Raw genomic sequence first — 72089 nt, forward strand, 5'->3', positions numbered from 1 at the left:
TGGATGCAACTAACACGGACTAACGCTGTTTTCAGCAGAACTGCTCTGGTGTCTCGTTTTTGTGCAGAAATCCAACTTTCGGGAAAATCCTCGGAATTTATGCAGAAGGCCCTATTTTCCCAGGAAACTAACGGAGCCAGAAGGACAATTGAGGTGGAGGCCCGAGGGCCCCACACCATAGGGCGGCGCGGCCCAGGGGGGGCCCGCGTGGCCCTGTGGTGTGGCCCCCTCGGCCGGCCTCCGACGCCCTCCTTCGGACTATTTATCGGCCTCGACCTAAAAACACACGGAGAGAAGTTGAAGTCGCCAGAAACCCTCCAGAACGCCGCCACATCGCGAAACTCCGTCGCGAGAGCCAGAAGTCTCCGTTCTGGCACTCCGCCGGGACGGGGAATTGGAGGAGATCATCGCCGCCATCACCGCCAACGCCTCTACATCAACCAGCCATGTTTCCCCCATCCATGTGTGAGTAATTCCCCCGCTGTAGGCCGAAGGGGATGGTAGGGATTGGATGAGATTGGTCATGTAATAGCATAAGATTGTTAGGGCATAGTGCCTAGTGTCCGTAATTGGTACTTTGATGATATTGTTGCAACTTGTTATGCTTAATGCTTGTCACTAGGGCCCGAGTGCCATGATCTCAGATCTGAACATGTTATTGTTTCATCAAGATATTCATTGTTTATGGTCTTACCTATAAGTTGTATACACATGTCGCTGTCCGGAACCAATGGCCCCGAAGTGACAAGAATTGGGACAACCGGAGGGGATGGTAGCGATTTGAGGATCACATGTGTTCACGGAGTGTTAATGCTTTGCTCCGGTACTCTATTAAAAGGAGTACCTTAATATCCAGTAGTTTTCCCTTGAGGCCCGGCTACCACCGGCTGGTAGGACAAAAGATGTTGTGCAAGTTTCTCATTGCGAGCACGCACGACTATATATGGAACACATGCCTATTGATTGCTTTGTACTTGGACACCGTTTTATTATTATCTGCAAATGCCCTGCTATGATTGTTACATGAGTTTCTCTCATCCATGCAACGCCCATCATCCGTCCCCGTGCCTACAGTATTTTAATCCTGCTGTTTACTAAAATCACTACTGCTGTCTCTGTTACTCTGCTGCTGTTATTTCACTACTGCTACTGCCATAAAACTGTTACTACTGATAAACTCTTACGAGCAAGTCTGTTTCCAGGTGCAGCTGAATTGACAACTCCGCTGTTAAGGCTTCCAAGTGTTCTTTGTCTCCCCTTGTGTCGAATCAATAAATTGGGTTTTACTTCCCTCGAAGACTGTTGCGATCCCCTATACTTGTGGGTCATCAAGACTATTTTCTGGCGCCGTTGCCGGGGAGCATAGCTTTATTTGGAAGTTCACTTGGATTAATATTGTTCGCTGCAAATTCTCCATCATGGGTAAACCTCGCGATACTAAGGTCGCCATATTACCATCCACTACAAGAAAAGGTACAATTCTGAATACCTCTGCTGCTCTTGATTCACCATCTGTGATTGATAAACTTGTTTCACCGCCGCATGCTTCACATGCGGGTACTTCTGCTGAATCTGAAAACTCTCATAATATTGATAATGTTTCTGCTGTGCTTGATGATAGTGGTTCATTGGGATCCTTTCTAGATGCTACAATTGCTAGGTCTAGACAAATTGAAAATACTGAAACTCCTAATGCTACTACACCTGTTAATTCACCTGAACTTGATTATTTTAGTGATGATCCTGAGGAAGATTATGTGGAGCTTAATGATGATTTTATTAAAAAATGCCATGCTACTACTGATGCAAGAAAAATTAAAAAGTTGCTTGCAGAACATGTTGTTAGATATAAACTGTCTCCTGATCCTAAATTTGCCACATCTCCTATAAACATTAGGGATAAAGATTATGATTTTTCTCTTGATCTATCTCATATAGCTATTGTTGAGAAAACACCCTTTTGTGGTACTGAAAAAGAAAGTGATGTTGAACACATGACTGAGTTATCTACTCTAAGTAGCTTGTTTTCTGATGATGTCAAGATGCGTACTTACTTTGTTGCTAAAATCTTTCCATTCTCATTAAAGGATGACGCTAAAACTTGGTATAATAATTTGCCACCTAATTCTATTAGAAGTCCAAAAGAATTGCTTGATGTTTTCTTCCGCAAATACTTTCCTGCTAGTGCTCAACATATTGCTTTGCAGAGAATTTATAATTTTGACCAGGGAGATGAAGAGAAATTGCCTGAGGCTTGGGCGAGATTTTGCTCTCTTATTAGAGCTCAGCCTGACCATGATTTGGAAAAGCATGATTTACTTGATATATTTTATAGTGGACTAACCATTGAGTCTAGGGCATACCTGGATAGTTGTGCTGGTTGTGTTTTCAGGAAAAGAACTCCGGATGACGCTGAAGAATTATTGGCTAAAATAAGCCGGAATCATGATGATTGGACTACGCCTGAACCAACTCCAACACCAATATTGAAGAAGAGGGGTTTAATTAAATTGAATGATGAAGATATGAGGGAAGCCTAGAAGTCTCTCAAGGAGAAAGGTATTAAATCTGAAGATGTGAAGAATCTACCTCCTATAGAAGATATATGTGAGATAATTCCCCCTTCATCCATGATTGAGGTAAACTCCCTTCAACGCTTTACTAGGGAGGATATTCCGTATTCGAAACCTCCTGCACAATGCTTAGATGAGTTTGATAATTATATTGTTAAGCAAGAAAATTTTAATATGAGAGTAGAGAATCATTTAATGGAAAATTCTCGAGCTATTAGTGAATTGCATGGTATTGTGGAGAGAACCTCCAATGATGTTAAGATGCTTGTTAAACATTTTCATATGATTCAAACTCAAATTGATCAACTCACTAAAGTGCAAAATGACTTGTTGGGGAATAATTCTAAAGAGAAACATGCTTATGAAGTAACAACTAGAGGTGGTGTCTCTACCCAGGATCCTCTATATCCTGAAGGGCATCCCAAAAGAATTGAACAAGATTCTCAACACATTGAACCTAGTGCTCATTCTAGGAAGAAAAAGAAGAAGAAACATAAAAATGTTGTAGAATCCTCTGAACCTGCTAATGATCCTAATAGTATTTCTATTTCTGATGCTGAAACTGAAAGTGGTAATGAACATAATAAAGATAATGATAAGGATGATACTCCTGATAAAGAAGAGGTTGAAGAAGAACCTGAAAAGCATGCTAAAAATAAAAAGTACACTAAAGAAGATTTTATTGCTGAGAAACATGGTAATGAAAGAGAACCTTGGGTGCAAAAGCAAATGCCTTTTCCTGCTAAGAAACTAAAATCAAAGGAAGAAGAACACTATAATAAATTTTGTGATTGGATGAAACCTTTATTCTTGCAAATCCCTTTGACTGATGCTATTAAATTGCCACCTTATTCAAAGTATATGAAAGATATTGTTACTAACAAAAGGAAAATCCCCAATGAGGAAATTTCCACTATGCTTGCTAATTACTCTTTCAATGGCAAGGTTCCAAAGAAGTTGGGCGACCCAGGTATACCTACTATTCCTTGTTCTATTAAGAATAATTATGTTAAAACTGCTCTATGTGACTTGGGAGCCGGTGTTAGTGTTATGCCTTTTTCTCTTTATAAGAGACTTTACTTAGATAAGTTGATACCTACTGATATATCTTTGCAAATGGCTGATAAATCTGCTGCTATTCCTGTTGGTATATGTGAGAATGTTCCTGTTCAAGTTACTACTAACTGTTTGATATTAACTGATTTTGTTGTGTTGGAAATGCCTGAAGATGATAATATGTCTATTATTCTTGGGAGACCTTTTCTTAACACCGCAGGGGCTGTTATTGATTGCAATAAAGGAAAGGTTACATTTAATGTTGATGATAAGGAGCATACCGTCTATTTCCCCAAGAAGATTGATAAAGTATGTGGAGTCAATACTATTACTAATGTGAGAAGTATTAAAGTGGGAACTATTGATTGTCCTATATATGAGCCTAAAGAAGAATATCAAACTCTCGTGATTGGATCCATATCAATACAATTCAAGGTAACATGATTGATTTGAGGTTTATTTCTTCTTATGTTATGAAAAAGTTATTTGGTGACAAGACTTGATCAACCTTGTTAACAAATACCTTTTATATGCATAGAGGAGGTAAACAACATATCTTTCTTCCTCCACTTGCTCTAGTTGCTGTAGCACTTTTAATTTGCAAAGTTCTTTAGTTATTTGAAGATTTCGAAATTTTTCCTGGCCAGTAATAATAAACTAAATACCCAGAAATGTGCATTTTTCAAAGTTTTCAAAAATTCACAAAAATTATACCGTTGGTCCTATTTTTCGACGAGGCACCTGGGAGCACCAGAGGATGACCTGTGGGGCACCAGAGGGTGCCAGACCACAGGCCGGCGCGGCCAAGGAGGTGGCCGCGCCACCATGTGGTGTGGGCCCCTCCTTGCCCCACTTTGCCATCTCTTTCTCCCAGCACTTTCTCTCTCCCGAAAAAACTCGTACCAGGTTTCTCTCACTCGCGTTTTTGCTCAAGAGCTCCCGATTTTTCGATCTCTTTGCTCAGCTCAGATTTCCTGCTGAAATTTGGCACATTTGCTCCTTGGTATGTGACTCCTCCACCCATCCAAGTAGAATTTTGTTTGGTTGAGTATATCTTGAATATTTTGCTGCTGTAGGTAACATGTTTAGTGAGCTTGCATGCTTGTTATAAGATATATAAACTTGTTTTGATGCATGATTAGTACTCTAGCAAGTTCCTATGGTAGTTTCCCTCAATTATATGTCACCAAACCAAATTTTATATCACTTGTTGAAAATTTCAGAGAAGCTATGAAGAAGTTCAACTTTGGAGAGTTGTTCAAGAAAGCAACAACCAGCACCGGGAGGCCTTCTAGGGCTGCCACCCGGATTAGGCGATCATACAATGAAGACATCATCGCGCCTAGCTTCGCGCCCGAAGAGGACAACGGGGCTCCTAATGCTTCGTCTTTTCCATGCTATGATTTTCTTAGGAATGCAGGGATATTGGAGGATTTCTTCGCCCTTGTCAACAGGGCAGGGTTAACCACCTATGTGGGAGATGAAAGGGAGCAATACTACATGCTCACCAAAATCTTCGTCGAGAGTTTCCATTTCAACAACAAACAATATGAGCCGACGGTTGCATTCAGGATCTATGGTAATCCTGTTACTATGAAATTGGAGGATTTTTGTCGTGCATTGGATATTGTCCCTGTAGGTACAGCAAGCAGGATTGATGACAACCCCCGGGACTTGTTGGAGCTCTATCGAGGGATCACCGATGATGATTGTCGCACCATTCAGCGGGGCAAGATAAGGAACATTCAACTCCCCGCCATTAAATATTTTGCATACTACATTGCTACTAGCATTCTTGGTAGGGAGAACACTAGCAACATTTCTAGTTACCATCTTGCTTTCTTGAATATTGCACTTACTGGTCAGACATCTTATCACCTTGGTGCTCTTATTGCTCGCCGCCTGACTACCAGGGGGCCTATTTTTGGAGGAACTATTGCACTGCGTGTTTTAACATATCTAAATCTTCCTATTGATCCTAATGATGTGCCATTGGCCCCTAGGAAACTTGATATTGCTACTATGAAGAGTCATCATTTTGTTACCGCTGATTCTACTTTAGATAATATGGTCTATAGAATGTTGTTTTCTGACGGGGATGAGAAGGAAATTCCTCTTCCCCAACCAGGTTTGTTCAGTATTGACAGGCAATCATGGTCGTGCACTAAGGAGGAAGTGGATGAACATTTGAAGATAAAAGACTTCCACCAGCAACATGACTCCGAGGACGCCGGGGCCTCCTACGACCACACCGTCACGTATCCGGGTGCTTCTTCTAGCACATACCCGGAATACGATCCATCTTCGTCATACTACGGAGACACTACCTCATGGGATCGATGGGATTGAACTCCACTTAGGCCAAAAGCCTAAGCTTGGGGGGAGGTATACTGGCATCACTCATTCTTTGCATATTATGGTTGCTGGATACTTGTACATACTTGTTTTGTTCGTTTGAGTGGTTTTTTAATGAGAGGAAGATGATATTTGGGGAAGTGCTGCCTGAAAACAGATTCTGGACTGTTACTAGAAAAATTCGTACGCACAGCCAGAGCGTTATTTTGAGCTGCCAATTTTTGTGCAGGTTCCCCAGGTTATTATATAACTTTCATTAGTTGAACACTTTTCGATCTGAGCAACGTAAGATTTTTGTAAAAATCGATTTCTGTACTGCTGTCAGGTTTTGGCAGATTTCTGCCATCCTGCTGTTATGTGTTTCTTTTAGTTTGCTATTTCTTGTTTTCGCTTTGTTTCTTCCCCAAAACACAAAAAGACCAAAAATATTTCTGTTGTTTCTCTTCACCATTTGTTTGCTTTGGTTTCTTGCATTTGTTTCACTTTATTTGCTATTGCTAGTTTGCTATAAGAAAACCCAAAAAGATTTTGCTTTGTTTGTTTGTTTCCTCTTGTTCTTGTTTCTAATTCGAAAACACCAAAAATATTTGCTGTTCTTCTTTGGTTTGTAAAGTTCTTTATGAGTTCAATGGTCTTCGGTGGCTGGAGCGTGGTTTTCATTTCATATTATCCAAGCTACACAAGTGAAAAGGCAATAATGACGATCTACGACAATCTGATTGTGGTGAGAGACTGGTATGAACTCTATTTGTTTTCATTTTTGTACATATACTCATCCATGTGAGCATGCTTAGTTGGTTCATGTGAGGTATATGTTATTTGAGAAAGTCTAGTAGTTTATGATCTCTCATGTTTAGCTCCAATCTATTAATATGAGTAGCATGTCATGGATGTTTGCTTGCATTGTTTTATTCATAAGTAAGTATGGCATTGTGGTATCCTCCTCTGAATAATTCATTCATATCGACTTGGCACATGCTCACGCATGCATATGACTGAACAAAAAGTCAATTAAGCCTCAATGATCTATATTGCTTCAGAGTTCTTGTATCACTTTTATGCCTCTGTTAATTTATTTTGCCGCAAGCATGATTATGACAGTTACTGCTCTCTTGAATTGTCGCTCCCTAGTCTTTTGCTAGCCTTCACTTGTACTAAGTGGGAACGCTGCTCGTGCTTCCAACCACATGAAAACCAAGTTATTCCAGCGTGTCCACCATAAATACCTATGCATGGCATTTCAAACCATTCCAAGTAAATTCTCATGCGCTACCTTTAAAACCTTCAAAATGCTTCTCAATTTGTGTTTATGTTTCATAGCTCATGAGGAAGTATGTGGTGTTTAGCTTTCAACCTTGTCATTTACTTTTGACGGACTCTCATATGGACTAGTGGCACATCCGCTTATCCAATAACTTTGCAAAAAGAGCTGGCAATGGGATTCCCAGTCCCAAATTAATTAACTTAATAGACACTCCTCCATGGTTTGTGATTGTTGGACGGCACCCGAAGGATTCGGTTAGCCATGGCTTGTGTAAGCAAAGGTTGGGGGGAGTGTCATCATCATAATAAAAATAAAATAAAAAGGCACTCCTTCATGGTATGAGATTGTTGGCAGGCACCCGAGGATTCGGTTAGCCATGGTTTGTGCAAGAAAGGTTTGAAGGAGTGCCACATAAATATGCAAATAATTTATGGGAGCCGCTCTTGAAAGTCCGGTTGGCGAGGTAGTTAGTGTACCCATTACCATTCGTTGACAACAACAAACACCTCTCAAAATAATTTTACTCCTGATTTATAAAAATGAAAAGCTCTAGCGCATGTTAATCCCTGCTTCCCTCTGCGAAGGGTCAATCTTTTACTTTTATGTTGTGTCTCCATTATTTCTTTGAGCACTATCTTGAGAGCACAACTGTCATTCTTAGTATAATATGCTTGTCTCAAAATATGATTGATTGTGGTATAACTTTGATGCATTTATCTTTTGACAATCACTACTTCTAGTCTTTCTATGAACTCTAGAGGTGCCCGGGCATTTATGTTTTGCCAATCAAATACAGGCAAGCGAGATACCACTTTATCATACTCTCTTATGAACATTGCAATCCTGCTTATATACATGATTCATGAATCTTATTATTAATTGTTGGTACCTCTCCATGTTTGGCATAGCTGTTAGATGATCTTATTTGCATGTATTTCATTATGAACTGCTTAAGTATTAGCCATAGCATGAGAATATATACATCATATGAGCAAATGTGTTCGTGAAAGTTCTTTTATCGCTCAGTTGTTAACTGAATTGCTTGAGGACAAGCAATAAGCTAAGCTTGGGGGGAGTTGATACGTCCAAAACGTATCTACTTTCCCGAACACTTTTGCTATTGTTTTGCCTCTAATTTGTGCACTTTGGATGCAACTAACAAGGACTAACGCTGTTTTCAGCAGAACTGCTCTGGTGTCTCGTTTTTGTGCAGAAATCCAACTTTCGGGAAAATCCTCGGAATTTATGCAGAAGGCCCTATTTTCCCAGGAAACTAACGGAGCCAGAAGGACAATTGAGGTGGAGGCCCGAGGGCCCCACACCATAGGGCGGCGCGGCCCAGGGGGGGCCCGCGCGGCCCTGTGGTGTGGCCCCCTCGGCCGGCCTCCGACGCCCTCCTTCGGACTATTTATCGGCCTCGACCTAAAAACGCACGGAGAGAAGTCGAAGTCGCCAGAAACGCTCCAGAACGCCGCCACATCGCGAAACTCCGTCGCGGGAGCCAGAAGTCTCCGTTCTGGCACTCCGCCGGGACGGGGAATTGGAGGAGATCATCGCCGCCATCACCGCCAACGCCTCTACATCAACCAGCCATGTTTCCCCCATCCATGTGTGAGTAATTCCCCCGCTGTAGGCCGAAGGGGATGGTAGGGATTGGATGAGATTGGTCATGTAATAGCATAAGATTGTTAGGTCATAGTGCCTTGTGTCCGTAATTGGTACTTTGATGATATTGTTGCAACTTGTTATGCTTAATGCTTGTCACTAGGGCCCGAGTGCCATGATCTCAGATCTGAACATGTTATTGTTTCATCAAGATATTCATTGTTTATGGTCTTACCTATAAGTTGTATACACATGTCGCTGTCCGGAACCAATGGCCCCGAAGTGACAAGAATTGGGACAACCGGAGGGGATGGTAGCGATGTGAGGATCACATGTGTTCACGGAGTGTTAATGCTTTGCTCCGGTACTCTATTAAAAGGAGTACCTTAATATCCAGTAGTTTCCCTTGAGGCCCGGCTGCCACCGGCTGGTAGGACAAAAGATGTTGTGCAAGTTTCTCATTGCGAGCACGCACGACTATATATGGAACACATGCCTATTGATTGCTTTGTACTTGGACACCGTTTTATTATTATCTGCAAATGCCCTGCTATGATTGTTACATGAGTTTCTCTCATCCATGCAACGCCCGTCATCCGTCCCCGTGCCTACAGTATTTTAATCCTGCTGTTTACTAAAATCACTACTGCTGTCTCTGTTACTCTGCTGCTGTTATTTCACTACTGCTACTGCCATAAAACTGTTACTACAGATAAACTCTTGCGAGCAAGTCTGTTTCCAGGTGCAGCTGAATTGACAACTCCGCTGTTAAGGCTTCCAAGTGTTCTTTGTCTCCCCTTGTGTCGAATCAATAAATTGGGTTTTACTTCCCTCGAAGACTGTTGCGATCCCCTATACTTGTGGGTCATCAGATACCGGTAACGCTTCTCTTGTACACTTCACCATTGATGAACGTATATGCCTTGGACCTTCTTTGGATTCTCCTTGACTCATTTTCGTCAGCCGGCAAGGTGCCGTTGATCAGGAATTCCTTAATAGGTTTAACCCACGATGGTATCTCTCGCACCAGAAACACCGGTGCATCTATCTCCATGCCATCTACCAGCATCATTTCTTCCGGTATGGGTACGGCAGTCCCCGAGCTTGCCGGAGCAGTCCCCGAGTTTACCGATGCAGTCCCTGGGTTTCCTTCATCAATATCCATGGGCACTACGTGTGATTCCGGTACAAAAATTGATTCCGATTCCGGGCTTGGTTTGATCGATGGTACTCTCAAGTGAGCCAAAGCTATTCCGGGAGGAATTTCTTGCCTAGATGAGCCCAGCTTGGACAAAGCATCCGCGGCTTCATTTTCTGCGCGCGGTACATGGTGAAATTCACACCCTTCGAAGAATCCGGCAATCTTTTGCACGTGAAACCGGTATGAAGCCATGTTGGCATCTTTCGCATCCCAATCCCCGGAACACTGCTGTACCACAAGATCTGAATCTCCATAGCAAATGATCCGGTGTGCACCGATTTCTTTTGCGACTTTAAGCCCATGGATCAAAGCTTCATATTCAGCGACATTGTTCGACGCCCTGAAATGTACTTGCAAAACATACCGGAGGTGATCCCCTTTTGGCGAGGTAAGCACTACACCAGCACCTAGACCCTCTTTGAGTTTGGATCCATCAAAGTGCATTTTCCAGTACTCTACCCTCTGATCTGGCGGTTTGTATTGCATCTCTGCCCAATCAACAAGGAAATCAGCCAAAGCCTGTGATTTTATGGCATCTCTTCTTTCATATACCGGCACATACTGTGATATCTGGATTGCCCATTTTGCAATCCGGCCGCTGGCGTCTTTGTTGCACATGATGTCGGAGATTGGTGCTTCACTCACCACCTTCATGGGGTGCTCCTCAAAGTAATGCTTGAGTTTTGTGGCGGCCATGTACACGCCATAAGTCATTTTTTGGAAATGAGGGTAGTTTTGCTTTGAGAAGGAGAGCACCTCGCTCAGGTAGTATACCGGCCTCTGGACGGTTTTTCCTTCCTCTTCTCTCTCAACTACAACTACTACGCTCACAACCCGGTTTGTTGCCGCTATGTATAATAGCATAGGCTCTCTTTCTAGAGGTGAAGCCAGTATAGGTGCTGTGGCTAGCATTGTTTTTAGCTCCTTAAACGCTGCGTCTGCCTGAGGGGTCCAGACGAACGTGTCAGATTTTTTCATGAGAGCATAGAGTGGTAGAGCTTTTTCTCCCAATCTGCTCACGAACCGGCTTAGCGATGCCAAGCTTCCGGTAAATTTTTGCACATCTTTTAGCTCTCGTGGGACAGTCATTCTTTCTATTGCCCGGATCTTTACCGGATTGACCTCAATGCCCCGGCTTGATACCAGGAAACCGAGCAACTTGCCGGCAGGGACACCAAAGGTGCATTTTGCCGGATTGAGTTTCATCCGGAACCGTCTCAGGTTATCGAATGTCTGCCGGATGTCATCGATTAAGGTGTTCTTTACCTTAGTTTTTATCACAATGTCATCCACATAGACTTGCACATTTTTTCCGATTTGATCAAACAAGCATTTTTGCATACAGCGCTGGTACGTTGCACCAGCGTTGCGCAAACCAAAAGGCATAGTAACATAGCAATAAGCCCCGTGCGGGGTAATGAACGTAGTTTTTATTTGATCTTCCTTTTTCAAGGGAATCTGGTGGAACCCGGAATACGCATCCAGGAAGGACAACAACTCACACCCAGCGGTTGAATCAATCACTTGATCGATTCGTGGCAAAGGAAAAGGGTCTCTTGGGCAAGCCTTGTTTAGGTTGGTGTAGTCAATGCACATGCGCCACACCTTTGGAGCTTTTGCCTCCAGGTTCTCATCTTTTTTCTTTTCGACCATTACCGGATTGGCCAGCCACTCTGTGTGCGTGACCTCCACAATGAATCCGGCAACGAGCAGTTTTGTTACCTCTTCTCCTATGATTTTCCTTCTATCTTCAGCGAACCGGCGCAGTGGTTGCCGCACCGGCTTGGCATCTTTCCGGACGTTTAGAGAGTGCTCAGCCAGCTCCCTCGGAACACCCACCAAATCATCAGTTGACCAGGCAAAGATATTCCGATTCTCACGGAGGAAGCTGACGAGCGCGCTTTCCTATGCTTGATCAAGTCCGGTACCGATACGAACGGTGCGCTCTGGGTAAGCCGGATCCAGCACAATGTCCTTTGTTTCATTTGTCGGCTTGAATGCCGGTGAACCCAAGTTTCCACTCATTGCCGCTAAGCTCAATTGTGAGGACTGAGCCAGCGCAACAGCTGTTTGCATTCTTTTCTTTCCCTCCGCAATCACCAGCGATTCCGCTAGGTTTGATCCGGCGGATGCAGTTTCCAGTGAGACTTTATAGTTTCCCACCACGGTCAATGGTCCACGAGGTGCCGGCATCTTCATCTTGAGGTAAGCCGTATGAGTTGTGGCCATGAAGGCTGCTAATGCCGGTCTCCCCAGCAATGCATGGTATGGACTGTCTAGATCCACCACCTCAAACTCGACATTTTCAACCCGGCAATTGTCACGTCCTCCAAATGCTACGTCCACCCGAACTTTTCCTATCGGGGCACAGGACAAGCCCGGAACGATTCCGTGGAAAGTCGTACGCGTGGGCTGAAGCATGTTTTCTGTTATGCCCAGCGTATGCATGGTGTGCTTGTACATGATGTTGATGCTGCTGCCGTTATCTATCAGTACCTTGCTGAATTTTACTCGAGTCTGCGGCCCTTTCATGATTGGGTCCACAACAAGAGCATATCCACCCGGATTGGGCATGATCTTGGGGTGATCTTTAAATGACCAGGTAATTTCCTGATCTGACCATAACATGTACTTTGGGACTGCCGGCATCACGGCATTGACCTCCATGGAGCGGCGGTGTACACTTTGCCTGTCTGTCGGCTCCGTGACAAAGACAACGCAGCACATATCCGGACCCTCGTAAACATTCCGGCCTAAAGGTGCCGGTGGAGGTGGTTGATCATTATTTTGTTCCACCCGGTTAACTTGCTGATACTGCTGCCGGTTTGGTTGCATCGGTAAGGCGTTTGCCCCGGTAAGTGGCGGTGGTGGAGGTAGCTGTTGTTGCCGCGGCATGTCTGGCGGTGGTTGTGCATCTTTTACCGCTCCCTTTTGCATCAAGTACTTGGTCCAGGTACAATCCTTCGTCAGATGGTTTGACGGATGTGCCGGATTCGGTGTGTGCCACCGGCAAGGTTGGTCCATGGCAGCTTCCATGGTGTACTTTGCGGGTTCTTGCTAGTTTCTTTTCTGGACCCAGGGTTTCTTTTCCACCCATTGTTTCTTAGGACCCGCCCATGGCTGCGATCCGGTTCTTTGCCTCTGACTGCCGCTGGCCTCAGAGTTTTCTTGTACTGCAGCAACTTGCTGCGGACCGTATCTTCGATCCGGAAAATCTTCCCTTCTTTTGTTATTCCGGTTATCCCGGTGTTGCTCATGGCGTAGCTGTTCCAGCTCAGGTTGCACTGCCGGCTGCATTGGGTCTCCCAACGCATAACTATCCGCTACCCGTATCATCTCTGCCAACGTTGTCGGCATGTTCCGCTGCAGCTTTTGCCACAACGGTGAACCTCTTCTGCACCCACTGCTAAACCAAGCAATGGCCTGTGCCTCGATTACTCCCTCACAGGAGTTCCTTGTAGTGTTCCACCGGGCTAGATAATCCCGGTCCGTTTCGTTTGCGCGCTGTATGCATAGAGCAAGTTGCTGCGGCCTGTTTGGCCTTTGATAGGTGCTGCTGAAATTGCTCACAAAAGCCTCCTCAAAATCCAACCAGCCGTTTATGCTTCCTGCCGGCAAGTTGTTTAGCCAGATTCTTGCCGGTCCAACCAAGAATGATGGTATGATTCTTACAGCCCAACGCCGATTTCCTCCTCCTGCTACGGTTCCTCCATCGCCTGCAACGTACACCGCGGTCACGTAATCCGCGAGCCAATCTTCCGGCTTCGTAGTGCCATCGTATGTTTTTGTGTCACGGGGCAACATAAAGTTGCGAACCGGCGGTTTTTCTCTCATGATCCTTGGGCCAAAACACTTTGGGCTTGGAGGACCTTCTTCCTCGATCATTTCTGACAAGTACACTCTATCCAGACGGTGCCTGGCGTCCCGTTCCGGTAAGTATCTCTCTCCCAAGCGTTCTCCCAATGGGTTCCGGTACGCTGCCAGTCTTGCAGAATCAGCTTCATCATAACATTCCGGTACCGCGGCCCTTGCCTGCCGGTACCTTGGGGGATCTATTTCCTCCTCATCGTGCGCTGCCCTTGCAGCCCGATAATTTTGCCCGGTCTCATATCTACCGGCATGATTGTTTCCGGCGTAGCCTCCTCTGGCGTAGCCTCGCTCTGCCCCTTGGCTTTTTCTACCGGCATCATGTTGCCCGGCTTGTTGCTTTCCGGCAAGAACCGGATCATACACAGTCATCTGCTGCGCATTCACTTCTTTTTCTCTTCTTCTATCCGGATGGGGGGACGAAACCTGTCCGTGGGACTTGCTACCGGCATTCTTTGTTGAACGCGCGGATTTTGAGGCCGCGGCCTTGTTCAGCTTAGCCAGCTGCTCAGCGTTCTGCTGCTCAATAGTTTCCAGCAGCTCTCTAACACGCTCTTGCTGTTTTGCCAAAGCATCTCCGGAAAGCGACTCGCATAGCTCTACTGCAGCCTTAGCAGCTTTTATAGTTTTATCCGGGCGACTGTACTTAGGTTTTTCCACGACGCTAACAGACGCAGAGGCACTTTTGCCGGTAAGAATCTCTTTGCGCAAATCCTAATCTAGGTTACGAGCTTTTAGCCGGTTTTCCGGCATCCTAGCAGCATGCGCGCTAACAGAAGCAAAGCCATGGGCAGCGTTGTACTCACGTATGGTTAGGTTCAGCTCGCGCTGCGCCCGGAGGATATCTTTGCCGCTCTCGAGCACCTTTTGGCGCTGCGCCTCCAGCTCCGCCTGAGCCGCTGCCGGATCGACGTTCTGCGCGATGGGGGTGGCGAGGACGTTCATCGCCACCTGGAGCGGTGTTGCCGGTGGCGCGGACGATGCTCCCGCTGCGCCTGCGTCGCGCTCCAGCGGTGGCTTAGCCGCACGGGTCGAAACCGCGCGACCAGCACCTTCTCCCACAGCCTCCTTTCCTGCACCAGCCACACCGGTCATCATTACCTCGACGCTGCCGGCGGTGTGACCAGAACAGAGCCATCTTGGTGGGTCCGGTGCCACCAGCACCGGCGAGAGGCGCTGGCGCACAGGGACGGTGCCGAAGTAGACGCGGTGGCTGCCAAACTCGATGACGCGGCCATTCTTGGGGAAGATGCCGCCGTTGGCGAAGCAGCCCGCGTTGTCGTTGATGAAGTCCATGGCGTAGATGCGCTGCACGAGCGCGGACACCGTACGCTCGCCGGCGACCTCGAGGATGCCCGCCCGAATGTGAACTCCTTCAAGCGCCACTTCCAGCCCCACGGTGGGCGCCAACTGTCGTCGTGGTGAACAGACAGATGCCATAGGATGGCTTAGATTGGGGCCGAATGGACGCTAGAGGATTCGGGGGAGGGTTTGTGATCAGATGGGATGAACTTCCGGATGGTTTCCTCAAGAACTTGGCCAAGTCCAGAGGTTGAAGAAGAAAGACACAAGGAAGAACTCGCTTTCTAGATCACCATGTTCATTGATTCTCACAAGTTACAGGTTCGTGTTTTTCTCTGTCTCTGTGTGTTCCGCGCCCGTGAAGGAGGGCTGCCCCCTCTCCTTATATAGGGGAGAGGGTGGCTTACAGTACAAGAAACCCTAATGGCATCTTTGACAAGACAAACTACTTTACAAAGCTACTTTACAAAGCTACTTTAATCATAGATGACACCGGGGTCTTCTTTAATCAGGGAGGGTGACGTCCTCCGGCTTCTTTCTTCGTCATCTTCTTCTTTATCGTCAGCCCTTCGTTTAAAGCTACTTTGCTTAGCTCATCTTTGTCTTCTAGCTCTGGAGAGAATCTTTGACCAGCCTTGCCGACAAGCTCTTCCTTCCAGTGGCCCGGTACCTTTTCTATCCGGTTCCGGTATCCCTCCTCTGAGGATACCGGCTTAGCCTGCTCAGCCAAACGCCTATCTTAGACTCCGGCATGAACATCTAACCGGTATCCTGGTGGCTCAAACCATCCGGTTTGGCATGCCTTTGGCATACCGGGGGTCATCCCCCCAACACTGTTGTTTGCAACTTAATACTGGAAGGGGTTCGGATGATAACCTGAAGGTGGACTTTTTAGGCATAGATGCATGCTGGATAGCGGTCTATGTACTTTGTCGTAATGCCCAATTAAATCTCACAATACTCATCATATCATGTATGTGCATTGTCATGCCCTCTCTATTTGTCAATTGCCCAACTGTAATTTGTTCACCCAACATGCTATTTATCTTATGGGAGAGACACCTCTAGTGAACTGTGGACCCCGGTCCATTCTTTTACATTGAATACAATCTACTGCAATACATGTTCTACTGTTCTCTGCAAACAATCATCATCCACAATATACATCTAATCCTTTGTTACAGCAAGCCGGTGAGATTGACAACCTCACTGTTTCGTTGGGGCAAAGTACTTTGGTTGTGTTGTGCAGGTTCCACGTTGGTGCCGGAATCCCTGGTGTTGCGCCGCACTACATCTCGCCGCCATCAACCTTCAACGTGCTTCTTGGCTCCTACTGGTTCGATAAACCTTGGTTTCTTACTGAGGGAAAACTTGCCGCTGTACGCATCACACCTTCCTCTTGGGGTTCCCAACGGACGCGTGATGTACGCGTATCAAGCTCTTTTTCTGGCGCCGTTGCCGGGGATCCGAAGAAAAGTTACACCACAGAGATCTCTAACTCCCACGTCAACTTTGCGCCAGCAGCTCTTTTTCTGGCGCCGTTGCCGGGGAGATCAAGACACGCTGCAAGGGGAGTCTCCACATCCCAATCTCTTTACTTTGTTTTTGTCTTGCTTTATTTTATTTACTACTTTGTTTGCTGCATTACATCAAAGTACAAAAAAAATTAGTTGCTAGTTTTACTTTACTTGCTATCTTGTTTGCAATCTCCATATTAAAAACACAAAAAAAATTAGTTACTTGCATTTACTTTATCTAGTTTGCTTTATTTACTATTGCTAAAATGGGTACTCCTGAAAATACTAAGTTGTGTGACTTCACAACCACAAATAATAATGATTTCTTATGCACACCTATTGCTCCACCTGCTACTACAGCAGAATTCTTTGAAATTAAACCTACTTTACTAAATCTTGTTATGCGAGAGCAATTTTCTGGTGTTAGTTCTGATGATGCTGCTGCCCATCTCAATAATTTTGTTGAATTATGTGAAATGCAAAAGTATAAGGATGTAGATGGTGACATTATAAAATTAAAATTGTTCCCTTTCTCATTAAGAGGAAGAGCTAAAGATTGGTTGCTATCTCTGCCTAAGAATAGTATTGATTCATGGACTAAATGCAAGGATGCTTTTATTGGTAGATATTACCCCCCTGCTAAAATTATATCTTTGAGGAGTAGCATAATGAATTTTAAACAATTGGATACTGAGCATGTTGCACAAGCTTGGGAAAGAATGAAATCTTTGGTTAAAAATTGCCCAACCCATGGATTGACTACTTGGATGATCATCCAAACCTTTTATGCAGGACTGAATTTTTCTTCGCGGAACCTATTGGATTCAGCTGCTGGAGGTACCTTTATGTCCATCACTCTTGGTGAAGCAACAAAGCTTCTTGATAACATGATGATTAATTATTCTGAATGGCACACGGAAAGAGCTCCACAAGGTAAGAAGGTAAATTCTGTCGAAGAAACCTCTTCCTTGAGTGATAAGATTGATGCTATTATGTCTATGCTTGTGAATGATAGGACAAATATTGATCCTAATAATTTTTCGTTAGCTTCATTAGTTGCTCAAAAAGAATATGTTGATGTGAATTTCATTAAAAATAACAATTATGATAATTCTAGGCCATATCCTGCTAATGGTAACTCTTATGGTAGATATGCTTCACCTAATGAGGAAAAGATGTTAGAAATTGAAAGATCCACCAAGAACTTTATGCAATCACAATATGAGCAAAATAAATTGTTTACTAAAACTATGAATGAGCAATCTACCTTGTTGAAGAATATAGGAAATCAACTTGAAAATCTGAATATGGAGATCTCTGGGTTGCAAACTAAACTTGCAAATGCTGAAAACAGAATCTCATACATGTCTGCGTCACAATCTTATTTAATTAATAAAATGGCTGCTAAACCTGAGGATATAGATAATAAAATTGTTACTACAGCAAATGTCATCCAAGTTAGAATTAATGAGAATATAAGATTGATGGCCGAATTGCGTGCTAGGTGGGAAAGAGAAGAAAATGAAAAAGAAGATAATATAGCTAAAGTTTGGACTATTACCACCACTAGTAATGCTAATGCTACACATGTTGCTGCACCTCCTACTAATAATGGTAAAAGAATTGGTGTTGGCAATGTTTCCACTTCTAATGCAAAGCGCGAAAAACTGCCTGAAACTGCTAAAACTGCTGAAACTGCCTGTGATAAAACTGCTGAAATTTTTTCCAACATTGGGGATGATGATCCCATTGCTTTAGATTATAATGGTTTAGATTTTGATGATTGTCATATCTCTGAAGTTATAAAGTTCTTACAAAAACTTGCTAAGAGTCCTAATGCTAGTGCTATAAATTTGGCTTTCACGAAACATATTACAAATGCTCTCATAAAAGCTAGAGAAGAGAAACTAGAACGCGAAACTTCTATTCCTAGGAAGCTAGAGGATGGTTGGGAGCCCATCATTAAGATGAAGGTCAATGACTTTGATTGTAATGCTTTATGTGATCTTGGTGCAAGTATTTCCGTTATGCCTAAGAAAATCTATAATATGCTTGACTTGCCACCATTGAAAAATTGTTATTTGGATGTTAATCTTGCTGATAATTCTACAAAGAAACCTTTGGTGAGAGTTGATAATGTTCGCATTACCGTTAACAATAACCTTGTCCCCGTTGATTTTGTTGTCTTGTATATTGAATGCAATGCATCTTGCCCCATTATATTGGGAAGACCTTTTCTTCGAACTGTTGGTGCTATCATTGATATGAAGGAAGGTAATATTAAATATCAATTTCCTCTCAAGAAAGGTATGGAACACTTCCCTAGAAAGATAATAAAGTTACCTTTTGACTCTATTATTAGAACAAATTATGATGTTGACACTTCGTCTCTTGATAATACTTGATATACACTTTCTGCGCCTAGCTGAAAGGCGTTAAAGAAAAGCGCTTATGGGAGACAACCCGTGTTTTTACTACAGTACTTTTATTTTATATTTGAGTCTTGGAAGTTGTTACTACTGTAGCAACCTCTCCTTATCTTAGTTTTGTGCATTGTTGTGCCAAGTAAAGTCTTTGATAGTAAGGTTCATACTAGATTTGGATTACTGCGCAGAAACAGATTTCTTTGCTGTCACGAATCTGGGCCTAATTCTCTGTAGGTAACTCATAAAATTATGCCAATTTACGTGAGTGATCCTCAGATATGTACGCAACTTTCATTCAATTTTAGCATTTTCATTTGAGCAAGTCTGGTGCCTCAATAAAATTCGTCTTTACGAACTGTTCTGTTTTGACAGATTCTGCCTTTTATTTCGCATTGCCTGTTTTGCTATGCTTGATGGATTTTTCGATTCCATTGACTTTCAGTAGCTTTGTGCAATGTCCAGAAGTGTTAAGAATGATTATGTCATATCTGAACATATAAATTTTAATTGTGCACTAACCCTCTAATGAGTTGTTTTGAGTTTGGTGTGGAGGAAGTTTTCAAGGATCAAGAGAGGGAGATGATACAATATGATCAAGGAGAGTGAAAGCTCTAAGCTTGGGGATGCCCCGGTGGTTCACCCCTGCATATATCAAGAAGACTCAAGCGTCTAAGCTTGGGGATGCCCAAGGCATCCCCTTCTTCATCAACAACATTATCAGGTTCTTCTAGTGAAACTATATTTTTATTCCATCACATCTTATGTACTTTGCTTGGAGCGTCTGTTTGTTTTTGTTTTTGTTTTGTTTGAATAAAATGGATCCTAGCATTCATTGTGTGGGAGAGAGACACGCTCCGCTGTTGCATATGGACAAGTATGTCCTTAGGCTTTACTCATAATATTCATGGCGAAAGTTTCTTCTTCGTTAAATTGTTATATGGTTGGAATTGGAAAATGATACATGTAGTAATTGCTAAAATGTCTTGGATAATGTGATACTTGGCAATTGTTGTGCTCATGTTTAAGCTCTTGCATCATATACTTTGCACCTATTAATGAAGAAATACATAGAGCATGCTAAAATTTGGTTTGCATAATTGGTCTCTCTAAGGTCTAGATAATTTCTAGTATTGAGTTTGAATAGCAAGGAAGACGGTGTAGAGTCTTATAATGTTTACAATATGTCTTTTATGTGAGTTTTGCTGCACCGGTTCATCCTTGTGTTTGTTTCAAATAGCCTTGCTAGCCTAAACCTTGTGTCGAGAGGGAATACTTCTCATGCATCCAAAATCCTTGAGCCAACCACTATGCCATTTGTGTCCACCATACCTACCTACTACATGGTATTTCTCCGCCATTCCAAAGTAAATTTCTTGAGTGCTACCTTTAAAATTTCCATTCTTCACCTTTGTAATATATAGCTCATGGGACAAATAGCCTAAAAACTATTGTGGTATTGAATATGTACTTATGCACTTTATCTCTTATTAAGTTGCTTGTTGTGCGATAACCATGTTCCTGGGGACGCCATTGATACGTCCAATTTGCATCACTATTTTATATCATAATTTGCTGTTATTCATTGATATATTTCATATTGGGACACAATACTTATGTTATTTCATCTATTTTGCATGTTTCATCATTATTGGAGGATCAAGCACCGGAGCCAGGATTCTGCTGGAAAAAGCACCGTCAGAATACAATATTTCGGAAGATCAACTGTGGGAGGAAATTATACCAAAAATCCTATTTTTCAAGATGACGAAGGAAGCCAGAAGGAGGGGCCAGGAGGACCCAGGGTGGGCCCACACCCTAGGGCGGCGCGGCCCATGCCCTGGCCGCGCCGCCATGTGGTTTGGGGGGCCCACGACCCCTTTCGCCTCCTTTTCTTCGCGAAACCCTTCGTCCCGAAGACCTAAGCCACAGAGGGTTCCTCACGAAGAGTTACAGCCGCCTCTGCGGGGCGGAGAACACCAGAGAGAAAAGAGCTCTCCGGCGGGCAGGAATCCGCCGGGGAAATTCCCTCCGGGAGGGGGAAATCGACGCCATCGTCACCGTCATCGAGCTGGACATCATCTCCATCACCATCATCATCATCTCCACCATCATCACCGCCATCTCCTCCGCAGCACCTCGTCACCGCCGTAGCAATTTGGGTTTGATCTTGATTGTTTGATAGGGGAAACTCTCCCGGTATCTATTCATACTTGTTGTTGATGCTATTGAGTGAAACCATTGAACCAAGTTTATGTTCAGATTGTTATTCATCATCATATCACCTCTGATCATGTTCCATATGATGTCCCGTGAGTAGTTCGTTTAGTTCTTGAGGACATGGGTGAAGTCTAAATGTTAGTAGTGAACTATGGATGAGTAATATTCAATGGTGTGATATTTAAGTTGTGGTGTTATTCTTCTAGTGGTGTCATGTGAACGTCGACTACATGACACTTCACCATTTATGGGCCTAGGGGAATGCATCTTGTATTCGTTTGCTAATTGCGGGGTTGCCGGAGTGACAGAAACCTAAACCCCCGTTGGTATATCGATGCAGGAGGGATCGCAGGATCTCAGAGTTTAAGGCTGTGGTTAGATTTATTCTTAATTACTTTCTTGTAGTTGCGGATGCTTGCAAGGGGTATAATCACAAGTATGTATTAGTCCTAGGAAGGGCGGTACATTAGCATAGGTTCACCCACACAACACTTATCATAACAATGAAGATTATTTAGCCGTATGTAGCGAAAGCACTAGACTAAAATCCCGTGTGTCCTCGAGAACGCTTGGTCATTATAAGTAAACAAACCGGCTTGTCCTTTGTGCTAAAAAGGATTGGGCCACTTGCTGCAATTATTACTCTCGCACTTTACTTACTCGTACTTTATTCAACTATTACATCAAAACCCCCTGAATACTTGTCTGTGAGCATTTACAGTGAATCCTTCATCGAAACTGCTTGTCAACACCTTCTGCTCCTCGTTGGGATCGACATTCTTACTTATCGAAGATACTACGATACACCCCCTATACTTGTGGGTCATCAAGACTATTTTCTGGCGCCGTTGCCGGGGAGTGAAGCGCTATTGGTAAGTGGAATTGGTAAGGAAAACCTTTACTGTTGTGCTGATTTTATTTCTGCCTGCTGCTATAAGTCATTATGGAGAGATCTTCTCTTCAATTTTTATTTGGGAAATCTACTACTACTGCAACGGTAGTGGATGAGGCGCCAGGTGAGGAAGTGATACCATATAAAATACCTACGAAAATTATTGAACGTGTTATGGATAACCGCTATGAAGGGGATGGAACTGTCCATCCCGGTGATCATTTACTGTTTTTGCATGAATTATGCGGGTTATTCAAATGTGCAGGTATTGCTATGGATGAAGTGAGGAAGAAACTATTCTCTTTATCGCTGTCTGGTAAAGCGGCGCATTGGTATAAATTACTGGATAATGGGGATTCTCTTGAATGGAATGATATTGTGCCCCGGTTTTATTCTAAGTTCTATCCTCCAAGTGAAATTCATAAGGATCGGAATCGCATATATAATTTTTGGCCTCATGATGGAGAGAATATTGCCCAAGCTTGGGGGAGATTGAAGTCTTTAATGCTCAAATGCCCCATTCATGAGCTTCCTGGTAATGTTATTATTGATAATTTCTATGCAAGACTTTCTTTTCAAGACAAGACCTTGCTGGATACTTCTTGTTCTGGATCATTTACACGCAACAAAGAAGATTTTAAAAGGGACCTTCTTGATCGGATCCAAGAAAATACTGAAGGTTGGGAGAACGACAAGGATAGAGAATCAGGTATAATTTATGATTATAAATGCATTGAAGCTTTTATGGATACTGATAAATTTCGTAATATGAGTGCTACATATGGTCTTGATTCTCAAGTTGTTGTAAATCTTTATAAAGCTTTTGCCTCTCATTATGAATTGCCTAAGAAGAATTTTGATAAGTATCATGAACCGTATGAAGATAAAATTGATTCATCTATTAATAAATGTGTTGTAGTTGAAACTGCTGATCATATTATTCCTGAAGCTTATATTGAAAAAACTCCTTTCCCTGCTAAAATGAAGGAGTACTCTGTTATAAATAGTGCGGTTCATAAAAGTGAAAAGAAACCTGTAGAACCTGAAGAACAAATAAAAGTTGAACCTGCTGTTGCAATAATTAAAGATCTTGTGACTGAAAATGTGGAGGATGGTCATATTATTTTCTGTGAAGATGCTTCTAATATTGTTTCACATCCTAATAAACCCAAACAAGCTAGTGTTCCTATGCTATCTGTTAGAATTGGTGATCATTGCTATTATGGATTATGTGATATTGGTGCAAGCGTTAGTGCTATTCCTTATGAGCTTTACACGGAGATTATGCACGAAATTGATTCTTGTGAACTTGAAGATATTGATGTGGTTATTCAGCTGGCTAATAGAGAAACTATTTCTCCAATTGGTATTGTTCGAGATGTGGAAGTATTATGCGGTAAGATTAAATATCCTGCTGACTTTTTGGTACTTGGTTCTGCTGCTAGCGATTATTGTCCTATTATTTTTGGTAGACCTTTTCTAAATACTTGTGGAGCTATTATAGATTGCAAGAAAGAGAAAATTTTGACTAAATTTGCTGGTGAATCTTATGAGTTTAACTTCTCTAAATTTACTAAAACTCCTTATAAAGCTGACTTGCCTAGTAATGATCTTAAAATGGAGCAATGTGCATCTATTGTTCTTGTTCCTAATAATCCTTTGCAGCAACATTTGGAGGATAGCGAGAGTGAAGTTTTTAGGAAAGAAAGAGATGAGCTTGAGGAAATTTTTCTTCGCCAACCTATTCTCAAGCATGATTTACCGGTGGAAGATTTGGGTACAACACCTCCACCAAAGGAAGATCCTGTTTTTGATTTAAAGCCTTTGCCTGATAATCTTAAATATGCTCATATTGATGATAAGAAAATATATCCTGTTATTATTAGTTCTAAGCTTTCAGGGATTGAGGAAGAAAGGTTATTGGAAATATTGAAGAAGCACCGAGGAGCTATTGGCTACACTCTTGATGATTTGAAGGGGATTTCTCCTTCTATTTGCCAACATGCTATTAATATGGAAGATGATGCAAAGCCTGTTGTTGAACATCAGCGTCGTCTAATTCCGAAGATGAAGGAAGTGGTAAGAAATGAGGTATTACGACTTCTTGAAGCTGGTATTATATATCCTATTGCTGATAGTAGATGGGTTAGTCCTGTACATTGCGTTCCCAAGAAAGGAGGAATGACTGTTGTGCCTAATGATAATGATGAGCTCATCCCTCAAAGAGTAGTTGTAGGGTATAGAATGTGCATTGATTTTCGAAAAGTTAATAAAGTCACTAAGAAAGATCATTACCCTTTACCATTTATTGATCAAATGTTAGAAAGATTGTCTAAAAATACTCATTTTTGTTTTCTTGATGGTTATTCCGGGTTTTCACAAATTGCTGTTAAAGCTAAAGATCAAGAGAAAACCACTTTTACTTGTCCTTATGGAACTTATGCTTATAGACGTATGCCTTTTGGTTTATGTAATGCTCCTGCTACTTTTCAAAGATGCATGTCTGCTATTTTTCATGGTTTTTGTGAGAGTATTGTAGAGGTATTCATGGATGATTTTTCCGTCTATGGGAATTCATTTGATAGTTGCTTGCGAAACCTTGATAAAGTTTTGCAGAGATGTGAAGAAACTAACCTTGTTCTTAATTGGGAGAAATGCCACTTTATGGTTAATGAAGGAATTGTATTGGGACATAAAATTTCTGAGAGAGGTATTAAAGTTGATAGAGCTAAAGTTGAAGCAATTGAGAAGATGCCCTATCCAAGGGATGTTAAAGGTATTCGTAGTGTTCTTGGTCATGCTGGGTTTTATAGGAGATTTATTAAAGATTTCTCCAAGATTTCAAAACCTCTTACTAATCTTCTTCAAAAAGATGTACCATTTGTTTTTGATGATGATTGTAAGGAAGCTTTTGAAACTCTTAAGAAAGCCTTAACAACTGCTCCTATAGTTGAACCTCCTGATTGGAACTTACCATTTGAAATTATGTGTGATGCTAGTGATTTTGCTGTAGGCGCTGTTCTTGGACAGCGAGTAGATAAAAAACTGAATGTTATTCATTATGCTAGTAAAACTCTTGATGCTGCTCAAAGAAATTATGCTACAACTGAAAAGGAATTATTAGCTGTAGTCTTTGCTTGTGATAAATTTAGATCTTATATTGTTGATTCAAAAGTTACTATTCATACTAATCATGCTGCAATTAGATACCTAATGACAAAGAAAGATGCTAAGCCGAGGCTTATTAGATGGGTACTTCTTTTGCAAGAATTTGATTTACATATTGTAGATAGGAAAGGTGCTGATAATCCTGTTGCTGATAATTTGTCTAGATTGGAAAACATTGCTTATGATCCTGTTCCTGTTAATGATAGTTTTCCAAATGAACAATTGGCTGTAATAAAGGTGAGCTCGCGAGACAGTCCTTGGTATGCTGATTATGCTAACTTTATTGTTTCCAAGTACTTGCCTCCAACCTTTTCAGCTCAGCAAAGGAGGAAGTTCTTTTATGACTTGAGGCATTATTTTTGGGATGACGCACACTTATATAAAGAAGGAGTGGATGGTATTATGCGAAGATGTGTTCCCGAATATGAACAACAAGAGATATTGAGTAAATGTCATGGTAGTGCTTATGGAGGACATCACGCCGGAGAAAGAACCGCGCAAAAGGTTCTACAATCAGGTTTTTATTGGCCAACTCTCTTCAAAGATGCGAGAAAGTTTATTTTATCTTGTGATGAATGCCAAAGGGTTGGTAATATCTCCAGACGTAATGAAATGCCAATGAATTATACTCTTGTTATTGAACCGTTTGATTGTTGGGGATTTGACTTCATGGGACCTTTTCCGTCTTCAGAAGGTAACACTCACATACTTGTTGCTGTTGATTATGTTACTAAATGGGTGGAAGCTATACCTACAAAAAGTGCTGATGGTGAGACCTCTTTAAGAATGCTTTTAGATATTATTTTTCCTAGATTTGGAGTACCTAGATATATTATGACTGATGGAGGTTCTCATTTTATTCATGGAGGTTTTAGAAAAACTCTTGCTAAGTATGGTATTAATCATAGAATTGCTTCCGCTTATCATCCTCAAACTAGTGGTCAAGTAGAATTATCGAATAGAGAGATTAAATCTATTTTGGGAAAGACCGTTAATAAAACTAGAAAGAATTGGGCTAGTAAATTGAAGGATGCACTATGGGCTTATAGAACTGCTTATAAAAATCCCATGGGAATGTCACCTTATAAAATGGTTTATGGGAAAGCTTGTCATTTACCTTTAGAACTAGAGCACAAAGCTTATTGGGCTGTTAGAGAATTAAATAAAGATCCTAAACTTGCCGGTGATAAGAGGTTGTTGCAATTAAGTTCTCTAGATGAATGGAGAAGTGAAGCTTATGAAAATGCTAAACTCTTTAAAGAGAAAGTTAAAAAATGGCATGATAGAAGGATTATCAAAAGAGAATTTAATATTGGGGATAAAGTCCTATTGTATCGGTCTCGTCTCAGATTCTTTGCAGGGAAATTACTCTCAAAATGGGAAGGACCATATGTTGTCGAGGAGGTGTACCGTTCAGGAGCAATCAAAATTAGCTCTCTCCAAGGCAATGCTACGCAAGTGGTGAATGGACAAAGACTCAAGCATTATATCTCAGGTGATTCCTATAATGTTGATATTGATATTATTCAAGTAGAAACACCGGAAGCCTTCATCAAAGGGCAAATTGACAGTCCGCCAGAACTCAGCTTTGAATAGGTAACAGTACTGGTAATGAAAAGTACGCAATTTACTTTCCGAACAATATTTTTGCTGTTTTTAGAAAATATGAAAAATTACGAGTTCGAAACGGAGTGGAAAGGACGCACGAGGGGGCGCCACCATAGGCCGGCGCGGCCAAGCCTGGGGCCGCGCCGACCTATGGTTTGGCCGCCCCGTCGCCCCTTTCCGACTCTGGTTCGATCTGGTACTTTCCGTTTGTCGTGAAAAATTTTGCTATATAATCCCCCGGACCCCTGGAGGTCCGTATATCGTTTTCTCGACGTGTTTTGTTTCGAGTTGTTTCTGCCAGGATTTGCTTCGGATCTAGAGCCATCATGTCTTCGTCGGAAACTCCGAAGGACAGCTCCAGCAAGGATGTTGGCAACTTGTACATGGAGGAGCTGAGGATGCACCCCAAGGAGTTGCTGCTCGTTGAAGGAGAACTGCAGGTCAAGGATGTCCAGGGTCCTAAAGGAGAAGGAAGCCTGGAAGACAGGATGGAGAAGCTAGAACAAGAGGTTTTCAAATACAAGAAGATGGCTGAGCGTGAGGTGGATATCTTCCACAGAATTGTGTCTGAACTCATTGCTGAACATGAGAAGGAAACTGCAAAGCTTTGGAGCGACATCCTCTCACTTCACGACACCACCAACAAGCTCCAAGCACAACTCTATGATTTTCAGAATCAGAACTGTGAGTATGAAAACAGGTTTAAATACATAAGCCGTGCTGCTAGTTTCAGGATCCCCGAGACCAAGATGTCGTTTCTTGATGGAGAGCCTCTTCCTTGGAAGTTTGATGACGGGAATTCATCACCACCATCTCCGCAGGAGTAATTCATCATCGGTATTGGCATCCCCTTGGTTTGTTCCAAGCTTGGGGGAGTGCCGCGGTATCACATTATCACTACCTTTTACTTTTATTGTCAAGTAGTGTCATATCATGAGTAGGGAAGTTATCATATAAGATGGGTTGCAGTTTGGAAGTATCTCTCCTTTAGTTGGTTATCTATGTATCCCTTGGTGTGAGTTATCGTTATGGAATATTAATGAGAAGTTTTATCATTTACATATTGCACATCTTATTCTAGTTTGCAATCTCTATTGTATGATTTACCTTGTTGTTAGTATTGGTATCACTTTGGGAGCATTGAATAAATCTATTTGGTTTTGGCAAACTTAGCATTGGTCAATAGCAACAACACTTTGAGGTTTAGTTAGAAAAGAGAAATACATATAGATGTTTCATTGTCTTTCTTTCTTGTTAGCTCATAGCTTATTATTCTAAAGTTAAGATTGTTTGTGCTTACAAGGAAGATGCATGATTGTTTCTATCATATGTATATTTGTTTGTTTCCCTCGACTCTTATGCTTGCTAATTAACCTTGCTAGCCAAAGACCTGTACTGAGAGGGAATACTTCTCGTGCATCCAAACCTTAACCCAAACCTATGTCATTTGTGTCCACCATACCTACCTACTACATGGTATTTTCTGCCATCCCAAGTAAATACTTCATGTGCTACCTTTAAACAATTCAAAACTTAGTATCTCTAATTTGTGTCAATGTTTCATAGCTCATGAGGAAGTATGTGGTGTTTTATCTTTCAATCTTGTTGGGCAACTTCCACCAATGGACTAGTGGCTTCATCCGCTTATCCAATAATTTTGCAAAAAGAGCTGGCAATGGGATTCCCAGTCCCAAATTAATTAAATTAAATAGACACTCCTCCATGGTATGTGATTGATGGACGGCACCCGAGGATTCGGTTAGCCATGGCTTGTGTAAGCAAAGGTTGGGGGGAGTGTCATCATCATAATAAAGCTAAGATAAAAAGGCACTCCTTCATGGTATGAGATTGTTGGCAGGCACCCGAGGATTCGGTTAGCCATGGTTTGTGAAAGAAAAGGTTGGAAGGAGTGCCACACAAAATGAAAATAATATGGGAGCCGCTCTTTGGAGGTTGTTTGGCAAGGGGGTTAGAGTACCCGCTACCAGTCGTTGACAACAACAAACACCTCTCAAAATGTTACTTTTATTCTCTTTATATGATTGCAAAACTGAAAAAGCTCTAGCACATGATTTAATCACTGCTTCCCTCTGCGAAGGGCCTATCTTTTACTTTATGTTGAGTCAGTAAACCTATTTCCCTCCATCTCAAGCAAGCATTTGAGTAGTTGTGATCAAACCATTATATTGTGATTCGCTACATCATGTCTTTTATTCTTCCTTGTTTAGTACAAGTTTTATCTGAATGAATATAGCTTTGCAAGTTATCAATGATCATGAAAAGACCATTATGATTGAGTATGCAAGTTGTGCCTTATAAACTTTAACATGAGAGCGCTGCTCAATGAGATAAATATAATCATTAATTGTTCTCTGACCAAGAACGAAGTTTGCCATCACCAATTATGATTTCTTATGTACCTTTACTTGTGACTACCTTATACTTGTTTCAAGATGAGTTATAAGAGGTTGTTTACTATAATGTCCTGTGTGAATGAATATGATGCTTCTTGTCCGTATTTTATTTATCGACTCTTCACTCCATAAACATGTGGTCCTGTCTATCGAGCTCAGTTTCGCTTGGGGACAAGCGAAGTCTAAGCTTGGGGGGAGTTGATACGTCCAATTTGCATCACTATTTTATATCATAATTTGCTGTTATTCATTGATATATTTCATATTGGGACACAATACTTATGTTATTTCATCTATTTTGCATGTTTCATCATTATTGGAGGATCAAGCACCGGAGCCAGGATTCTGCTGGAAAAAGCACCGTCAGAATACAATATTTCGGAAGATCAACTGTGGGAGGAAATTATACCAAAAATCCTATTTTTCAAGATGACGAAGGAAGCCAGAAGGAGGAGCCAGGAGGACCCAGGGTGGGCCCACACCCTAGGGCGGCGCGGCCCATGCCCTGGCCGCGCCGCCATGTGGTTTGGGGGGCCCACGACCCCTTTCGCCTCCTTTTCTTCGCGAAACCCTTCGTCCCGAAGACCTAAGCCACAGAGGGTTCCTCACGAAGAGTTACAGCCGCCTCTGCGGGGCGGAGAACACCAGAGAGAAAAGAGCTCTCCGGCGGGCAGGAATCCGCCGGGGAAATTCCCTCCGGGAGGGGGAAATCGACGCCATCGTCACCGTCATCGAGCTGGACATCATCTCCATCACCATCATCATCATCTCCACCATCATCACCGCCATCTCCTCCGCAGCACCTCGTCACCGCCGTAGCAATTTGGGTTTGATCTTGATTGTTTGATAGGGGAAACTCTCCCGGTATCTATTCATACTTGTTGTTGATGCTATTGAGTGAAACCATTGAACCAAGTTTATGTTCAGATTGTTATTCATCATCATATCACCTCTGATCATGTTCCATATGATGTCCTGTGAGTAGTTTGTTTAGTTCTTGAGGACATGGGTGAAGTCTAAATGTTAGTAGTGAACTATGGATGAGTAATATTCAATGGTGTGATATTTAAGTTGTGGTGTTATTCTTCTAGTGGTGTCATGTGAACGTCGACTACATGACACTTCACCATTTATGGGCCTAGGGGAATGCATCTTGTATTCGTTTGCTAATTGCGGGGTTGCCGGAGTGACAGAAACCTAAACCCCCGTTGGTATATCGATGCAGGAGGGATCGCAGGATCTCAGAGTTTAAGGCTGTGGTTAGATTTATTCTTAATTACTTTCTTGTAGTTGCGGATGCTTGCAAGGGGTATAATCACAAGTATGTATTAGTCCTAGGAAGGGCGGTACATTAGCATAGGTTCACCCACACAACACTTATCATAACAATGAAGATTATTTAGCCGTATGTAGCGAAAGCACTAGACTAAAATCCCGTGTGTCCTCGAGAACGCTTGGTCATTATAAGTAAACAAACCGGCTTGTCCTTTGTGCTAAAAAGGATTGGGCCACTCGCTGCAATTATTACTCTCGCACTTTACTTACTCGTACTTTATTCAACTGTTACATCAAAACCCCCTGAATACTTGTCTGTGAGCATTTACAGTGAATCCTTCATCGAAACTGCTTGTCAACACCTTCTGCTCCTCGTTGGGATCGACATTCTTACTTATCGAAGATACTACGATACACCCCCTATACTTGTGGGTCATCACCATCAACTACTCTTTGTTCAATATCATGTGATTTGCTATGCATGTCCGTCTTGTCTGAAGTAAGGGAGATTTACCACTAAAATGGTTAGAGCATGCATAATGTTAGAGAAGAACATTGGGCCGCTAACTAAAGCCATGATCCATGGTGGAAGTTTCAGTTTTGGACAAATATCCTCAATCTCATATGAGAAAATTAATTGTTGTTGAATGCTTATGCATAAAAGAGGAGTCCATTATCTGTTGTCTATGTTGTCCCGGTATGGATGTCTAAGTTGAGAATAATCAATAGCAAGAAATCCGATGCGAGCTTTCTCCTTAGACCTTTGTACAGGCGGCATAGAGGTACCCCTTTGTGACACTTGGTTAAAACATGTGCATTGCAATGATAATCCAGGCAATCCGAGCTAATTAGGACAAGGTGCGAGCACTATTAGTATACTATGCATGAGGCTTGCAACTTGTAAGATAAAATTTACATAACACATATGCTTTATTACTACCGTTGACAAAATTGTTTCTTGTTTTCAAAATTAAAGCTCTAGCACAAATATAGCAATCGATGCTTTCCTCTTTGAAGGACCTTTCTTTTACTTTTATTGTTGAGTCAGTTCACCTATTTCTCTCCATCTCAAGAAGCAAACACTTGCGTGAACTGTGCACTGATTCCTACATACTTGCATATTGCACTTGTTATATTACTTTACATTGACAACTATCCATGAGATATACAGGTTACAAGTTGAAAGCAACCGCTGAAACTTCATCTTCCTTTGTGTTGCTTCAATGTCTCTACTATGAATTATTGCTTTATGAGTTAACTCTTATGCAAGACTTATTGATGCTTGTCTTGAAGTACTATTCATGAAAAGTCTTTGCTATATGATTCATTTGTTTACTCATGTCATTTACATTGTTTTGATCGCTGCATTCAATACATATGCTTACAATAGTATGATCAAGGTTATGATGGCATGTCACTCCAGAAATTATCTTTGTTATCGTTTACCTTCTCGGGACGAGCAGAAACTAAGCTTGGGGATGCTGATACGTCTCCGACGTATCGATAATTTCTTATGTTCCATGCCACATTATTGATGATATCTACATGTTTTATGCATACTTTATGTCATATTTATGCATTTTCCAGCAATAACTTATTAACGAGATGCCGAAGAGCCAGTTGCTGTTTTCTGCTGTTTTTGGTTTCAGAAATCCTAGTAAGGAAATATTCTCGGAATTGGACGAAATCAACGCCCAGGGGCCTATTTTGCCACGAAGCTTCCAGAAGACCGAAGAGAAGACGAAGTGGGGCCACGAGGCGGCGCCACAGTAGGGCGGCGCGGCCCAGGTGCTGGCCGCGCGGCCCTAGTGTGTGGGCCCCTCGTGACTCTCCCGACTCTGCCCTTCCGCCTACAAATAGTCTTCGTCGCGAAACCCCCAGTACTGAGAGCCACGATACGGAAAACCTTCCAGAGACGCCGCCGCCGCCAATCCCATCTCGGGGGATTCAGGAGATCGCCTCCGGCACCCTGCCGGAGAGGGGATTCATCTCCCGGAGGACTCTACACCGCCATGGTCGCCTCCGGAGTGATGAGTGAGTAGTTCACCCCTGGACTATGGGTCCATAGCAGTAGCTAGATGGTTGTCTTCTCCTCATTATGCTTCATTGTCGGATCTTGTGAGCTGCCTAACATGATCAAGATCATCTATCTGTAATGCTATATGTTGTGTTTGTTGGGATCCGATGGATAGAGAATACTATGTTATGTTGATTATCAATCTATGTGTTGTTTATGATCTTGCATGCTCTCCGTTACTAGTAGATGCTTTGGCCAAGTTGATGCTTGTAACTCCAAGAGGGAGTATTTATGCTCGATAGTGGGTTCATGTCTCCATGAATCTGGGGGAGTGACAGAAGCCCCTAAGGTTATGGATGTGCTGTTGCCACTAGGGATAAAACATTGATGCTATGTCCGAGGATGTAGTTATTGATTACATTACGCACCATACTTAATGCAATTGTCTGTTGTTTGCAACTTAATACTGGAAGGGGTTCGGATGATAACCTGAAGGTGGACTTTTTAGGCATAGATGCATGCTGGATAGCGGTCTATGTACTTTGTCGTAATGCCCAATTAAATCTCACAATACTCATCATATCATGTATGTGCATTGTCATGCCCTCTGTATTTGTCAATTGCCCAACTGTAATTTGTTCACCCAACATGCTATTTATCTTATGGGAGAGACACCTCTAGTGAACTGTGGACCCCGGTCCATTCTTTTACATTGAATACAATCTACTGCAATACTTGTTCTACTGTTCTCTGCAAACAATCATCATCCACACTATACATCTAATTCTTTGTTACAGCCAGCCGGTGAGATTGACAACCTCACTGTTTCGTTGGGGCAAAGTACTTTGGTTGTGTTGTGCAGGTTCCACGTTGGTGCCGGAATCCCTGGTGTTGCGCCGCACTACATCTCGCCGCCATAAACCTTCAACGTGCTTCTTGGCTCCTACTGGTTCGATAAACCTTGGTTTCTTACTGAGGGAAAACTTGCCGCTGTACGCATCACACCTTCCTCTTGGGGTTCCCAACGGACGCGTGTTGTACGCGTATCACGCCTCCACTTGCATATTGCTGCCGCAAAACTCAAAACACCGAGCAAGTTTCTCGAGACTCGAACCTCCATTGCTAGTCATCTAATCCAGCCTTCATGATATTCTCTGCCTTTAATTTCACCATGGATCAGAATGTCATCAGATGGCAACACAGAACAGAGCTTCGCGCCGCTCCCTCCAGAATCAAACGGACGGAATAAAAGCATGGGTGCGCACAACCGAATACCACCCGATCCAGCAAACTTCAGACATAACTTGCACTGTTACAATCATTGGTGGGCCTTCCGAAACTCAACACGCTGGCTAGATCAAGAAGGTCTGGCCTCAGGAAGGTCTCCATCTTCACACAAGAGGAACGCTAGGACAACTACCATTATTGTAAACCGCACCAGCAGCCCCAACGCCGACGCCACCGGTCGGCGGCCGAGGAGGAGATGAACCGACAAAAAAGGAACAGAGAGCACCCGGCCGCCAGCCACAGAGCAGATCATCGCGTCGCCGCATCCAGGGCTCCACCCGCAGCTTGAGGAGCATGAGTGCCTTGCCTCGTGGCAACCCAGAATGAATCCAGTGTTAACATAGGTCTAGTGTATATCTTGTATAGAAATACAGCTGTCGATACATGTACGGTTGTACCCTTGTACCTAGTATGCTGATCATTATAAAAAGGAGAGACACGTGAGGGCTGTGCCCCATGAAACCCTAAACTTAATTTGGTATCAGAGCCTGATCAGCCCACCGCCGCCTCTCAACCCTAGCGCCTCTGATCCGATCTCGGCCGCCACCATGACCAGCGCATCGCTGCCCCTCTCCACCACCGTCGGCGCCATCGTCTCGCCTCCGGCAGCCACCGTCGCAGCTCCTGCAGTCACCCCCACCATCACCGTTCGTCTCGACCGCAACAACTACATGTTGTGGCGCGCCCTCACCCTCACAGACCTCTCCGGTGCCTCTCTCCATGGGTACCTCGACGGCACCACGGCCGCACCAAGCAAAACCCTCACCGAAGGGGAAGGTGCCGATGCACGCGTCGTGGTCAACTCCGAATACCACCGGTGGTGGACACAAGATCAGAAAGTCCTTGGACTCCTCTTTCCTCGATGACGGAGGACATCGCGTGCCAGTTGCTGGGCTGCTCCACAGCCGCAGCGGCATGGACTGCTGTCCAGTCCATGTTCAGCGCGCAGAACCGTGCCGGGGTTCGGCACATCAAGCGTCAGATTCAGGCGATGAAGAAGCAGGACATGACGGCGGGCGAGTATATGCAGAAGGTAAAGGAGCTTGCTGACGCCATGGCCGCCGCCGGCTCTCCGTTCTCCGATGACAACATCATCGACTACATGCTGACTGGCCTCGGGCAGGCTTTCAACCCCATCACCGCATCGCTCAACATGGCGACCGTTCCGGTCACGTTGCCATCCTTCTACTCCATGGTCTTGAACTATGAGGCGCTCCAACAGTCGCAGCAAGCCGAGGGCGATGAGTGGACCTCGTCCGCGAACGCTGTGTCGCGTCCAGGTCAGACCAATCTTGGTCGACCATCTGGTGGCGCGTCGGTCGGCTATCAGCAGCAGCCCAACTACCAGCAGCAAGACCGTCGCCCGTCAGGAGGCTCCACGGGCAACCAGCAGCAGGATCGGCGCCGTGATGGCGGTGGCCAGGACCGATGCCGCGATGGTGGCGGCAACGGTCGCAATGGAGGAGGCAACAACGGCCGTCGCTGGCGCCCCAAGTGCCAAATCTGCAAGAACTAGGGGACATGAGGCCTCAAAATGTCGCTATCGCTACGATGACAACTCCCGCTCCGGCAACACAACATCAACCTCCTCCAACAACCCTCCGCACTGGATCATGGACTCTGGTGCGACGGATCACCCAACGAGTGATCTTGAGCGCCTTCACATGCATGAGCGCTATGGCGGGACGGACCAAGTGCAAGTGGCCAATGGTGCAGGTTTGTCTATTTCGCATATTGGTCATTCGAATTTAGCCGGTTCATCTCTTCAGCTTCGCAATGTTCTTCATGTTCCAAACATTAGCAAGCATCTTTTATCTGTCTATCGTCTTGTTTGCGATAATGACGTCTTTGTTGAATTTCACAAATTCTTTTTCCTTGTTAAGGACAAGGCCACGAGGCGCACCCTTCTTCACGGTAGAAGCCAGGACGGGTTGTACCCCATCCCGTTTAGCCGTGCGTCTTCATTATCCCGTCATGCGTCATCCAGCGTCAAGATTACTCCGTCCCAGTGGCATCAGCATCTCGGTCATCCTTCGAATAATATAGTCCAGTCTATTGTTAGGCAAAGCGATCTTTTGTGTTCTTCTTCTAGTCAAACTTTGGTTTGTGATGCTTGTCAGCGTGCTAAGAGTCGACAATTACCTTATAAAGATTCTTATCGTATTTCCACTGTTCCCCTTGAGTTGGTTCATTCTGATGTTTGGGGTCCTGCTATTGCTTCATCCGGTGGTTACAAATATTATGTTAGTTTTGTCGATGATTATTCTCATATTTGTTGGATCTACCTCCTTAAGCACAAGTCTAATGTTGAGCAGGTTTTCTATGCATTTCAAGCACATGTTGAGCGCCTTTTGAACACAAAGATTAGGGTTGTCCAATCTGACTGGGGTGGTGAATATCACAAACTTCATCGCTATTTCCAGCGCACCGGGATTTCTCACCGTGTGTGTTTCCCACACACATCTCAGCATAATGGTATCGCTGAACGAAAACACCGCCACTTGGTTGAGACGGGGTTAGCTCTCTTGGCCCACTCGTCTCTTCCTCTTCGCTATTGGGACGAGGCGTTCCTCACTGCCTGCTACCTTATAAATCGCATGCCTACTCCTGTTTTGCATAAGGACACGCCCTTCCATCGCCTTCTTGGAGTTCAGCCCGATTACACTTTCCTTCGCACCTTTGGTTGCGCATGCTGGCCTAGTTTGCATAAGTATAATGCACGCAAACTCGCCTTCCGATCCACTATGTGTGTGTTCCTTGGGTATAGTCCTATGCATAAGGGATACAAATGTCTCGATCGGTCCACGGGACGTATTTATATTTCCCGTGACGTCATTTTTGAAGAATCTGTGTTTCCGTATTCCACTCCAGGTGTTGTCATTGATGTTTCTACTCTTGCGCATGCTATAGCTTCCCCTTCCGATGAACCGGTTACGAGTGTCAATATGCGGAATTATGACCTGTCCTATTTGTCTCCTAATGCACCTGTTTGTGTGAGCTCTCCACTTGTGCAAGTTCCTCCAGCGATCGATGTCGCTGCTCCAGCTGGTGTGATCGACGTGCATGGCTGCACGCCTCCCGAACCATGCACACCGACTGGGCCGTCGTCTCCGGATCCTCCCTCGCCTTCGCTGTAGACAGATGGGTCTCCGTCGCCTGCGGCCCATCTCCCTTCCCAGCCTGTGATGCCTCCTGCCGGTAGCACTGCCGCTCCGGCCGCGTCACCCACGACTGGTGCCCCATCGGCGGATGCTCCGCCCGCCACGACAGCTGCCCCTGGACATGGCATGGTTACCCGTGCTCGTAATCAAACCAGGCGTGACAAACACTATACGGATGGTACCATCCGCTATGATCCTCGTCGACGTGCTTTTCTCGCGACACCGGTTTCTCATTGCGAGGCAATTGATGATACTGCATGGAGAGCAGCTATGTCTGACGAGCTTTCGGCTCTCCGTCAGACAAATACTTGGGTGTTGGTTCCTCGACCACCTGGTGTAAATATCGTCGGCAGCAAATGGAATTTTAAGAGCAAGCAACGTCCTGATGGCTCAGTTGATAAGTATAAAGCTCGTCTTGTTTCTCGTGGGTTCACTCAGCAGCATGGCATTGATTATGGTGACACCTTCAGTCCAGTTGTTAAACCAACCACTGTTCGTCTTGTGCTGTCTTTGCGGCAGATTGATGTCAGTAATGCGTTCCTCCATGGCTTCTTCTCTTAGGATGTCTACATGCAGCAACCCCCGGGATTTGAGGATGCTCGGTATCCTTCTTACGTGTGCAAATTGCAGCGAGCTCTATATGGTCTTAAGCAGTCTCCCCGAGCCTGGTATGCTCGTTTGAGTGCTCTTCTCTCAGCTTGGTTTTCGTCCCAGTAAGGCCGACACATCGCTGTTCATTTTCTCTCAGCACGGTGTTCAAGTGTATATGTTGGTGTATGTTGATGATATTGTTATCGCTAGCTCTCTACTCCTGCGGCTGCCAGTGGTCTTGTTCGTTCTCTCTCAGCTAGTTTTCCTATTAAGGATCTTGGTGCCTTGGACTATTTTCTAGGTTTAGAGGCGACTTACAATTCAGGGGGTATGATACTAAGTCAGCGCAAGTATGCCATGGATTTACTACATCGTGTTAGCCTGGAGAATTGCAAGTCTACTTCTACACCTATGGCTATGACAGAACACCTTAGTCGAGAGTCAGGCACAGTTTTGGGTACTGATGATTCATTCAAGTACCGTAGTGTTGTTGGAGGTCTGCAGTACTTGACACTTACTCATCCTGATATATCTTTTGCTGTTAACAAGGTGTGCCAGTTCCTTTCTCAACCCACTGATGTTCATTGGGAAGCGGTGAAGCGCATTTTGAGATATATTAAGGGAACTCTAGACACAGGACTGAGGATACGCAGATCGCCATCTACTGGCATTAGCGTTTTCACTGATGCTGACCGGGCAGGCTGTGTTGATGATCGCCGTTCCACTGGTGGCTTTGCTATCTTTGTTGGACCAAACCTTATTTCTTGGAGTTCAAAGAAGCAGCCTACTGTTTCGAGATCGAGTACCGAAGCAGAATACAAGGCATTAGCAAATGGAGCTGCTGAAGCTATATGGGTCGAGTCTCTACTCCGGGAGTTGGGAGTTTCTCAGCAGCGCATTCCCATCTTATGGTGTGATAATTTAGGGGCCACATACCTGACTGCAAATCCAGTTTTCCATGCTCGGACAAAGCACACTGAGATTGATTTCCATTTTGTGCGTGAACGTGTTGCTTCTGGTGCTCTTCAAGTTAGATTCATCTCCACTCGTGATCAGCTGGCTGATGTGTTTACAAAACTAGCCACTCGACAGATGCTAGACCGTGTAAGGTCCAATCTGAATTTAGTGTCTAGAAGTTCAGATTGAGGGGAAGTGTTAACATAGGTCTAGTGTATATCTTGTATAGAAATACATCTGTCGATACATGTACGGTTGTACCCTTGTACCTTATATGCTGATCATTATATAAAGGAGAGACACGTGAGGGTTGTGCCCCACGAAACCCTAAACTTAATTTCCAGATCGTCTTGGGCCGCCAAGACGTCGCCGGCGCCCCTCGGCGCACCTAGCTTCACCACCGCATTGCCACGGTCAGCTCCGCCGCCTCGCCCCACTCCTCCGCCACGAGCACATGCACAGATGGCGCCGCCCCATGCACCCCCAAATCGCCGCCCTCCGCGCGAAGGACGGGCCGCCGGGTGCGCCTCTGCTCCCGTCCATCTTCGACGGCCGGGTGCCGCCACCACCGCCGGCACCGGCGGTGGTAACGGCCAGGACATGTGAAGGAGGTCGCAGCGGCTATGGGTTTGGAGCCTCCGGAGTCACCAGCGCGGACGACCCGGGAGGAAAACGTTTCGTCAGATAATTGGTAGGCCAGTCCTTTGTAGACTGCAAAGGGTCAAGCAAATATCACTGTTCTGATTCAGAGAGTAGCTCAAATAGCCATATAGGTTATAAATAAAATTGTTCAAAGTGTATAAAATTCCTTTATAAAGAAAGTCCATGTTGCTTGTACTGTCTGATCCTGGATAATTAAGTGATCCATGATTACGTTGAAGTGAGGAATATGTCTCATGTAAAGGTATTTACACTTTACATTGTAAAGAATTTGTTCTAGTTTGAAATGTCAGACTAATATTTTAAACTCTAGTATTTGTACTATTTGCTTTCTTGTATGCTCATCTTCAGTATTCCGCCATCTGACTAAATAATGATACAATTCAGAATGACAATGACGTATCCTCTGAAGATTTCAAAAGGAGAAGGCGCACTGTACAATTATAAGTTGTCAAGCCAGAACTACATGCTGTACAGTTCGAATTTCAAAAAACATACTTTTCTTTGCTAGACTTGGTTTCGATGACTCATCTTTTGTACAAATCCAACAATAACCAAAAGGGTTAGTATTGGCACCACCGTTCTTATCCGCAAGTTAACTTTTGTAGCTAGTCACTGTTTGCTAGTTGTATAGTTGCGTTTGCGTTCAGTTGTTCAGTTCATGATATTTCCCCAGTTCACTTGATAGACACAAAACATGTCACCTGTGTCCTGGAACTGGCAAATAGCACAATACCTTATTTTGGTAGACCCAAAACATGTCATGCCCGTGTCCCCGAATTGGAAAAGACGAACAAGAATAAAGCAAGAAGTTTGCCGAAGGACAATAGCAAATTTGTGCATGTACAACTGAACCAAAATGGGCGTGGTGACTAGTACGTCATATAGGCTAATCACGATGGCAGTTCACCAGGACCACCCCTTTCATGAACACTTTAAAATGTTTTTAGATCCACATTCCAGACCAGTTGTGTTCAGGTATTGTCGAATTCAAGGCGACCAGTCAGAGTACAGTTGTCATAACAACGCAATACATATTGTTATCTCAATCATTAAGATTTCTTTTTATAACTTTCCATAAGAACTTTTTTTTTTTTCGAATACTTTCGTTAAGAATTTAGAGCATCTCCAGCCGTGTCCCTCAAAGCGACCCCCTAGGGGACACGTTTTTCTTTCTGCAGCGTTTGGGGGACGTCGCTCCCCAGCCGCGCCACCCAAACGTGGCCCCCAAACTTGATTTCACATTAAAATAATATTTTTTGTTTTTTTTTAATTTTCATTTCAATAAAGAGGAGGAACATTACATAAACTAATACATAATTTGGAACATAGTTTTCCACAAACTAATACATAGTTTCGAACATGATTTCCACAAGCTAATACATAGTTAAAACATTGCAAAATGAGGAAACCTATCTAGTGTTGGCATCGCAGATTTCGTATGTTCGATGCCAAAAAAGAACATTCTCAATCACCTAAACTCAAAAATCCAGCTGATAATGATAGTCATGTTGGTCATTTGCAAAGAGAACATACAGAAACCTCTGTGACCATTTTCGCTGCGAAGAAAGAACACTTGACGTGTTCAATCGTCCTCCCCTTCATCGCCGCCGTGGTAGTGTCGGCGGTAGGACGTCTCGTCGAACACCTTCACGCTCATATCCGCGTCACCTAGGTACGAGAATGTGAGCATGCATCCGGCTTGGAGGTCGTGGTAGCGCGCGAATTTCTCCCAGCCGGTGTGGAGGTACATCTTGCCGCGCCCGTCCACCGGCCACCGGCAGCAGAGCCTCCCGCAGATGCAGCATGGCCGGTAACGAACTCGGTGAACTTGTCCGGCAGCCTCTGGATGCCGAGTGGGTCGCTATTGAGGATGACGATGAACTTGAACAACACTTGGTGCTCTTGCTGTATATACGACGATGAAGATGACGACGTTGCATGCGACGGTGACCGTGCAACTCTTGGTGCTCCAGCACGGCCGTGGCCAGGACCACGGCCGTGACCTCGGCCTCTACCTCTACCTCTACCAGCCATGGTCTGGTGGCCAGGGTTGGGAAGAGAGGCACTAGGATTTATGTGTGAGGGATGATGCGAGAGCGCCCCTTTTTATAGACCGGAGGGAGGCGGGGGAGCGGTGGCGCTCATTAACGCCGGCACGGAGAGCTAGGCGCGACGAGTCGCATCGCTGCGTCAACTGTACCATCGCTGCACGCCAATAACTTTTGTCGTGAGGTAGGCGATGGTTAGGTTAAATTTGAATGTGCCGCTGATGCGTAGGGTCCGCGTCTCCTCGCCTCGCTTTTCGTTTTGTCCGGTGTGCCCTAAGCGTCCCCAGTGAACCGGGGATGGGCTCGAGGCGCCGACACCGTATTGAGCCGCGTCGGATGGAAGGAGGTTTTTTTTTTTTTTGGAGCAACCGGCAGGAGCTCTGCCTTTTCATTAAGAAGAGGGAAATTTGGCCAGTTTATAAGGGAAACTGGCCGAAAACCGATACAAACACAACACCGTGTCCAGTTTATAAGGAAAACCAGACAAGAGAAAACCACGCACGGCACAGTTTTTCTGGGAAAACCGGCAAAAACCCGCACACCTGGCCACACGACCTGGATAAACCAGGTCTGGAGCGCCGCCGAATGGCACCAGCACGACGGCAACAGCGAGCGCCGCGACTGCCCGGTCCACGTCCCTGGAAAGGAAGTCAGAGCCGAAAGAGACGGCTAGGCCTTTCAAGCTTCGAGGGGTGAGGCAGGCCGCAATGCAAGCCAGCGGCACTCGCGCACCGACGGAACACGAAAACGTCAACCCAAGCAGCAGTCAGGCATTGCCGGAGGTGGCTCCCAAACATTCCAAAAAATGACGCCTCCAAGGAGGTCACGACGTCCAGAGACGCCGCCGTCATTCAATCCAGCGCAGCAGGATTTGGGTTTTCACCCCGGAATGATAGGCGGAGGTGTGTGAGGACTCCACGGCCAACGCCTCCAAGGAGGAGAACGGCGCCCTCGAGCGTCGTCGTTGCCGGCACCGACCGAGTCGGGCAAGACTTTCGTCCGGAGACCTACAACACCGCCACTGTCAAAGACAGCCCAAACCCCGAACGAGCACAAACCACCGCAACAGGGGCACCGCCCACGCCACGGAGACATGCCCTGCCGCCCACACAGCCAGGGCATATCGTCAACACGCCTTGTTCCCGGAGCCGCCGCTCCGGCCTCCACGCACGGTAGGCCAGCTCCTCATGCCAACTTACCGCCGTCCCCGAGACGTTGCGGAACCAACGCCCGGTCCACCAAAAAGCCGCGCCGCCGCGCCGCCGTCCATGCGCCATGGCTCACCTCTGCCATGGGCTTGCAGGTGCCAACAATGGCAACCTGCCACACGCAGTGGCCCACCACGGCCACCGGGACACCGACGAAGTTGGGAGCAGCCTCCACGCGACCGTCGCGCCGAGACCCCCCGAGATCCGCCGTCCTCTGCGCAACCTCCGTGCCGAGGCAAAGCCGGCCGCCCCAACCCCTCCACCACCGCGTCTCCGGGGCCGCCGCCCCGGCTTGCCAGCGCCGGCGAGCACCAGCTCCGAGCAGCCCCAACCGCCGCCGCCGCAAACCGTCGTCGTCCGGCTGCCGCGGGAGGCGGAGCGAACAGCACAGGCAGCAGCAGTTCGCCCACCTTGCGCCATCCGAGCGGCCTGGAGCCACCGCGAGCAGCCCGCGCAGCGGCCCATGAGGTCCAGATCGGACCCGGGGCAGGCCCTGACGCCCGCGCCGCCGCCACAGGTCCAGCCGTCGCCGCGTCGAAGGCTCCTCCGTCGCCGCACGCCGCACACCCGGCCAAGCCTCACCCGCTGCTGCGCCAACTCGCCGGCCTCCGGCCCCCAACGCGGCGGCCCTCCTCCCTAGCCACAGCGCGAGAGCCGAGAGGGCATAAAACCCCGCCGCCCCCTTCACAGGCGCCGCCCGGCTTTGTCGAGGGGCACCTCGGGGAGCGACGAGGGGAGGGAGCCAGGGAGGGGGCGGGGTGGCGGCGGGGATTTGGGTTTGGGCTCCCCGGTCGCCCGGAGGAGGCGACGCGAGGAGCTGTCTATTATCCTGATGGAAGGAGGTTTTGGAGCGCGCGGCTGGAAACGAAAAATTGTTCAACGCGCCCCAAATACCTTTAGAGGACGCTTTGAAGAACACGGCTAGAGATGCTTTAAGCCCGGTTGGAAGCTCAGTTTTTCTTAAAGTATTATGGCAATACTTCAGTTTCTAAAAACTAATGAAGCATTGAATACTTCAAAACGTTTGGGTCCAACAAATACGGTGGTTTCAGAAACCAAAGCATCTCTAAAACTTCAGGTTTTTTTTGAAGTATTACAGTATAAACTTTAGCCTGAACCTTTTTTTTTTACTAAACGAATCGGAGAAACGGAAAATGGATGTGTCCTATTGGTCTATGGAACCTGTGGCCATGTCTTCCTCGTTCATGAAAAATGCAAGCTCGGCACAAGGATAAGAAGTTCGGTCCTGTGCTCTATTGTGGAGATCTATGGCATGACTTTTTTCCGACTTGATTCTATTATTAGAGCATCTTCACCAATGATCTCGATAGCAGTCCCAATAGTATTTTTAGGACCGGCATTGAAAATAGGCTCGTATTGGCGTATTCCAAAAAGCGCTGGTGTTTTTTCGAGCCCAATAGAAACTAGAAACGTCGGCAACCCCGTGTTGGCACCTTCGCGAAGGGCGCGAATCAGGCGCGCCGGCGCCTTGCAACACGAAGGTTTTCGCGGGCGCCTTATTAGCGAGAGGACGTGATGGTTCGAATCGGAAATGACGTAGGAAGGTTGGTCATCGGCGTTAATGGCCTCCCGCGTGGAAACCGAAGCAGCGACGAGGGTGGCAACTGGCCACGCGGCGTCCACCCACCTTCCCCACGCGCCTTCAATACGCGTCCGCCGCCTCCCTTAAAATCTCACCGGCGCACACTTCTCTTCTTCCCCGTCTTCCAGCCCTAGCCGCCATTGTTGCAGACGCTGCGCAAACAACCACCTCTCCCACGCACCCCACTGACGCGATGGCGCACAACGACGAGGCTACCGGCAGCGGCGGCGGCGTGCTCCGCTCGGTGCAACTTACGTACGACGAGGCGGATGTACTGTACTGGCAGCGCATCCTCGTGCCAGCACAGTACAAGCTGCCGCACAGGTGGCACGTCTTCAACACCGGCTTCGCCGTACCATCACCGCCACCGGCAGTACCAGAGATGCGCACCCTCATCAACAAGCTGCGGAAGCATATGACGCCGGTGGAGAGGAACATGCCGGCACACGCGCTCAACAGCCCATTTATGTTTTGCTATTTTATAAAAGACATGTTGAGTACCACTTTTTATGTTTATCTATGCTCATAAATAAACAGTTGCTTTCAGTGCATTATTATTCATAATCTTTTGTTTGAGTTACTTCTCATGTTATAACATAGTTGTTAAGTTCTATTGAATTATATATATCATGCCTATGTTTAGAGTACTTCAAGATTGTGTTGGCTTCATGTTACCTTAAAAATTATTTTTGTTACACTTATCTACTCGAGGACGAGCAGGAGTTAAGCTTAGGGATGCTGATACGTTGTAAACGTATCTATAGTTTTTGATGCTACATGTTTGTTTTACACCAATTGCTATATAGTTTTTGATGCGACATTGGTTGAAGTCGAAACAGAAATTCTATGATTTCGATCCAATCAACAAACATTCAGAGTGCTATACCATATGAAGCAGATATCTGGAATCTACATACTTTCCATGGTGGAAGATGGTTAATTTACATGTGCAAAAGCAGGTAAGGATACAGTCATACAGATGCTGTTTTGTTTCCTTTGTACAACACAAAGTTGGCAGATGCGACGTTATGAGTTCCATGCATGGTGGCCTTGTTGAACTCGAATCATAACTGACGTGATAACTTGAGAGGTCAGTTGTTTCGGCTAGAAGTAGTGGCCACTCTCCATGGTTCGCTGGAAGGGGAAGTGTGATATCATCATGTTGCTGCCCGTGTACAGAATCCCACTCAGCTCAAATACCTGGACACGCAAGATCAATACATTACGAAATATGTTGACCTCAAATAACATGTTACTCCCTCCAATCCATAATAATTTAAACTGGAGGAATTACTATGTCAGGTTAAAAACTGAGCTGGGAAGATGAGACAAACACTAACTGTAGCTGGGTTGCCTACAAGAGTGACCACTAACTAGATTCCCACTCTGCTCAAACCATAAATCACAACACTAATCTTGAACCCAATCCTAAAATAAAAATGCAACCTTATCCCCTCAAATATCTAACTTCTGTAAAATGATAGGAAATTAGAAGATTAAAATACCCTTTCTTGAAGTAAATCGTTGGTAGCCTTCAGTATGCCTTCCTGCAGAACACAAACAGAGACACGAAAAACTACTGATGAAGGGAATTGCTGTGTTCACCTTTCTACATGTAAGCTTAAAAAACTCATTAGAGGAATAATTTTTTCTGTAGCCAACCTTGTTCTTGAGCATCTCAATCTCCCTAGATACGATCTCCATCTGCTTAGCAGAAAAAGGACAGTATATCAAAAGTAACCATTTCTGAATTTTTTGGGTTTGGGCAGAAAAGGACATAAAGCTTACCTTTGTAGAGCGAATGTTGTGTACCCAAATTTCAAGATTACTCTCCAGGGCTTGGAGCTCATGAAGATTCATGTGGTCCATATCTTTTGCTCCATACATGTACCTGCATGGATGTGCTTACCTTCATCAATAAACCTCGTGCTTGATATTACTTCTACGAAATTATGAAGCGCCTTTTGAATCTTTTGGAACCTTTTCAACGGATTCTTGCCAGTTTAATATGGACCATCATCCTAAGTTTCTTTTATTTTTGTTAATAAAAACCGCTTCAAAACTAACGGTGGAAGCCAATAAGACAATATATTAGTGTATCACGCAGTGTAAATTCCCTTTAGGGTAATAAGTCGGTATGCTGGTATAAGTTAAAAGAGTTTGAGGTCGGATAGAAGACATTAAGTTACTTCCCGGTATGCATGTAATGCAGCTGATTACCTTAAGCCTTTCTGAAGTAAGTCAATTTCTTGCCTCAAGAATAGTACCTCTTGTTGTATTATCTGCAATGAAAAAATAATGCACTAAAACTCAATACTACTAGAAGTCTAGAAGGAACTTTACATATCAAAGTTCTGTCGAATATAATGTAACTACAATTCATGCCCGTAGTATTATGAAGTTCTATGAGTCAGTGATGTACAAACCTACAAATAGTGTGCTGAATCAAAGTTCCCTCAGTTAAATGGCCTTGATAAATTTCATGCAAATACTGCATTTTCCAATGCATAGCTTTGCGATGCTATTTGATATTACGAGATAAATCATGTGATCTCTGCTGCTGACCTGAGGGTTTTTCTGCTTGCTATTTTCACTTTGTGCTTCTGCGTTGCTACCCTTGTACCTCTCAATTAAGCCTTGCATGTTCCTAATACATGTCAGCCACAAAACATGTGAAAACTTTAAACGAAGATATTATTTGGAGTTAGCTTTGGAGAGAGAGAGAGATGGAGAGAGAGAGAGAGAGAGACAGAGACAGAGACAGAGACAGACAGACCCGTTGGTGGCCAACTCATAAATCTTGCCATGAGGAGAGAACACCATGACACCAATATCAGCATCGCATAAAACAGATAGCTCCTTGGCCTTCTTGAGGAGGCCCATCCGCCGCTTACAGAAGGTGACCTGCCTGTGCACTGGGTTTTCTATCCTTCTCATCTGAACCTTACCACGGGCCATTACTATTCTTCGGTCTTTCTTCTTGTTTGTGCACACAACCTCCCCACTAGTTTTGACTAGCTTCTGAGGTTGTTGCAACTAAACTCTGGATCTTCCTCTCGCACTTAAGGACAATGGTGGCTTAGACCTGTCCTGGAGGCGAGCATTTTATTGTGACTCCTGAGCACAAGGAATAATTGGTAGGCCAGTCCTTGCATATTGCAAAGGTTCAAGCAAATATGGTTGTTGTGGTTCACAAAGTAGCTTGATATCTACCTTGTACAAGGGTATAGGTTATAAACTTGTTCAAAGCGTATAAAATTCCCTTTAATAAAAAATCCATGTTGCTTGTACTGTCCTGGATAATTAAGTGGTCCATGATCACACTGAATATATAGTGAGGAATATGTTTCATGTAAAGCCATTTACACTTTACATTGTAAAGAATTTGTTCTACTTGGAAATGTCAGACTAACATTTTTTTAAACCCAAGTATTCTACCATTTCCTTCTTGCATGCCATCTGAGCGAAGAATGATAAAATAGGAAAGAATGATATATTCCACAATCGTCTGAAGATTTTAAAAAGAATGTTGTCCTGTACACTTCTAATTTCTCGACGCACCACTACATGTCTTACAGTTCCAATTTCAGGAAAATTATTTTGTGTTATAGATTTGGATCTTTTATACAAATTTAACAACAACCAAATGAGTCTGGTACTATTGGCGCCACCGTTCTTATCTTAAAAGTTTACTTTAAAAATTGAAAAGAATGTCCAACGAATACAGTACCTCCTGATTAGAGAGTTTATAATTATGTTCAGTTCATGAGATTTCCTTAGTTCACTCAGTAGTCCAGAACATGTCATGCCCGTGTCCTGAAATTGGCAAATACTAAAAGAATAAAGCAAGAATATTGCAGGAGGCACAATAACAAATGTGTGCATGCACAACAGAAGCAAAAATAATAATTGACCAAAGCCCAAAGGTATGGTTACTAGGTCATATGGGCTAATCATGGTGGCAGTTCACCAGGACCACCCCTTTGATGAACACTTCAAAATGTCTTTAGATCCAGATTCCAGACCAGTCGTCTTCAGGTATTGTGAAAGTCAAGATGATCAGTCACATTACAGAGGCACAACAATGCAATACATATTGTCATCCCAATCATTCATCAAATCCTGGGATGTCCAAAGAAATCAATAACTTCCGTTAAGAACCTAGACATGCATTTGAGCATTTCAAAATGCGTCTTCTGTGCGTCACCTGAATAAGAGAATTAGCGAAGGCAAGACTCGAATGCAGGCGGGCTGGGCGTGACGCTACTAGCCAACTGAGCTAGTCTCGGTTCTCCAGAATGCAGTTATATTCCTTTATCACCAACATCTGTAAATTTTATCACATTTTGTTTTGATTGGATATTTGAATGTTAAGCATCGGTATTTCTTGGCCACAAAACGTAGATCTTGTGTACACATTTTTTTCTAATCAAGGAAGGTGCCCTTTGAGTATTTTAATATAAACTGTAATTACATGTTACAGCAAAAATTCAGAAATAGATAGGTTCCATAAAATTAAATAAAGATGCAACACTTACATATAAGATATGAAGCAGCAACGTGGTGCCATGCACATTACTCCCACATGTTATAATATTTCTTACGAGCAGTTTTGTGAAGCTCCAACTTACTGCCTACAAGGTAAGAGCAATCAATTAATCTAGACCATTGATTGGAGTGATGGGGTCTAGTAATTATCATCTAGAAATTATCTTACAAGAGGCGGTTTCTCTCCAACCCTTGTATGATGAGATACATTCCAGTAGTAATGATCCAACATGCTTTTTGATCGACCTATTCGTAGTAGAAAAATACTTGAAAAGTCATAATAGTACTTTTCTGATCGAACAGGTGTTGTCACACGTTACATACAAAAGCATAGCATAATCTCCCCTTAAACCTGCTATATTATCTTAATTATCATCATGCTTCTTGAACAATTTTTTTGGAGCATAAAGTAAAAGGTTAAGTATTGCCACATACAAAATGACAATATGTCTTCACTTGCAAACTTACCATACAAATACTCTACAAATGTATTGTTTCCTATCATATTCATATACAATATGAAAGTAGATTATACTCCCTCCGTCCCACGAAACATGTTGAAGATTAGCTAAAATTTGGATGTATCTGTCTAGATACATCCAAATTTTGACAAACCTTCGGCATGTTTTGTGGGACGGAGGGATTACTTATTTAGGACTCATGGGCGACCTACTACCTTCATATTTAAATCTAAACCCATTGGTAAAAAAACAGTGGAGGGTTCTAATAGTTCGGGAGCGTCTTAAAATTTCTCATTTTTTGATGACATGGAGGTTTTTGGTAGAATACTCTGACCGCTAAGCAGATAATACAAGCGGTGCAAGGTAACAAGGGTAACTTTCCTCACTGTCCAAGATAGCTCTTTAAGTAATGCTCCAGAGATAGACCATAGAGATATGTAAGCAGCAGAAAATAAACAAAAGAAACACTTGAATACGTACTCCAGAACAAAGGAATAAATGCAAAGCTAATGTTTTTCTTTGTCGCTTTTTTCGAGTTTAGCAAGTGTTCTCAAGATTATACCATCACTGAAGAGGCATAAATCTTTGCTGCAATGTTGATCTAAATCTCTTTGAAATCTATGCTAGACGTCCGGCACCTAATGTTACTCCTCGCTAACGATTCCATAAATCTGCACTAAACAGCAGGCCTCTAGAGAGAATAATTAAGATATGTCCATGAATAATCAAACATCCGAGGAGATAGTGCGTTTAGTGCATCTGAACCTCACTTTGATACAGAAGGGTATTTAAAGCTCTTGCTTGAACATCATACATTGTGCAAAAAGTTAATGTGACAGCTATGAACTAAATAAGATAATAAACACAGGAGACAAAGTTCCAAAGGAAGATTTCTAACATGTCCATGATGCCAAAGGCACCACAAGCATTGGCCATTGCATATCTTTCATTTTTATATATGCACTAATAATGCAGCTTTTCACTATTCTTTAGGTGGCTATATCCACAATTAAAGCTAAGCATGCGATTCCATTTAATCTGTAAGCCTGACATTTACTAGCGACAAATTTCAACAACTTCAGATATGGCTTTGTCAGGTAATATCAGGGGTTATCATATCAAGTTTGACTGAGCAATTACTTCCATGATAAGCTCAACTGTCTAGTAGATCCTTTTCCTTCACTTTTTACATTTGAAGGAGAGAAGGATTAACATTTTCAGAAGTTAGAAGTTAGAACACAAACTGAAGTAAGATATCACATTTCACTTACAAAATAAATGTAGATCCAAACACTTCAGTAAATAATTCCATGTCAATTTAAGTCTTGAGCATAGTGGGTTTGGTGCAGAAATAGAAGTTCTACTGAAGTACTCCCCCCGTCCCACAATATAAGCCGTTTTGGGATATATTGTGAGATGGAGGGACTATTAGTTAAGCTGGATTCACAAGGGGACCAAACAACATTTGTAGCTGAATCATCCTTAACAGTTTTGCGAGTACAATGTGTCCTGTTCTATCAAACATAAAAAAGGAGAAGTTGCAATAATACAAATAAAGGGACAATGACAACAAAAAATATGGGGAAATAGTTCAAACAAAAGGGCAAAAAAAAATTAAACCTTCACTAAGAACCTATGTTTCTTTTTTTACTGGTAAAGCAACTCTAATTTGGCACCGTAGCGACAAAAAAAAAATGGTTGATACTCACAAACCACCAAAAGGATATGCAGGATTTTCTTCATCATTTGATAAAAGTATAAAAATGATGGGTGGGAAAAGGCCCTTCTTACCATTCATGTGCTCATCATGTGTGATCTGCAATTATATTCTAACTCCCTGGATAATATTACCCCTCTGATGTTAATTGTCAGTAGGACAACACAAGGCAACACTGGCTGGCCTGCCTAATGGAGTACTGGTAGTCTGCATAGATTCAAGCTAAGTTGTTTCATTTGTTGCATATATTCCACCAATCATTGCCATATTTATCTTCCACGGCATGAGTAGTTGACATGTTCTAAGTCGATGACTAAGGTAACACATGTGGGAGCGAAAAGGAGGAAATAGGTAAGCCCTTGTGATTTTATTAGGGTCACACTACTTGCATGTAAAATAAATGACTGCTTAATTTCCTTCTCACTTTAGTTTTTCACTTCCCACATGAAATTCTTAAATTGCAACAATCATACATTTTATCCATACTATGTCCATACACATGAGCATTGAAACCAGCGATCTTATTCTTAATACTACTGATACACATGGTAGATGCTCCTATGAGAGGAGGGAGAGCTCACTCCTGAAAGGTCCAATTAGACATTGGATGGCAGAAACGGGTAGTCAGTGTATCCAATAACTGGATCGGAGATGTAGAAAGTTTCTCTAATGTACTTGTTGAGAGGAGCATCTATCTCAAACCTCCGGGGCAAGTCAGGATTGGATAAAAACAAGCGCCCATATGCAACCAAATCCGCATAGCCATCAGCGATTGCTTTATTTCCATCATCCCTTCCATACCCACCAGCTATGATAAATGTTCCCTTAAAAACATCCCTTATGGGGCGAAGGCTGTGGGGAGTTTCAAACTTTTCACCAAGTTTCACCATCCGTGGTTCCACCATGTGACAATAGAGAATTCCAAACTTGTTAAGCGCATGCGCCATGTATAAGCCTAGAGCTTCTGGGTTTGAGTCTGATGCATCCGAGTAATTTGCAAAGGGTGAGAGCCTTATCCCAACCTTATCAGCTCCAATTTCCTCAACCACGGCCTGGACTACTTCCAACGCAAACCGGCAACGATTCTCTAGGCTCCCACCATATTTGTCGGTACGATCATTGACTTGGTCCTTTAAGAACTGATCAATCAAATAACCATGAGCTCCATGAATTTCGACACCATCAAATCCTACAAACCAAGGCACTGAGATTAGATATCCCTTTTCTTCAGGAGTCACATGATGTTGAATAATTCAGTAGGTTTTTGATAGACACTTGACACGGCATTCATTTAAACCTTCGTATGCTAATTTTATCGGGATACTAATTTGGATGAATGATAAATCTGTAATTTGTATGGTAATAGCACATTCTTAACATCTGGAGCGCAAAATGAGAGAAATATTGCTACTTACCAGCTTCAATTGCATTTCTAGCAGCAACCCTGAAATCGTCAATGATCGAAGGGATTTCATCAGTCTCTAGTCTCCTAGGAGTTGAGAATGTAGCCTCATCTATGCCATTTGCTCTCACTACAGGTTTGAGTGGCTTATCGGTGCTCGAAATTGGAGCCTGCCCATTAGGCTGAAACGCTGCAAAGAGATAATGAACATGTGTTATTGAGATAAAAATCAGGACTATTGGAATGACTACAGGGTTACTAATGCCATTTCATTTACAAGAAACATGAGATAACTTATGCTGCCATAAAACCATGAATAACTGTACAGAATGTTCATGAATAAATGAATAATAATAGCATAAGATGTGGCTGAGCTGAACCGAAAGTCTAAAATCTATTTGAGGCTTGCGAAATAATTGTGATTACATTAAAGTTTAAGGATAATTATTACAGCTTGTAAACTTACTATGATTAGAGACTCTTCCTACGTGCCAAATCTGACAGAAAAATACTCCTCCTTTCCCACGAACCCCACTCACGATCGGCTTCCATGCTTCTACCTGCTTCTTTGTCCAAATCCCAGGAGTATCTTTGTACCTTGAATGCATACAGGGTAACACGACACATGTCATCTTTACAACTAATAAAATTGAGGATAAGAAATTAAACATGACTAATGAGATTTCCAGAAGCCACAGCCTAAGGGTATGGCATACACACCCTTGAGCGGTCTCTGAAACTCCAGTGGCCTCAGCAATCAAAAGGCCCCCTTTGGTTGCTCTCTGTTGATAATACTGTATGGCATGCGGCTGAGGAACATTTCCATAGGATCGCTCCCTTGTCAGTGGTGCAAGAACTACCCTAAACAGAAACAGAAAGCTATCAGGAACAAGTGGATCATCAAGTAAAGAAGAATGACATAATTCATCGAACTGGTTTTTCAGGAACAAGTCCAGGAACAAACAGATACAGTTCAGGGGCACATGTTGTAACCATAATAGCAGGTATTCCACATTAAATTCATCGGAATAGTTTACATATTTTTAGGTTTTGTTTGCCATTTGCTGACGACACACTCCAAGTGGAGTGGAGTGGAATCATTTGGGTGTAACTTTTACAAATAGCGTATGTTCATCGAACAATTATACAGCAATGCCAGATTGTTTGGGTTAACAATAAAAACTCGCCGTTCTTCCAAAAGCATCAAATTTTGTATTGGAGCATCTCCTTCACATACTTTTTATTGCCGTTTTCAGTCATAGGTTGTGGTAGATGATACCATGACGGAGGAGATGGTTGTAGTGAGGCCAATGCAAGACGACATTGTGTTTGTCTCTTTTTGTAATCCGATGTGTTTGGCAGTGATGCCTGCCTGGCATAGTTTGTAACAATATTATGGTTGTTTGCATCCAAGGAGGATGCACAGCACAGTGCAGGAGGCATTGCCTTCTTTTTCCTTAAAAACACCTCCTACACATATCTGAATACGTAATGCAGTCCAATGTTTGCAATAACAACAATAAAACCTTTCAGAATAAGACCTGATTATTATGCTTCTGTCCGTGAATCTTCTTTGGGGTCAAAATTGTGAGCCGAATATGGTTCTTGATGGTATTACAAGATGCAAACAACAGTACAGCAGTATAATAATAAAATTCAGGAGAGACGAAAACATCCACACGAAAATAGAGATGAGGAAACCATCTTCTGCGGTTGGATTTTTTTTCATTATTTCTTCTGCAGTCTATGCCCTGCATTAATCTTTCATATTTGGGATTTTCAAAGAGGAAATTCTTCATCGTTTGAGAAAATTAGTGATAAACTTGCTAGGCAGCTCTGTCACCCAAATTGGTTTCTCTGTTGCACAAATCGCCTAAACAGAAGACCTAAAGAATCGATTCTTGATGCAGATTGGGATTTCCGTACAAAGAAAAAAAGAAGAGAATAGGCGAACAGGAGGCGAACCTGTGGGAGAGCTCGAATCTCCCCATCTTGTAGTGGGTGAGGAGGGGGGCTGCGGCAGCGGCGTCGACCATCTTGTTTGCTCTGCTTTCTCTTCTCCTCCTTCTTTGGCAACTATTTATGCTGCAAGCGGCAGTGCCGAAAGGACCAAAGTGTCACTGTCCTAATTTAAAGATTTTCTTTGTAAGTTTCAATACTCCTAAGCCGCCGGACGGGGTTCAGTGAACCTGGCACGGTTTGTTTGCAAGTTCACTCACGTGAGAAAGAGACGAGAGTCAACAAGGCGCCATATTGTTGACTAATTGAATTGTTGAGGTCACTGGTGCGGTCACGCAGATGCGGAAGAGAACAGTACACATTGCATCTTTTTTCCTATGTGAGGGATCGGAGGATTCTCGTATGTGAGACATGCCGATCAGTTTTTTCTTTTCAGTTTTGGGATGGAGGAAGTACTCCCTTCCTACGATTTTATAAAACGTTTAAGGATTTTTTTAGGTTCACTCATTTTTGGAAATTTTGGCATAAAGGACCACCTGCCCCGATGAATTGTCAAAAAAGATCACTTCTGAACGAAATTGCCAAAAAAAGACCACCCTTTGGTGGCGGCAGGACCTGTCAGGCGACACGTGGTGGCAGACCTGCCGCCTTAGCCTGTGGAGGCACGTTAGTCCGGACAGCATCCACGTTAATTGGCAACGGAAGGTGTGGGCCATGCCGCCTTAGCTCATGGCGGCTGGGTGAAATGGAAGGGTAGCAGGCCCTGCCGCTACGGTTTCTGGAGGCAACCTGCATGCTATCACTACTAACTCGGATCAATAAAAATGCATCGACAAACTTTCTTACGGTACTAGTCAGTGCTACATACAGTAACAACAACCATTCTTCTATCAGCTTCTTAAAAATTAGGAATATCTTGCACAACCTCGTGTACTATAAAAAAACATCGGACAAAGAATCGAACAGGGCGCAGATGGCTAGTATAAGAGCATCTCCAGCCGCGTCCCCCAAACGGCAGCGGATTTAGCGTTTGGAGACACATTTTTTTCGTGCCGCGTTTGGGGACGTCACATCCTAGCCGCGTTCCCGAATAGAATTTGAGATTTTTTAAATTTTAACAGTTGAATTCAATTCAAACTTGCAGATTCAAACAAAATTCGATGAAATTTAAACCTAAACCCTAAAAGTAGTTGCGGAAACCAGAAGGGTCATAGTACCGGTGAAAGTTGTACATGTCGTCGACGATGACGTCCTGCTTGCCGCGCTCGTCGTAGTACTGTTCCAGGTGTTCCTTCGGCCGATGAGGCTGGCGGTATTGTTCATCTCGGCGTCGTGCTGCGCCTAGAAGTAGTCCGCCCACCAGTCGTCGTTACCGGTGGGGCCCCAGGTCGGATCAGCTTGCTCCTCGGCGGTGAGGCGAGCCCGCGGGGTCCTGATCGCGTCCCTCCAGCGCTCTGTGCCCTGCGACGGCGGCGGGACGCCGACCCCGTTGACGGCCATCCTCCACCCGCCGCTGCTTGGCAGGCGCATATCCGGCGGGAGAGGATACCCCGTGCGGTACATCGCCCACGCCTCCGCCACGGTGAGGCTGCCGCGGCCGAAACCGTTCGTCGTGACGCTCTTGCGGGAGGACGACGTTGCTGCGGCAAGATTGGAATGGGGAAGGAAGGAGAGGCGCTCTTATTGTACAGAGGCGACAGGCGAAGCGGCAGCGGGGCGTTGGCCGCAATAAACGCCGGCGAGCTGCTCCTCATCGAACACCTCCGTCGCGCTGAGGGCGGCGAGGTACGCATCATTGGGGTAGATGTGGCGGGGCCATCTCAACAAGATGAGCCCAGGTACGGTTGTTCTCGGCCATGGATGAAGTCTAGGGTTAGGTTGAGGTGTGTCCGTCTCGCCCGCCGATGTCCACCATATTTAGCCACGACAGGACGGGAAACGGGGTTCGCGCACATGTCGTTTCTCGCGCGCGAAACGCGCCAATCTGTTGGCCGCTCGCGGAAACCGGTAATCGCCGGCGGCAGGCCTCGACGGGACGTTAAACCGACATTACCGAGCTTGACAATGTCTTTGGGAAAAAATGCGTCTGCACCGCTGGAATACCCCAACACAAACGGTATTTAGAGGTCTATTTTACGTCAGGCCGCTGGAGATACCCTAATGCGTGAGCGAGCCTTCGTATAAAAATAATTGTACATGTAGGACGACTTAAAAAATATAATACTAGGCAATCGAATGCGCACATTCGTTACAGGACACTCTGGCTGATTTTGTTAGACATCACAAATGGATATTAGTGGATCAAACGGGTGCCGCCAGGGACTGTGGCGGCAAGGCCCGCCACCCGTCCATGTCACCCTGCCGCCAGAAGCCGAGCCAGCATGGCCTATACCTTCCGTTGCGGCTTGACGGCCGGACTAACGTGCCGCCACATGATAAGGCGGCAGGACCTACCGCCACGGACTACGGCGGCAAGTGCCACGTGTCGCCTGGTAGGTCCTGCCGCCACCAAAGGGTGGTTTTTTTTGGCAATTTCATTCAGAAGTGATTCTTTTTGACAATTCGTTGGGGCAGGTGGTCCTTTATGCCAAAATTTCTCATTTTTGCTTATATCTAGTCTAGTTTTGGTGTGTAGATTCCTCATTTTATTTTGTATTTAGTCACTTCAAAAGTATCTAAAACATCTTACATTAATGAGAAGAGGAAGTACATAGTCACAAAGATCTACCGATTTGTTGTGAAAATTTAATGAGTGATTTTTTTAGATACATCTACTAAGCTTGGTTTCTCGCAAGCCCGTTTTGGCATACACTCAGAAGTTTGGTTGCCTAGCTCGCATGTACTGTATTCCTTCTATTGCATAAGTTCTAAAATAGCTTAAAAGTTGACCGTACCTGAACACCTATTATGAAAAATGTACCTTAAATTTATTTCAAAATATTTAAAAAAATTGAAATAAAATCCTTAGTGTGCATCTTCACATTCTATGTTAGTTCACAAAAGTTTGGCACGAAAAAACATTTTGAATGCACTATGTAAAAAAGAAAAAAAATGTCTCGTTAAAAGCTATTTTGGAGCGTCCAAAATTATTATTTTTTACACGAGCCACTTTAAATAAAAAAAAATCTGTGAAACTTCGTGCGCGAACATAGAATATCTGGATGTACACTGTTGTGGGTATACTTTATGGGTATATCAACGGCATGGCCTAGATCCGGCAAGCCCGGGTGGCCCATAGTTGGTGGTGAGGCATGTGGCCCATTGGGCGGCCCAGTTGCTGTAGATCATGAAGGATGGAGTCCAGCCCAGGAACAAGGAGCCGGATCCTAACCGACCTACGAAGGAGGCCGGATCTGTGGAGGCCCATGAAGTATCCGGATCCAGCACGGCCTAGAAGGAAGGCGGATCCTTGACGTACACGGCAAGACATTGTACCGTAGTTAGGCAACTTGTATTCCAGCTAGGACTCTCCGTGTAAACCCTAGATCCGTGCGCCTTTATAAGCCGGATCCCGGGAGCCCTAGAGGCACAACCACAACTCATTGTAACAACGCGAAAGCGCCCAGATAATTCCAGACAAGCAGCAGTAGGCCCTGTCATCGTGCAGGTGTTCCGAAGCTGGGTAACTCGCGTACCACCGTCCTGTGTGCACTCCGCCCTATGGCCCCTACTTCTTCTCCCCCTCGTGAGGATCCCTCCTCCGAGGTACCGTCGAATAGGCAACGACAGTTGGCGCCCACCGTGGGGCCTGTGGCGTCTGGAGGCCGGAACCGGGAGGGTTCCGCCATGGGAAGCTACGACGACACCATCGCTGTGGGGCGCGTCCTCTACGCCGGAAATCTGCCGATCGTCCCTCCGGATGAGTGTTGGATTCCGGCTAGGACAAACCCCGTCAAGCTCTCCATCGTCCCAATTGGCGGCATACACATCTTCATCGGGGAAACCGTCGATTCCGACGGAAACCCACTGGTAAGTAACGCAGACGCGACCGCCGCAGAGCTGGACGCTGTCGCGAAGATCCGATCTGAGATACATGAGCTTCCTAAGGAAGATTCCGCCTCGGATCTGGAATTTTCAAAGCCCACCCAATCCGCCCCTGTGCAGGAAACAACGGTGGAAGACCAATGCAGATCCGCCTGGGTCTCCCAGGTGTTAGAAAAGCAGAGGTGCCACTTCGTACACTTCTTGGCCCATACCGCCGGAACCGCCCCTCAAGAAGACGGAGCTGGTCCTGAGCAGGTAGAGGCACCGGAAAACGACGCAGATCCGGATCAGGCTAAGCCTGTCGGAGAAAGCGAAACTCCGGTTGAAGAGTCGATTTTGGGCAATCTGAGCCCAATTTCCGGAGATACCCCCTCCATAGATACTGACGAGTTTAACCGCAAGCTAGGGGAGTACGGTTTCGGTGATCAGCCTGAAGTCGACTCCGCCCAGCCTAAGCAGGTTCTCGCAACGGTAGCAGCGCTGGAACAAACTGGATCTGAAGAGCCAACCAGCCAATCCGACCCTCAGCTATCCCGCCAAGGATCTCCAATGTCACGGGAGCGACCCCGCAGGGATTCTTCCTCGGAGGAACTCCTGTCGGCCGAAGAGATGGTTGCGCGAGTAGTTCTTAACAAACATATAACCCCGGGCGACGCCGCAGATCTGGAGGCTCTAGAGGCCACTAGACAGGAAATGCTGGCCACAGCCAAGAAGCTCGCCGATACCGAAGCCGCATTAAGGGAAGAAAGGGAACAAGCTGCAGGTTTGGCGGACCAATTCGACAGACAGGATCGCGAAATTACTGCCACACTCGAGCAGGTGAAGAGCATGGCGAAAGAGTGGGAAGTAAAGATGACTTATGCGCAGGCGGAGGCCGATCGAATTGTTAGAGAAGCAATTCCGCCTCGCAGAATCAACTTCGCCACGCCCGCAGAGCACCGGCCGCTGGAAACCCCAAAGGACAACATGCTAAAAGCTGCGGAGCTGTTGAAGAAGAAGGACGAAGAGGTTGATATCAACTACCTCCGCACACTTGTCGCTTCAGCAATGCAGCAGCAAAGCAAGGCGGATACTTCGCGCAGGTTGGAATCCAATCCGGATAACTGTGTATCTACCGCGCAGAAGGACGCCCGCGCCGATCGGCATCCCGATGATGAATCACACACCGGATCCTCGGAGCGCAGAAGAAGAACCAGGGAACACCCAAATCCGATCCCCGTCCCGTCAAAGACGCCTTCGTCAGATCCAAGAAAGGGAAAGGATGCAATGTACCCTGGACGAGACAAATATCGCAACCCCTCTCCTCCGCCCAACGGTTACCCGCGACCTCCTCGCCGCCGTAGTCCAGTTGGAAACACCAGGCCCCCAGGGCATGGTGGGATTGTTATCCGCGACAACGTGCTGCCAAGAAACAGAAACAGGGAGCGCTCGCCGGAACCACGCCGGAACCAGAACAATGTTCGTGAGCCCGAGCCTAGGAGGAGTCGGAATGAGGAGCGCGGCCCAGAGCCTCGCCGGAGCCGCGACCCAGAGCCTCGCCGGAGCCGCGACCCAGAGCCTCGCCGGAGCCGCGACCCGGAGCCTCGCCGGAACGACCAGGGCAGCTAGCGCCATGGCGAAGGCAGCCACAGGAGCCGGAGCCAGCACCAGGAAGGCCGAGGAGAATCAGATGGCGGAAGCAAGAAATCGGACCGCCCACCTCGCAGGTCTCCCTCACCACCACCTAGCGGTGGCGGCGGAGGTGGAGGCGGAGGCGACGGCCGGAGATCTCGCTCTCGCTCACAATCTCCTCGCCACGGCCCGCGCGACGCGCGGGATCGCCTTAACGAATACAGAACCGACTACATTGGTCCGAAGTGCTTTGGCAGGGTGATTCGAGAGGAACCAAAGCCAAGGATGAACCTCAAGCTACTCGGAAATCTGAAGCATTATGATGGCACCGAAAGGCCGGATACCTGGATTGAGGACTGATACGTCCAAAACGTATCTACTTTCCCGAACACTTTTGCTATTGTTTTGCCTCTAATTTGTGTATTTTGGATACAACTAACACGGACTAACGCTGTTTTCAGCAGAACTGCTCTGGTGTCTCGTTTTTGTGCAGAAATCCAACTTTCGGGAAAAACCTCGGAATTTATGCAGAAGGCCCTATTTTCCCAGGAAACTAACGGAGCCAGAAGGGCAATTGAAGTGGAGGCCCGAGGGCCCCACACCATAGGGCGGCGCGGCCCAGGGGGGGCCCGCGCGGCCCTGTGGTGTGGCCCCCTCGGCCGGCCTCCGACGCCCTCCTTCGGACTATTTATCGGCCTCGACCTAAAAACGCACGGGGAGAAGTCGAAGTCGCCAGAAACCCTCCAGAACGCCGCCACATCGCGAAACTCCGTCGCGGGAGCCAGAAGTCTCCGTTCTGGCACTCCGCCGGGACGGGGAATTGGAGGAGATCATCGCCACCATCACCGCCAACGCCTCTACATCAACCAGCCATGTCTCCCCCATCCATGTGTGAGTAATTCCCCCGCTGTAGGCCGAAGGGGATGGTAGGGATTGGATGAGATTGGTCATGTAATAGCATAAGATTGTTAGGGCATAGTGCCTAGTGTCCGTTATTGGTACTTTGATGATATTGTTGCAACTTGTTATGCTTAATGCTTGTCACTAGGGCCCGAGTGCCATGATCTCAGATCTGAACATGTTATTGTTTCATGAAGATAATCATTGTTTATGGTCTTACCTATAAGTTGTATACACATGTCGCTGTCCGGAACCAATGGCCCTGAAGTGATAGAAATCGGGACAACCGGAGGGAATGGTAGCGATGTGAGGATCACATGTGTTCACGGAGTGTTAATGCTTTGCTCCGGTACTTTATTAAAAGGAGTACCTTAATATCCAGTAGTTTCCCTCGAGGCCCGGCTGCCACCGGCTGGTAGGACAAAAGATGTTGTGCAAGTTTCTCATTGCGAGCACGCACGACTATATATGGAACACATGCCTATTGATTGCTTTGTACTTGGACACCGTTTTATTATTATCTGCAAATGCCATGCTATGATTGTTACATGAGTTTCTCTCATCCATGCAACGCCCATCATCCGTCCCCGTGCCTACAGTATTTTAATCCTGTTGTTTACTAAAATCACTACTGCTGTCTTTGTTACTCGTCGTCGTTATTTCACTACTGCTACTGCTATAAAACTGTTACTACTGATAAACTCTTGCGAGCAAGTCTGTTTCCAGGTGCAACTGAATTGACAACTCCGTTGTTAAGGCTTCCAAGTGTTCTTTGTCTCCCCTTGTGTCGAATCAATAAATTGGGTTTTACTTCCCTCGAAGACTGTTGCGATCCCCTATACTTGTGGGTCATCAAGACTATTTTCTGGCGCCGTTGCCGGGGAGCATAGCTTTATTTGGAAGTTCACTTGGATTAATATTGTTCGCTGCAAATTCTCCATCATGGGTAAACCTCGCGATACTAAGATCGCCATATTGCCATCCACTACAAGAAAAGGTACAATTCTGAGTACCTCCGCTACACTTGATTCACCATCTGTGATTGATAAACTTGTTTCACCGCCGCATGCTTCAAATGCGGGTATTTCTGCTGAATCTGAAAACTCTCATAATATTGATAATGTTTCTGCTGTGCTTGATGATAGTGGTTCATTGGGATCCTTTCTAGATGCTACAATTGCTAGGTCTAGACAAATTGAAAATACTGAAACTCCTAATGCTACTACACCTGTTAGTTCACCTGAACTTGGTTATTTTAGTGATGATCCTGAGGAAGATTATGTGGAGCTTAATGATGATTTTATTGAAAAATGCAATGCTACTACTGATGCAAGAAAAATTAAAAAGTTGCTTGCAGAACATGCTGTTAGATATAAATTGTCTCCTGATCCTAAGTTTGCCACATCTCCTATAAACATTAGGGATAAAGATTATGATTTTTCTCTTGATCTATCTCATATAGCTATTGTTGAGAAAACACCCTTTTGTGGTACTGAAAAAGAAAGTGCTGTTGAACACATGACTGAGTTATCTACTCTTAGTAGCTTGTTTTCTGATGATGTTAAGATGCGTACTTACTTTGTTGCTAAAATATTTCCATTCTCATTAAAGGATGACGCTAAAACTTGGTATAATAATTTGCCACCAAATTCTATTAAAAGTCCGAAAGAATTGCTTGATGTTTTCTTCCGCAAATACTTTCCTGCTAGTGCTCAACATATTGCTTTGCAGAGAATTTATAATTTTAATCAGGAAGATGAAGAGAAATTGCCTGAGGCTTGGTCGAGATTCTGCTCTCTTATTAGAGCTCGGCCTGAGCATGATCTGGAAAAGCATGATTTACTTGATATATTTTATAGTGGACTAACCATTGAGTCTAGGGCATACCTGGATAGTTGTGCTGGTTGTGTTTTCAGGAAAAGAACTCCGGATGACGCTGAAGAATTATTGGCTAAAATAAGCCGGAATCATGATGAATGGACTACGCCTGAACCAACTCCAACTCCAATATTGAAGAAGAGGGGTTTAATTGAATTGAATGATGAAGATATGAGGGAAGCCAAGAAGTCTCTCAAGGAGAAAGGTATTAAATCTGAAGATGTGAAGAATCTACCTCCTATTGAAGATATATGTGAGATAATTCCCCCTTCATCCATGATTGAGGTAAATTCCCTTCAACGCTTTACTAGGGAAGATATTCCGTATTCAAAGCCTCCTGCACAATGCTTAGATGAGTTTGATAATTATATTGTTAAGCAAGAAAATTTTAATATGAGAGTAGAGAATCATTTAATGGAAAATTCTCGAGCTATTAGTGAATTGCATGATATTGTGGAGAGAACCTCCAATGATGTTAAGATGCTTGTTAAACATTTTCAAATGATTCAAACTCAAATTGATCAACTCACTAAAGTGCAAAATGACTTGTTAGGGAATAATTCTAAAGAGAAACATGCTTATGAAGTAACAACTAGAGGTGGTGTCTCTACCCAGGATCCTCTATATCCTGAAGGGCATCCCAAAAGAATTGAACAAGATTCTCAACGCATTGAACCTAGTGCTCATTCTAGGAAGAAAAAGAAGAAGAAACATAAAAATGTTGTAGAATCCTCTGAACCTGTTAATGATCCTAATAGTATTTTTATTTCTGATGCTGAAACTGAAAGTGGTAATGAACATGATAATGATAATGATAATGTTAAGAATGATACTCCTGATAAAGAAGAGGTTGAAGAAGAACCTGAAAAGCATGCTACAAATAAAAAGTACACTAAAGAAGATTTTATTGCTGAGAAACATGGTAATGAAAGAGAACCTTGGGTGCAAAAGCAAATGCCTTTTCCTGCTAAGAAACTAAAATCAAAAGAAGAAGAACACTATAATAAATTTTGCGATTGGATGAAACCTTTATTCTTGCAAATCCCTTTGACTGATGCGATTAAATTGCCTCCTTATTCAAAGTATATGAAAGATATTGTTACTAACAAAAGGAAAATCCCCAATGAGGAAATTTCCACTATGCTTGCTAATTACTCTTTCAATGGCAAAATTCTAAAGAAGTTGGGCGACCTAGGTATACCTACTATTCCTTGTTCTATCAAGAATAATTATGTTAAAACTGCTCTATGTGACTTGGGAGCCGGTGTTAGTGTTATGCCTTTTTCTCTTTATAAGAGACTTTATCTAGATAAGTTGATACCCTCTTTTGATATATCTTTGCAAATGGCTGATAAATCTACTGCTATTCCTGTTGGTATATGTGAGAATGTTCCTGTTCAAGTTACTACTAACTGCTTGATATTAACTGATTTTGTTGTGTTGGAAATGCCTGAAGATGATAATATGTCTATTATTCTTGGGAGACCTTTTCTTAACACCGCAGGGGCTGTTATTGATTGCAATAAAGGAAAGGTTACTTTCAATGTTGATGATAGGGAGCATACCGTTTATTTTCCCAAGAGGATCGAGAAAGCGTGTGGAGTTAATACTATTTCTAATGTGAGAACTATCAAAGTGGGAACTATTGATTGTCCTATATATGAGCCTAAGGAAGAATATCAAACTCTCGTGATTGGATCCATATCAATACAATTCAAGGTAACATGATTGATTTGAGGTTTATTTCTTCTTATGCTATGTAAAATTTATTTGGTGACAAGACTTGATCAACCTTGTTAACGGATACTTTTTATATGCATAGAGAGGTAAACAACATATCTTTCTTCCTCCACTTGCTCTAGTTGCTGTAGCATTTTTAATTTGCAAAGTTCTTGAGTTATTCGAAGATTTCAAAATTTTTCCTGGCCAGTAATAATAAACTAAATACCCAGAAATGTGCGTTTTTCAAAGTTTTCAAAAATTCACAAAAATTATACCGTTGGTCCTATTTTTCCACGAGGCACCTGGGAGCACCAGAGGATGACCCGTGGGGCACCGTAGGGCGCCAGACCACGTGCCGGCGCGGCCAAGGAGGTGGCCGCGCCGCCATGTGGTGTGGGTCCCCTCTGCCCCACTTTGCCATCTCTTCCTCCCGAGACTCTTCTCTCTCCCGAAAAATCGACACCAAGTTCCTCTCACTCGCGTTTTGCTCCGTAGCTCCAGATTTTTCGATCTCTTTGCTCAGCCCAGATTGTACGAAATTTGGCACATTTGCTCTTCGAGAAGCTATGAAGAAGTTTAGCTTTGGGGAGTTGTTCAAGAAGGGGACAACCAGCACCGGGAGGCCTTCTAGGGCCGCCACCCGGATTAGGCAATCATACAATGAAGACATCCTCGCGCCTAGTTTCGCGCCTGAAGAGGACAACGGTCCCCCTAATGCTTCTACTTTTCCATGTTATGATTTTCTAAGGAATGCAGGGATACTGGAGGATTTCTTAACCCTTGTCAACAGGGCAGGGTTAACCACTTATATGGGCGATGAAAGGGAGCAATACTACTTGCTCACCAAAATCTTCGTCGAGAGTTTCCAGTTCAACAACAAACACTATGAGCCAACGGTTGCGTTCAGGATTTATGGTAATACTGTGACTATGCCATTGAAGGATTTTTGTTGTGCCCTGGATATTGCCCCTGTAGGTACAGCAAGTAGGATTGATGACAACCCCCGGGACTTGCTGGAGCTCTATCGTGGAATCACCGACGATGATTGTCGCACCATTCAGCGGGGCAAGATAAGGAACATTCAACTCCCCGCCATTAAATATTTTGCATACTACATTGCTACTAGCATTCTTGGTAGGGAGAACACTAGTAATATCTCTAGCTACCATCTTGCTTTCCTGAATATTGCACTTACTGGTCATACATCTTATCACCTTGGTGCTCTTATTGCTCACCGCCTGACTACCAGGGGGCCTATTTTTGGAGGAACTATTGCGCTGCGTGTTTTAACTTTTCTTAATCTTCCTATTGATCCTAATGATGTGCCATTGGCCCCTAGGAGACTCGATATTACTGCTATGAAGAGTCATCATTTTGTTACTACTGACTCTACTTTAGATAGTATGGTGTATAGAATGTTGTTTTCTGACCGGGAGGAGAAGGAAATCCCTCTTCCCCAACCTGGTTTGTTGAGTATTGACAGGCAGTCATGGTCGTGCACTAAGGAGGAGGTGGATGAACATTTGAAGATAAAAGACTTCCACCAGCAACATGACTCCGAGGACGTCGGGACCTCCTACGACCACACCGTCACATATCCGGGTGCTTCTTCTAGCACATACCCGGAATACGACCCATCTTCATATTACGGAGACACTACCTCATGGGATCGATGGGATTGAACTCCACTTAGGCCAAAAGCCTAAGCTTGGGGGGAGGTATACCGGCATCACTCATTCTTTGCATATTATGGTTGCTGGATACTTGTACATACTTGTTTTGTTCGTTTGAGTGGTTTTCTAATGAGAGGAGGATGATATTTGGGGAAATGCTGCCTGAAAACAGATTCTGGAACGTTACTGTAAAAATCGTCAAAAATAGCCAGAGCGTCATTTTAAGCTGCAAATTTTTGTGCAGGTTCCCCAGGTTGTTATCTAACTTTCATTAGTTGAACACTTTTCGATCTGAGCAACGTAAGATTTTTGTTAAAATCGATTTCTGTACTGCTGTCAGGTTTTGGCAGATTTCTGCCATCTCGCTTTTCTGTGTTTCTTTTAATTTGCTATTTCTTGTTCTTGCTTTGTTTCCTTCCCAAAACACAAAAAGACCAAAAATATTTCTGTTGTTTCTCTTCACCATTTGTTTGCTTTGGTTTCTTGCATTTGTTTCACTTTATTTGCTATTGCTAGTTTGCTATAAGAAAACCCAAAAAGATTTTGCTTTGTTTGTTTGTTTCTTTTTGTTCTTGTTTCTAAATTCGAAAACACCAAAAATATTTGCTGTTCTTCTCTGTTTTGTAAAGTTCTTTATGAGTTCAATGGTCTTCGGTGGCTGGAGCGTGGTTTTCATCTCATATTATCCAAGCTACACAAGTGAAAAGGCAATAATGATGATCTACGACAATCTGATTGTGGTGAGAGGCTGGTATGAACTCTATTTGTTTTCATTTTTGTACATATACTCATCCATGTGAGCATGCTTAGTTGGTTCATGTGAGGTATATGTTATTTGAGAAAGTCTAGTAGTTCATGATCTCTCATGTTTAGCTCCAATTTATTAATATGAGTAGCATGTCATGTATGTTTGTTTGCATTGTTTTATTCATAAGTAAGTATGGCATTGTGGTATCCTCCTCTGAATAATTCATTTATATCGACTTGGCACATGCTCACGCATGCATATGACTGAACAAAAAGTCAATTAAGCCTCGATGATCTTTATTGCTTCAGAGTTCTTGTATCACTTTTATGCCTCCGTTAATTTATTTTGCCGCAAGCATGATTATGACAGTTACTGCTCTCTTGATTTGTCGCTCCCTAGTCTATTGCTAGCCTTCACTTGTACTGAGCGGGAACGCTGCTCGTGCTTCCAAACACATGAAAACCAAGTTATTCCAGAGTGTCCACCATAAATACCTATGCATGGCATTTCAAACCATTCCAAGTAAATTCTCATGCGCTACCTTTAAAACCTTCAAAATGCTTCTCAATTTGTGTTTATGTTTCATAGCTCATGAGGAAGTATGTGGTGTTTAGCTTTCAACCTTGTCATTTACTTTTGACGGACTCTCATATGGACTAGTGGCACATCCGCTTATCCAATAATTTTGCAAAAAGAGCTGGCAATGGGATTCCCGATCCGAATTAATTAACTTAAATAGACACTCCTCCATGGTTTGTGATTGTTGGATGGCACCCGAAGGATTCGGTTAGCCATGGCTTGTGTAAGCAAAGGTTGGGGGAGTGTCATCATCATAATAAAACTAAAATAAAAAGGCACTCCTTCATGGTATGAGATTGTTGGCAGGCACCCGAGGATTCGGTTAGCCATGGTTTGTGAAAGAAAGGTTGGAAGGAGTGCCAAATAAATATGCAATAATTCATGGGAGCCGCTCTTGAAAGTCCGGTTGGCAAGGTAGTTAGTGTACCCATTACCATTCGTTGACAACAACAAACACCTCTCAAAATAATTTTACTCCTGTCTTTATAAAAATGAAAAGCTCTAGCGCATGTTAATCCCTCGCTTCCTCTCGCGAAGGGTCAATCTTTTACTTTTATGTTGTGTCTCCATTATTTCTTTGAGCACTATCTTGAGAGCACAACTGTCATTCTTAGTACAATATGCTTGTCTCAAAATATGATTGATTGTGGTATAACTTTGATGCATTTATCTTTTGACAATCACTACTTCTAGTCTTTCTATGAACTCCAGAGGTGCCCGGGCATTTATGTTTTGCCAATCAAATACAGGCAAGCGAGATACCACTTTATCATACTCTCTTATGAACATTGCAATCTTGCTTATATACATGATTCATGATGCTTCTTATTAATTGTTGGTACCTCTCCATGATTGACATAGCTGTTAGATGATCTTATTTGCATGTATCTCATTATGAACTGCTTAAGTATTAGCTATTGCATGAGAATATATACATCATATGAGCAAATGTGTTCGTGAAAGTTCTTTTATCGCTCAGTTGTTAACTAAATTGCTTGAGGACAAGCAATAAGCTAAGCTTGGGGGGAGTTGATACGTCCAAAACGTATCTACTTTCCCGAACACTTTTGCTATTGTTTTGCCTCTAATTTGTGTATTTTGGATACAACTAACACGGACTAACGCTGTTTTCAGCAGAACTGCTCTGGTGTCTCGTTTTTGTGCAGAAATCCAACTTTCGGGAAAAACCTCGGAATTTATGCAGAAGGCCCTATTTTCCCAGGAAACTAACGGAGCCAGAAGGGCAATTGAAGTGGAGGCCCGAGGGCCCCACACCATAGGGCGGCGCGGCCCAGGGGGGGCCCGCGCGGCCCTGTGGTGTGGCCCCCTCGGCTGGCCTCCGACGCCCTCCTTCGGACTATTTATCGGCCTCGACCTAAAAACGCACGGGGAGAAGTCGAAGTCGCCAGAAACCCTCCAGAACGCCGCCACATCGCGAAACTCCGTCGCGGGAGCCAGAAGTCTCCGTTCTGGCACTCCGCCGGGACGGGGAATTGGAGGAGATCATCGCCACCATCACCGCCAACGCCTCTACATCAACCAGCCATGTCTCCCCCATCCATGTGTGAGTAATTCCCCCGCTGTAGGCCGAAGGGGATGGTAGGGATTGGATGAGATTGGTCATGTAATAGCATAAGATTGTTAGGGCATAGTGCCTAGTGTCCGTTATTGGTACTTTGATGATATTGTTGCAACTTGTTATGCTTAATGCTTGTCACTAGGGCCCGAGTGCCATGATCTCAGATCTGAACATGTTATTGTTTCATGAAGATAATCATTGTTTATAGTCTTACCTATAAGTTGTATACACATGTCATTGTCCGGAACCAATGGCCCCGAAGTGACAGAAATCGGGACAACCGGAGGGAATGGTAGCGATGTGAGGATCACATGTGTTCACGGAGTGTTAATGCTTTGCTCCGGTACTTTATTAAAAGGAGTACCTTAATATCCAGTAGTTTCCCTCGAGGCCCGGCTGCCACCGGCTGGTAGGACAAAAGATGTTGTGCAAGTTTCTCATTGCGAGCACGCACGACTATATATGGAACACATGCCTATTGATTGCTTTGTACTTGGACACCGTTTTATTATTATCTGCAAATGCCATGCTATGATTGTTACATGAGTTTCTCTCATCCATGCAACGCCCATCATCCGTCCCCGTGCCTATAGTATTTTAATCCTGTTGTTTACTAAAATCACTACTGCTGTCTTTGTTACTCTGCTGCTGTTATTTCACTACTGCTACTGCTATAAAACTGTTACTACTGATAAACTCTTGCGAGCAAGTCTGTTTCCAGGTGCAACTGAATTGACAACTCCGTTGTTAAGGCTTCCAAGTGTTCTTTGTCTCCCCTTGTGTCGAATCAATAAATTGGGTTTTACTTCCCTCGAAGACTGTTGCGATCCCCTATACTTGTGGGTCATCAAGGACTACTATAATGCAGTAACCTTTGCCGGAGGAACCCCTAACATCGCCTGCCGCATGCTCCAGTTGTACCTTGTAGGTCCAGCCCGGATCTGGCTCAGTGACCTCGAGAAGAACTCCATCTTTTGCTGGTTCGACCTGAAGACCGCTTTCGAGAAACACTTCAGAGGCACCTACAAAAGACCTGCCACGGCAAGCGACCTGCAAGCCTGCATCCAGAAGAAGGGAGAAACTTCAAGAAACTACCTCACACGATGGTTGGCATGCAGGAACGAGTGCGAAAACGTCGACCACACCACCGCCATGTACGCTTTCATTGGTGGACTGCAGAGGGGAGGATTGCTGAGGCATACGCTCACTCGTTTGGCTAACTCAAGCAAGCTGACTTTGGATGAGATGATCTCCATTGCCAGTGATCATACTGCCGCCGATGATGACGCAGGCGGTGATCTCGCAGCTACAGCAATCCCCCTACATCAACAGAAGAAGAACCGCTGCGACGAGCAGCCGGAGCTTGGCCTGATGAGTTGGAAGCTGTTTTGTGGAGTTTACGAACTACCCCTAACAGATCAACAGGGTTTACCCCATTTTTCCTGGTATATGGATCCGAAGCCGTGCTTCCCTCCGACATCATCCACGATTTACCGCGAGTTTCCGCCTACAATGAAGAAACAGCTGACGAGGCCAGACAGCTATCTGTGGACCTAATCGAGGAAGCTCGGAACTTAGCTGACCAGCGCTCCGCCATCTACCAGCAGAAGCTCCGACGTTATCACAGTCGTCGAGTTCGGAATCGCTCCTTCATGGCAGGAGACCTGGTCCTCCGCCTTCGACAGGTGAAAGACCATAAGCTGCAATCTCCATGGGAAGGACCCTTCGTCGTTAGCAAAGTGCTTCATAATGGGTCGTACTACCTTGTTGATTTCCGCGAGCTGAGGGATAGACCTGCTAATTGGCACCGGAAACGCAAGCGTGAGGATCCGGATGACATCTACGATGAGACAGATCGCCCTTGGAACATCGCACAGCTACGTCCTTTCTACACTTAGCATATTTTTTCCGAGTTACAAACTGTAATAATTATACATGATCAATGAAATAAAGCTTATGGTTCACTCTTTGAGTCTTTTACCTCCTTTACTTGTTCATTTTAGATCGTGTATGTTTTTTCCGACTAAAACCGCAGAGCTGGATGTTTCCGCCTAGGCGTGTATGCAAGTTGTGATTTTCAAAATCGTCCTTTAGGACGTAAGTTTAAGTTTTCTGGCGGAAAAAATTTTCGTTGCGAATTCGTGGATTCCTGGTAGCGACTTCCGGCACCTAGGCTGGGGGCTTGTTTCCGCGGTTATGGACGGACGCCATTGGGCTTCGTCGCCGCAGGCGAGCGTTTCCGGCCAAAGGTTTTCCGGCTCGTGGAAGGTCAAATGAGTAAGCCGGAAAATCAACACACCAGCACTTGCTTTCCAACATAAAACGAAACATGTGCATAAAATTAACGGATAGCAGGATAAGTGTTTCCGCCCCATGCATAGTCGTTTCGGTTCCTAGCTACTTAAGAATTTAAAGTCTTATTACAAACCCACTCTGGGGCCAAAATGATGCACTGTTTCTCTCGCAGGAATAAAAGTTTTCACTCCCCCTTGGCCGGAGAAGTCTTGCCCTCTGGATCTTTTTTCTCGGCGTCTTCGGCCGGAGATGACACGTCTTCATCACTTTCTTTTTCTTCTTCAGAAGCTGCAGTGCTGGTCTTGGGTTCTTCTTGGGGAGCGTCCTTGGAGCTGGTCCAGGTATATTGGGTTCCGGAATCCGCAGGTCGCGCCTTCGCGTCGAGCTCCTTTTGAAGTTCGGCTTCCAAAGGCTCGTCCGCAGGAAGAACGACCTTGTCATAGAATTCCTCGTGCCGGATCCTGCGCGCGATACGGGTGTCGTAGCCGCTCACTGCATCCAGGAGCGCGTTAACATCCGCATCCGGAGGAACGCCCGTGGTTACCTGATCAAGATCAAGATCCGGATTATGTGCTAAGCACATGGTCAAGGCCATTGCAGCTGCGCCTCAGGCTGATGATGCTTGTAGATCCGTCACCAGCTCCGGAAGAACGTCCATCTTTCCAACAAGCTTGCGGACGTTGCAAGTGCGACTCCTCTTGATGGATAAGTTGTAGCATATCTTGCGGGAGGCCGAGATGAGATCTTTGCAATCATCG

General features: G+C 44.5%; 3 protein-coding genes across 3 annotated transcripts; 1 reads left to right on the top strand and 2 right to left on the bottom strand.

Moving 5' to 3' along the window:
* Positions 1 to 37475: 37475 nt before the first annotated feature.
* Positions 37476 to 38942, top strand: LOC139835735 (uncharacterized mitochondrial protein AtMg00810-like). The gene is made up of 2 exons (XM_071825600.1): positions 37476 to 37730; positions 38007 to 38942. The coding sequence occupies exons 1-2, from the start codon at positions 37476 to 37478 to the stop codon at positions 38940 to 38942; spliced, it is 1191 nt and encodes a 396-aa protein (XP_071681701.1).
* Positions 38943 to 45136: 6194 nt separating this feature from the next.
* On the bottom strand, positions 45137 to 51240 carry LOC127334974 (MADS-box transcription factor 26). Its single transcript, XM_051361542.2, has 10 exons — positions 48993 to 51240; positions 48814 to 48909; positions 48483 to 48602; positions 47052 to 48397; positions 46841 to 46922; positions 46496 to 46557; positions 46064 to 46166; positions 45938 to 45979; positions 45781 to 45822; positions 45137 to 45475 (listed from the first exon to the last, which is right to left on the bottom strand). Exons 4-10 carry the CDS (start codon positions 47231 to 47233, stop codon positions 45380 to 45382), a joined length of 609 nt encoding a protein of 202 aa, XP_051217502.1. The 5' UTR covers positions 47234 to 48397; positions 48483 to 48602; positions 48814 to 48909; positions 48993 to 51240; the 3' UTR covers positions 45137 to 45379.
* Positions 51241 to 51393: 153 nt separating this feature from the next.
* LOC127334973 (putative 12-oxophytodienoate reductase 11) lies at positions 51394 to 54520 on the bottom strand. The gene is made up of 5 exons (XM_051361540.1): positions 54369 to 54520; positions 53124 to 53264; positions 52870 to 53000; positions 52417 to 52593; positions 51394 to 52190 (listed from the first exon to the last, which is right to left on the bottom strand). Exons 1-5 carry the CDS (start codon positions 54437 to 54439, stop codon positions 51598 to 51600), a joined length of 1113 nt encoding a protein of 370 aa, XP_051217500.1. The 5' UTR covers positions 54440 to 54520; the 3' UTR covers positions 51394 to 51597.
* Between the last annotated feature and the right edge of the window lie 17569 nt (positions 54521 to 72089).

Source organism: Lolium perenne, chromosome 2 (genome assembly GCF_019359855.2).
Source record: "Lolium perenne isolate Kyuss_39 chromosome 2, Kyuss_2.0, whole genome shotgun sequence".
Taxonomy (NCBI): Eukaryota; Viridiplantae; Streptophyta; class Magnoliopsida; order Poales; family Poaceae; genus Lolium; species Lolium perenne.

Excerpts from the sequence above, each read along its gene's own strand:
- LOC127334974 (XM_051361542.2), bottom strand. The coding sequence starts at position 47,233 with ATGGCCCGTGGTAAGGTTCAGATGAGAAGGATAGAAAACCCAGTGCAC. Across the intron at positions 46,167-46,495 it reads TTACTTCAGAAAGGCTTAAG|GTACATGTATGGAGCAAAAG; the intron begins GTAATCAGCTGC and ends ACATCCATGCAG. Across the intron at positions 45,476-45,780 it reads ACGATTTACTTCAAGAAAGG|GTATTTGAGCTGAGTGGGAT; the intron begins GTATTTTAATCT and ends TTGCGTGTCCAG.
- LOC139835735 (XM_071825600.1), top strand. The coding sequence starts at position 37,476 with ATGTCTGACGAGCTTTCGGCTCTCCGTCAGACAAATACTTGGGTGTTG. Across the intron at positions 37,731-38,006 it reads TGTCTTTGCGGCAGATTGAT|CTCTCTACTCCTGCGGCTGC; the intron begins GTCAGTAATGCG and ends TGTTATCGCTAG.
- LOC127334973 (XM_051361540.1), bottom strand. The coding sequence starts at position 54,439 with ATGGTCGACGCCGCTGCCGCAGCCCCCCTCCTCACCCACTACAAGATG. Across the intron at positions 53,001-53,123 it reads GTTTCAGAGACCGCTCAAGG|GTACAAAGATACTCCTGGGA; the intron begins GTGTGTATGCCA and ends TATGCATTCAAG. Across the intron at positions 52,594-52,869 it reads AGGAAGAGTCTCTAATCATA|CGTTTCAGCCTAATGGGCAG; the intron begins GTAAGTTTACAA and ends ATCTCTTTGCAG.